Raw genomic sequence first — 55,901 nt, 5'->3', positions numbered from 1 at the left:
TTGTCCCCAAGATTCAACTGGACCTTATTGCAAAAATTTCAGCCTTTTGTTCTCGGTAAGGATCTTACATGTTGCCCTATAAAGGTAATGTCTCCAAATATTCGTAGATAACACCATAACAGCTAACTCTAGGTCATGGGTTTGGTAATTAGCCTTATAAGGTGTCAATTGACGCTACAACAACTAAATCTAGAAAGCTTCCTCACATTTCTCACTTCACTCGAATTTCGATTCCTTTTTCAACAAGTTGGTCATTGGTTTTTCTTTCTTCCAAAAGTCTTCCACAACCTCCTATAATGGTCATCTAAGCCTAGAAAACTTCAGATATCGGACGCGTTCTTGGAATAGGTCACTTACTCACAGCTTGAATCTTAGCAGGATCTACAGAGACTCCTTCTGGTCAACTTTTCCTTTTTTTTTTACTAAACTTCATTACACCTTTCATGGATGTATAACTTTTGGGCTTAACTCTTAGCTCTTTCACTAATTCATATAATTCCTCCCATCTTTTCAAGACAACACACGATTCCTAACGATACTGGACCACTCGAATCTTCTCTAAATTTTATTCCCTTACGTAACATAGTTCTCAATCAATTTAGTCCTTCACTTTTCCGTCGGTGTCACTTATACACATATGACTTCAAGATTTGTATACTTCATTTAATAAAACTAGATTCTTTCTAAGCGTCTCCAAGTAATTCTCAAGTGTTTGTCATGCTCTTTCTCATTCCTTGAACAAATCGGGATATCATCAATAACATAATAACGAACTTAATTCAGAATTCGTAGAAAATCTCATTCATCAAATCCACAATTAATGCAGGTGCATTGGTTAACCCAAAAGACGTTACTCTAAACCCTTAATGACAATAACGAATCCTAATGAGGTCTTAAGTATATTCTTATCAGCTACTCCCAATCGGTAGTACTTTAAACCCAAATCAGTCTTCGAGAACACACTCGCCCAATTCAATTGGTCTAATATGTCATCTATCTTAGGCAAGGGATACTTGTTCTTGATGGTGTTTAGCTCCCTAAAATCGATGCATAATTCCATACTCTTATCTTTCTCCTTAACAAACAACACAGGAGCTCCCCACGGTGAGGCACTAGGCCTAATATATTCCTTGACCAAACAACTTTTGCAACTTTGTCTTAATTAGCTCATTTCAGGAGGTGTCATTCTATATGGTGCTCTAGATATATGCGTCATTCTAGGAACTAAGTCTATAATGAACTCAAAGGCTCTAACAGATAACATACTTGCAATTTCACTCGGAAACACATCAATGAATCCACTCACAATGGCAAACATCCTTAATTTTCACTCCACTTCTTTACTCACCTCTAACACACTACAGGAAAATAGTTCACACTTTCTATTCATCAATTTCCTCACTCGCATTCCAGAAATAACTAAAGGTTTTTGGACTTCTCAAAACATCCACACGAGGCCAACCTTCCAATAGGGTTCCTTAAACTTATTTTCTGAATTTCACAGTCTACCTTAGCCTTGCACAAACTTAGCCAGTCCATCCCAGGAATTACATCTAGGTCCCTCAGATTAAACCTTATCAAATCAGAAGGAAAACGCAATCTTTTATCTTCAAAGGCAAGTTCTTAAACAACTTGGTACACCTTAAGGTTACACCAGTAGGTACTAAAAGGTAAATCAATCACCTCAAAATCTACTAAATTCAGACTCTTAACAACAGATGACGAAACAAAAGAATAAGTTGCCCCCGAATCAAATAACTTTCTAACTAGTATGAAGTTAATAGGAAAGTACCAGAAACTACGTCAACAGATAGCTCAGCTTCATTTCGAATCATTGCGAACAGTTTACCCGGAGCCTTATTATGGTTGTTATTCTCATTGGCAGACTTATTGAGGTTCCCTTGGTTGTATTGCGCTCCTACATGCTTTGAACCCTAATTTCTTGATTGGTTAAATCCCGTATTCACCTGGTTACCACTCCCATTACCACTATGCTCCTTTTTCTGCTTTAGTAAAGCATTCATACTCCCTATGTCCCTTTTTCTGACAATAGTTGCAGGTGACTAATTCTCCATTTGTAGTTTCTACCAGGATGGTTGTTACTGCACATCTTACAGTACTACACTCTCTCATATTGATTCCTATTGTTGTGCCCTTGTTTGTTCCTTCCTTGAAAGTTTCCATATCCATTCCCATTCCCGTTTTCATTCATATTCCTCTTGAAATTCCCTTGGTTTTCCCCAGCATTAAACTCTTTTCTTTTCTCCCCAAGATTTTTTTTTTTTTTTTGTCCCTTCTAGACTACAAACCATAAATATGAGCAGCTTTCCCATACACAATATCCAAAGATGTAAAGGTTTCCCCACCTAATCCTAATTGGATCTCCTCAGTCAAACATTGCTTAAACCTCAGAGCCTTTAGCTCCTCTGTGGCTACAACCTCAGGTGCAAACCACGACAGTGCTATAAATTTGCTATAGTAATCGACAATGGTCATGCTCCCCATACTAAGGTTTATGAATTCCCAAACTTTTTGCTTTCTCATAAAAGGTAGGGTAAAACTTTCCCTTAAGGCAGTAACAATTGAATCCTAATTGAATCTCTCAGCAGTGCTAAACCTAACTCTATTCTCTCTCCACCATAAATCAGCTTCATCTTTCAAATACATGACAACTTGACTCACTCTCATATTCTAAGGACGGTTCACAACCCCAAACGATTTCTCAAACTCTCCAACCCGGTTTTCTAAAAAGGTAGGGTCAGTTTTTCCGCCAAAAGGCGAATAACAGCAGCTAGGTCATTATTGTTGGTCATCCTAGAGCGCAACTTGGAAGTAATATAGAATTCTCAAAACGAAAAGAATACTTTAACTTTTATTACTAACTCTATAGAGGTTTAATACATCCTTGAAAAGAATAAAGAATAACTTAAACTCTTATTGCTTTAACTTTAAACTGTTGTAGCTTTGCTACTTATTCTCCAAAACATTTAAGAACAAACTAACTATTACAACTTCAAATGTTTAAGACATCTTGTCTATCTGTTCTTTCCTTGGAAATTTGTGAAGTGAAATCTAGATCCTCAGTATTCGTCGATCTTCTCAAAGGATCTTATGTTGGTGTACTTGGAAAGAAGCGTTTTATTCATGAAACAAACAACTTAAGATCTTACTAACGATTTCCCAACCAAAGCATAATCAGAATTCAATAAAACAATAAGTTTGGTGGAATCAAACAATTTCTATGCACATTTACATGCAACAGTTAAACATTTAACACATGCACATAGCAATTAATTCTTATGCTAGCAATTAACTACTAATGCACATATAATTCTATCCTATATGCCCTTTCCTATATAACCCATCTCTCATAATAAATCATAATAGGTCAAACATTGAAGAATTTAAAGAATAAAACAAGTACGATTAAAAAAAAAAAAAAAAAAAAAATTATTAAACGAATAAATAATAAACGAATATTTTTTTTTTTTAAACGAATAAATAATAAGAAATTTTTATTAAACGAATAAATAATAAACGAATAAATATTATTAAACGAATAAATATTAAACGAATAAATATACTTAAGGAATAAGATTTTTATTTTATTTTTTTTGAAAATATTTAATTTAATTTCGAAAATAAAGAAAAACGCACTTAATTCACATAAACGAAAAGTTTCGAATAAATAAGTTAATTCCGAACTTAAATAAGAAATGTTAATATACTTTCGAACAAAATAAAATGAAGTTGGTCCCCAAAAAAAAAGTACGCATTTTTTTTAATGATATAATAAGTAGAAGCTCAATTCTAGGAAATTCGTTTTAGGAAAAATAGTTAGTTTATGCGCCTAAAAATTTAAAAAGTAAACACGAAAAATCAATAAAACCTATAGCTCTAAAATACCACTTTGTAACACCCCGACAATTCCCATTTTCTAAAATAACCCTTTTTAAATATAACTGTAGGGAATTATCAAAGTATTATCGCCCGTGTGAAAACGTACGGCTTATTCAGAATTTTGCAGCGGAAAACATAAAACTAACTTTTAGGTTCATAAATAATCTTATTACATATTAGGTCCAAAACCAATTAACTGAAATAAGGAAATACGAATAGTACGACAAATTTCAAATTTAAGTTAACAAACCAAATCACTTAATAAAGAAAATATAACTACAAGCTCTCTAATCCCGATCCCAATGATGCATCATCTTCAAACCTGTAGATGGGCAACGCTTATTGATCCTTAGAGACTGCTCACCAAAGATGGGTCATCACAGGATCAATAAGGCATAGCCATGATCAACACACACAAACAAAGCACGTAATCAGCAAAGCTGAGTACTACATACTAAAACAATAATAATCCTAATATGATACTATTAACGAACAACCCTAACATGATACTAATGAACATAAACAAGGGCAGACAAAATATGATAATTTAACGACCATACTTAACTAGGCTAGGCTAGACTGGACTGGACTGGACTTTTATAACAATAATATTATTTTAATTGAAATAGACAATGGACCGAGTTTTCTAGCTAGATGCTTCACTAAGGAAGACGAGGTACGGGCGCGACTCCGTAACCTCAATGACCTGCGATATCGAGGAACGTTTGAATAAAAATAGGACACGGTGATCAATCCGGTCCGAATTAAAGGCCATGGGCTACCACCATGAACCCCAACTCCTGTTTGTCCGTCACTTTAGACGTGCACAGTCTAAAGCTATTGCTACTCAGTTTCACTTTACATGATTTACAAATTGACACCCTGTTATGACTCAACAATCACATAAGGCATACAATCCACATTTATTTACAACTGTTTTTATCTTGGAATTAAGTAAGTGATCACAAAGGCATCAAACCAGACTCATTCCAATTAACTCCAATCCTTCTTTTAATACTGATCAACCCTGTATATGGGTATAAGGTTTCAACTTACTAAATGAGGTCCTCGGCCCTCATAAAGTAGTGAAAAGCTAAAAAGGGAACAACGATCAATCGATCTGAATCAATGTATATAAAATAATCTAGTGTTCCCAACCAACATGTCTGTATCAATCATCCATACCAACATGCTATAATTCTCATAACGAAATATATATGCTTAACATGTCCATCCAACAATATTAAACATGCACTTTCAACATAACCAAGTTCATCAATAATATCAACATAACCAAGTTCACCAACAAGTTCAACATGGTTTCAACAATTAGCACACATTCCAAGCACACAGGTATGTACGTACCTTATGTAAACAAACTGATAGATCACTTTAACACTTTCAAAAGTCGCCTAAAGGGAATTCTCCGCCTAAAACAACCAACAAATAATCCCAATCAATTTCTAATCATTGGCGATCATAATAAAGCGTTCTAAATGCGTCCTAAACAAATTTAGAACCTTCCCCAACATTAAAACTCGAACATTTGATTTACTAGCATCATAATTATTGAATTAGTGATTGAAATTCGTTGAAAACTTTTCGCAAAAGACATACTTTAAATTTCAGCAATATAAACTCGTTTAAAACTTCGCCAAGGCCAATTTAACATGCTAGAACGTTGAAACAATAATTTTAATAATCCACAAACATCATACTATGATTTTCTAACTAATAAAACCTTAAAATTTCAAGCTTTAATAATTTAAAACCCTTATTTAACAAAATTAATAAATCTGAAAATTAAATAATTCATTATGCAAAATATGAAATCTGATTTCTATATTTACATAATTAAAACCATAGATTTAAAGCATGAAAACATTAATTAAATTACTAAAACCAAATTAAAGAATTAAATAGTTTTAGGGTTAAAGAAATAACCAAAAAGAGAAGAGAGGGAGGTCGGCCGACGGTGGACTGCGCGGCAGCAAGTACAGGTAGTCGCGGAGGCTGGCGGCGCGAAGGCGGTGCAGGTGGTCGCGGAGGTTGGGCGACACTTGGTGATGGTGGTGGTTATGAGAGAAGCACGAAAAGGGAGGAGAGAGTTCTGGTGTTTGCGAAAGCGAAGGGAGAGAGTAAGAGAGGCCGACGGCTGAGCAGGGCAGCGGCGACGGGTACGTTTGTCAGGTGGAAGCTACTGGTGGCGCAGGGCGGTGGTGCGAAGGCTGATGGTGGTGGCTAGGGCGAGAAGTAACGAGGAAAACAGAAAGGGAAGAGGCAACCAACGGTCTATGCAGTGGTGCAACAGCAAGTGGGCGACGCGGCAAGGACGCCGGCGGTAGGGCGGCACGGTGCCGAGTGGTGGTGCTCGTGGAGGTTAGCTGGGCAGGGAAGAGAAGAAGAAAAAGAGGCGTGAAGGATGAACAGAGAAAAGAAATCACGTACGTGAGAATAGTGAGAGAGAAGAGAGAAATTAGTTGTGGGTTATTTTTCTTTTCTTTTGGAGTTTATGGGCCTAGGAATCTAATTGGGTTAGGATTAGAATTTCTTTTCTAATTTTAAAAAGCTTTGAGTACAACCCGATTAGAAATACTTTTCCAAAATCAAAAGTTTTTATATATTTCAAATTGTCTTCGAAATATAATTCTAAAAATGTTTGGTTGCATAAATCGTTAAAATATTTAGAATGTATTTAAATAATATAAATATACATTAAATAATAAATATATTAATAAAATTCATAAATTTCATTTAAAATAAATAACTGTACGTTAAAATATATTAATAAAATTTATAAATTTACGGGGGATTACAGTAGCAATTAGCTAGGAACATGATACTTAAGACTTATTCTTATAAACTTGCAATATTTCAATAATTATTGTTATCTATATATTATTTTTTCACTCATCAAATATATTAAATGCTAAAATTATGTCGTCATGGAAAAAAATTGAAGTTGTCAAATATAATATAAAGAAAGATACAAATATGATGAATCATTCAAGACAAGTAATTGAAATTTATTCGATTGCATCATGCATCTTGAGAGAATTCGATCTGGTAATTTATCAAATTGTAACAAATTTATGATTAACCTCCTAATGTTGTAGCATAAAGTTTGATGTGAAACTTTGTATATTCAATTATTTTTAAATATAGAGCGTAAATTTCTTAGCTTGTTTTATATGAGTTGTAAACAACTAAATTTGTGATCATCGAAATAAAATTTTCGTAGTGTATCTTAGAACTATTTTTTTAGCACGAAATAATTGGTAAATTTATGAGGATATTTTCCCCAAATGTTAGGATAGCCACTACGGAGATAAACTCTTAGCAGCGTGATCACATGCGAAAACTAATTTAATGTTTTTTTTAATCATTTAGTGATTTTTGATGTTTGGAAATTGGAATACATATTTTACTTTATAAAAAAAAACAATAGGGTGCAACTATAAGTTTAGTGTTCCGTTGTAAATAAATGATTTTATCATAGATCCATTGTGGACTTATTACCACTTTATTCAAAGATAGAACCACGGGGAATTTATTAATTAATATTAATAAATACTTAAATGGGTGTGCTAGATCATACTTTTACCCATTTTTAATTATATAGAAATATATAAATTATTTCTTGTTCTAACCAAATTCCAATTGAAATGAAATCTTTAGGCGACGGGACGTATTGTATGTGCCAATTGCCATTTAGCTAATAAGCCCGTGGATATTGAGGTTCCACAAGCGGTCCTTCCAGATACTGTATTTGAAGCAGTTGTTCGAATTCCTTATGATATGCAATTAAAACAAGTTTTAGCTAACGGTAAAAAGGGTGGCTTGAATGTGGGGGTTGTTCTTATTTTACCTGAGGGATTTGAATTAGCCCCACCCGGGAAATAGTACATGATGGAGCTCGAGGAATTAAAGTATTGAGCTATTTCTCAAGGGAAAAGAGAAGGGTCTAGGGTTAGTGTCAATCAATAAGTTGGAACAACTTCGAGGGAGAAATGGGAGATATTTTGTTTTACCACAGAGAATTATTTGAGTCTTGTCTTTCAAAGAATTAAAGAATTTTCCGCCAAGTGGCCCTAGATTCGGGGGTTCTCGCTATAGCCGAACATGAGGGAAAGATCATTTATACCAACACTGACAAGATTGTTTTATTAGGGAATGGGAGGGGTTAGCAATAAATTTTGTTGGTACCAGCAAAAAAAAGGACTCCAATTCAATTGTTTACTTTTTGGAATTGAATTATTCTATTTCTATTCAATTTGAAATTGCAATCCGCCTATTTTCAAAATATCAAACGGATGACCAAAAATCCCGAGAAAGTCTTTTATTTGCCAACATGCCATTTTTTTTAGTTATTTAACTATTAACTATACTCTCATTGTCGGAACAAAAATATGGGATGCATGGATATAGAAATAGTTGGTACACGAAGCCACACTAACAAACATTCGAATTAGAAATTTGAATTGGATTTATATCCGTATACCCTTTTTCTTCTTTTCAGTAGGTTTACGCACTAATGAAGATCTTTATACTGGAGCTCTTTTTCTATTATTTCTTTCTGGACCGAACTGTCTCACGACGTTCTGAACCCAGCTCAAAACCGCCCATCAGAGCCAATGTTAACCATTGGTCGTTAAGGCGTATTCTTAAAATTCCTATATCCAATGTAGATCCAACTTTCGATTCACTCGTGGGATCCGGGCGGTCCGGGGGTCCAATAATTGTATAGTTCATCATCATATAAGAATTTTTCTGTTGAGCCAAAGAAATCTTTCTTTGTATCATTTCCCAGAAAATTGATAAACTAGATGGATATGTCAATTATAAGAAATTGCTGAAGTCAAAAATGGGTATTTGGCCCAAGCACTTATTTGTTGAGGAGAAACTGATCCAATTCGGAGTTGTTGATGTTATACTGATCGATCATAGAAAAAAATTCTAATTTATTTCGATTAAGCTTCCATCCTATTAATCTGGAAATTCCCAGAACCACGCCTGTAACCCAAGTCAATTCTCGAGGTTTTTTAAACCCAGGCCGAGTGGTTGAAGGTGTAGCATTGGAACTGCTATGTAGGCTTTTGTTTACCGAGGGTTCGAATCCCCGCAAAAAGGAAGAGACTCATAGAATGGCAGAGGCAAATAGAGCTTTTGCACATTTTCGTTAATCCATGAACAGTATCTATATAGACACCTAGATCCATGGATCCATACATCTCGATTGGAAAAGAATCAATAGAAAAAGAAAGAATCGGAATTGATCGATATATTTCTTTCTTTTCTCGATCATACACCAATAATAAAACCATAAAGGAGTAGTAAATGAATATTGAATAATTAGGCAATGTTATAGAAATACTGACATGTTAAATCATAATATTTTTTTATTCCGCGGAATTACACGGGTATTATACTAGTAGTATGTAATATATTAGTGATGTTGCAATATGTTGTAAATGTTAGAGTGCAAAAAGTTATTTTCAATTCTATTATTGTTTTTTTTTTTTATGCAAATGAGGCTAAACCAAAGAAATACTGGGAAAAATTGCAGGAGTAAAAAAGAAAGCAAGAAAATTGAAATTAATACTACTGAGGAACTAAGCTTGGATGAGCCACACCCCGAACATCCTCTTCAATGATTCTACGAAGCTCCATAGGCGGTTCTTCTATCACCCCAATCCTTCCACTTACAATATGCAATTTTTTTTAAAATTTTAAAATAAGACCTTTTAGATTTTCAAATTAATATATTATTTAATATTTGAACTATTTATCGTGCAATTGCACGGGTACTATACTAGTTATAAAGTTGTATTCTTTCTGTATCAATTTCCAGACCTATACCACCAGGTCCAGCAATCTCATTCCTATTTCAAAGCTGCCTCCCAATTTTTATTTTTCTTGAAAATAATTTCCCAAAAATACAAGACTGCGTGAAACATCCCAAAATTAAGAAAATTAAATTTGACCCCAAATGCTTCAGTTTCTCTATCCTCCCAAATTTCTTCGATTTTGAGAGAGATGAGTTACAAGTTTGACTCGGTGGTGATACTGAGTCCAGTCAGGTCACTCCACCTCTTAATAAATTAAAAAGCCTTGTACTCCCGAATTTGATTAATTCTCCTAGTTGAATAAACCCAAAATATCAATGAATATCCTTACCCAGATTAAATTAGTGCGAATAACAACCAACAATAACAACAAGAATACTGTCAAAATCAGAGAGAAATTAATCCTAACATCCAATTGATCAGTTTACAAATAACTATAGCAAAATTATAAGAAAGATGATAGTACCTGAATTTCAATGCGTGAGTTGATCTTCGTATCGGCGCCGCCTGCTCGGAGTGATTGTTCGTGCTTTCTTTGAATAATTTCGGGAATAGATGCGTAGAACGAGAGAGACATAATAATTAAGGAAAATAATAAAACCTAATTGCAGTTTCCATAACCTGATATGCACAAATTTTGCCGGGGTTTTTGGAGGGAAAAAATTGGTGTTTTCCATCTCCGAATCGTGGAGAAGAATACGGGAGATCTCCAACTGAATGTTAAGTTCTTCTTGATAGATTTTGAATTTTCTCTTTAAATATTTTTGTGGGATGATGGAGGGTTTTTTTTTACTTCCTGGCTTGAGCAATGAGCGCCACAAGAGGAAGGTGGGTTGCTCTGTTTGTTTCCGTGGAGGTTGATGTGATTAACTTGGCTTGTTTTACCCCTTTTTTTTTCTTTTTTTAATAGAAATCACGTGCTTAGTGCTTACTCTTTGGAAATATTGGGTTAGTTTTATTATGGAATGGAAATAATAATGTGTTAGTTTTACTATGGAACTTTTACGTAGTAAATTTTGTACACAAATTCTTATTTACAAGGGGTGTACAATAAATATTGTACACCGAAGTAAAAGTTGACTCAAAATACATAAAAGTAACTCTTATATATGTAAAAGTTATCTATGTTATATTTTTAAATTTTTCTTATTTTAATAACAAAATTTCTTCAAAATCATTAATAATGTATAAAAGTTAATCATTTAATCTTTTAAAAACTTAATTTATCAATTTTTTCATAATATAAAAGTTAACCAAAACATAGTAAAAGTTATAAAAAACTAGGTAAAAGTTACTTTGGTGTACGATAAATTTATTGTACACCTTGTACGCGCAAGACCTTTTGAATTTTGTGTTAGGGTCTTGATTGACTCACAAATCCTGCCCAAAAAAAAAAATCTTTTGAAATTTATACTCCCTTCGGGTTCTTTATGTACCCCAATTACTGAGGTCTCGTGTTTAAATGATAAAAAGAGTTAGTAAAACAATGGACAATAGTGAGTAATGTAAGATATATGATAGAAATGTGTATTATGGGAAAAGGAGTAACATGGTTAAATATGTATACGACGTACTAAAAATAGAACAAAGTGTAAGTAGGTACAACAAAGAAAACACACCCCTTCTTAAAAAGTGATTAAATACGAGGTGGTGTTTATCTTCATTTCTTACTTTAATGAAATAAACTAGTGTGTGCCTCGGGCGATGCCCCGATTGCTACATTGAATAGTTAAAATTTTAGATTTTTCTTGAGCAAAATATTTGATAAGATACATGTATAGCATTAAGTGAAAGCATTCATCAAGTTCGTCAACTACACAAACACACTAAGTTATTTATCATGAGAAATAATTTTTCAATTGCCTCATCTTACAATTTGTATAATTTGTTTTCTAATGGAAATAAGTGATTCAAAATTAACAAACGCCAAATTTGACATATGCAGTCATGCAAGGCATTTTTGTAGTTGATGCTTATGAGACTTATGACATCATGTTTATTCATGGTTGTCCTAATTCTTTAATTATTTTTTTTTCCAAAATAGTCAATAGAAAAAAGTCACATAAAAGTTTAGTTGTTGTAAACTTCATGTTAACATTCATTTATAAATTAATGTGAAGAGATAAACCACAAATGGTTGTTGGTTAAGATGGTAATGAGAGTTATCCTCCACACTTGAGGTCTAGAGTTCGAATCTCATTGTACGTATTGATTTTTGGTTGTCCATGATATGACATATCATTTGGTGAATAGATGATGTGGCGCAAAAGGAAGAGTACTACGTGCCACATAGACATTTTTCTCAACGCCTTTTAATATATTAGTATAGATTGTCATTACTTTTTTCAAAATAGTCCAAAGAAAATAAAATGTCATGTAAAAATTTAGTTGTGTTAAGACTTATGTTAACATTTATTTATAAATTAATGTGAATAAATAAACCACAATTGGTGGTTGGTTAAGATGGTAATGAAACTTATCTTCTACACATGAGGTCTTGTGTTCGAATCTCATTGCATTAGTTTTGGTTGTCTATGACATTGCATAACACTTGGTGAGTGGATGATGTGGCGTAAAGGGGAGAGTACTATGTGGCACATATACATTTTTCACAACGCCTTTTAAAATATTATATAGATAGATTGATCACTTGACTCAATTGTCATTTTACTTAAAAAATAAGATAAGCAATAATATTATTAGGTTATTTAACAAATGATATATTAGTTTAAGATATCTTTCTTAAGTATAAAAATATTATCTTAGTCTTAGATATTAAAAAAAGAGTTGACCGAATGGAGGAATTACTTGTAAATACTTACATATTAAAGAACTTAAAAAGAAACTTATATATTCTTATGGTTTTACATATAAATCAACTTCTTACCAAGTAATACTTTCAAGTCAAATATCTCCTTTTTCTCTCTCCTCTCTCATCTTTTAGGGTTTCAGTTTTCTTGGCCGTTTAGGCCGGAGTAGTCTAATTTCTTCAGAAATCAGACTATTTTTGACCCTTTTTCTTGCTTTTCATTGTTTTCTCTTCATGTTTTGTCTTGTTTTGATTTCTTTTCCGTTGATTTGTTCCCAATTTATTTGGATATTTCCTAGAGCTTTCTAGGTTCTTGATTCTCATCGATGGATGAGAATTTTTTTACGGTTTCAATAATTGGGAAGGAGATTTTGATTCATACAGGGTTAGGGTTTATCATCAACTCGTCGTTCAGAACAATTCGTGCGCAGATTGCAAAGGGCTCTACATGGAAAGATGTGAAATCATCGAAAATTACTGCTCGCGTCAAGCTAGAAGCGGTGGAATACGAGACGTGTTTTAGGATGCAGAATAGTAAGTGTTTGATTGTAACAGTTATGTATTTTCTTTGAATTCTGTGGTATGCAAATCTATTTTATCATTGTAGATGTCGTATGGGTAGTTATTAATGATATTGTTCTTCCTCGTCAAAAAATATATTTCAAGTTAATTACACATACTGATTAAATAGTTATGTTCAGGAATCATAATCAATCAAATAGTTACACTTTCTAATCCAATACTATCTCCATTCCATAATGTTCCTCACTTTTCTATAATATGTTGTTTCCAATGCACTACTTTGACCATTGATAGTTTTAATTTGACATTAGTAAAAATTAAAAAAAAAAAAAATTAGAAAATTTATTACAATGAAAGAATTCAGATCCAATGAGATCCCACAAATTAATTTTCTATTATTTATACTAATAAACTATACCTAGTATTTAAAAAGGAAAACCATAAATGTTTAGATGACATGTGTCACCTTTATCTTTCATCTACAAATTTCTTTTTTGTTTTCCAATTTTTCCAACACCTTCCACTTCATCTTCCTCATCCAACATCAATTCACCATTTAATTCACATATTCATTCAACCTCTTCCACTTCATCTCCCTCTTTAACATTCAATATTAATCCACATTATAATTTATATATTTGTTCCATTTTCAAATATCACCTACATATAAATCATATATTCCGCTAAAATCCCACACCCTCTCGATAAAATTAGCACTTTTAAAAGACGGCTTAACAACCACTATATAGTTAAATTTAAAAAAGTTTAACCATATGAATTAATAATAATTAAACATGAGAAACATTATATCGAATGGAGGTTACACTTTATCATTATATAGTTATATTTCTTAATGATAAAGAACAATAGTCTTATGCGTAAGCGATATCATGGAAGAACTACTTTAAAGAATTTAAGAGGGGGTTAAATATGATACTTCGTAATATATATATATATATATATATATATATGTATATATATAACCATTAACAAAACAAATATCTTATATTTAAGAGTGAGTATATATAGATGTTTGAAAATTACTCTCTCCGCATTTAATTAAAAGGTACAGTTTGAACGACACGTAGTTATAGTTCGGAGAGCGAGTTGAATTTATTAAAATAAGATGAAAGTGGATAGTAGGTGAATTATTTATTGTAGTAAAAAAGATGGAGTGAGTAAGCATGAGGATCACAAGAGCGAGAGACAAATTAATATAATTGGATGAGGACCATGACATGCCAAAAATAGAAAAGTGTATCTTTTAATTAAATACAACTGATTTTGAGATGTGTATATTTTAATAAATACATACAAAGGGAGTATTGAACAAGTTTTTTCTTTTCTATGGAGCATTTGAATACTCCTTCTAATTCGTTAATCCTCAAAGATCTGCAGCCAATTTGGAATCTTGACACTATTCACAATGCAAAAGAATCTTTTAATTTCTTTCCAATATTTTATATAGAAAAAACGTTGGCATGTGGGGTATTTTTTTATTTCGTCTCGGCCAGTATTTTAACAATATCAAAATTTTATATTTTTTTACTAACATGTAATTGGAGATATTAACGCTACAAAATGTGCATTGAAAAATGTGCCCAAGGAAATGAAAAAAATTCAGGAACAGAGGAAGTACAAGGTTACATTTAACTTGTCTTGTCGTGAATAGTTTGGTTAAATTCGTTTTTGTATTGATTTCATACGTGCAAGTACACTCATGTCTTATTTCACTTGAAATTTTGTAGTAAGTATTATGCTCGTGGTGGAATAGGGACCATAAGTTTTTCAGTGTTTAATTAGTGACTGGAATTTAGTTAGTAGTAAAATTGCGACTGAAATGTGTGACAGAACAATAACTGTAGCTAACAAGTGACAGAAAATTATCCAGTCCTTATTTTGTGACTAAGACATTGCGACTGAAATCGCGTCTGTAGGTTTTTAGGGATTGAAATTGTTTTGTAGCAAAATAGTGACTAAAAAGTATTTCAGTAATTATTTAGCGACCGAAATTGGTAACAGAAATTTTGTTGGTAATTAAATAGAGACTAGAATTCTTTCGGTAAATAGTTAGTGACCAACGTATGGTTGGTTGGTAATTTGTTACAGATTTTTGTGACCGAATGATAATCCGTAGTTAAATAGGGACCCAAATATTTCCGTGTTAAATTGGCGACTGACACTTGACTAGTAGTAATTTAGCAACTGACTTTTGTACGGTTACAAAGATCCATCGTTAAACGGCCATTTTCTTGTAGTGAAGCAACAATTAATCGCTAAACTAAACCCTAAATACGCTATCTACGAGAAAATTTGGGCTTATATTACACAAAACCCTTATTCTGAGTTGAAATTAGTTAAATTAGCGATTTTTGGAACAAATCTTATTCTGAGTTAGAGAAGAGGAGAGAGGGAAAGGCGAGAGTTTAACCTTATATTTCATTTTTTGAGTATTTTCGCAATATGTTGATCGGATCTTGAAAGGATCGCCATTTTGATCGCAATATTCTCGGGATTTTTGAGGTGGATCGCCATTTTTTTAGGAGAGAGAGGAAGGAAAACAGAAATATGAGGAGAGAGAGAGGAGGAGAAACAAAATGAAATAGGAATAATGAATGAAAGGAGCGGCGGAATGAACCGAATTGGAAAGGGTTAAGTTGTTTAACTGTTAAGTATATAAAGGAGTGGGCTTTGAGAATTAAATAGGCTTCTTTTCTTAACTTTACTAAAACGAAAATGAGAGTTTATTAACAAAAGCAAGAAAATTTTATCATCTAAAGTTTTTATAATATTAATACGAAAACAAATAAAAATTGACAAGTTATGTTTACGTGAAATAGGCTTTCGTTTTAGTAGAAAAGAAAAATAAAAATCATCAAAATAAAATATTTATTTTAATTTAAATTTAAACTTTCGTTTAAATAGAAAAGAAAAGCAAAAGGAAACAAAATATAATATTTATTTTATTTTAAATTTAAATTTAAACAATCGTTTAGCAAAAAAAAAAAATGCATCAAAATAAAATATTTAATTTATCTCTATATTTATTGCAACAAAAATACAATATAAACAACTTATGATAACCAAATTAATGGGTAGTTTTATGGTTTTATAATGGACGAGACGGAGATCAATGTATGCAAGATCAAAGGTCGATATGGAGGGATAAAAAGAGACAACAGAGAAAATCGCTCACTCCAGATCAAAAAGATCGTCAAATGCCAAAAGAATCTCAGCTATGCATGTGAAAACCAATCAGATGTTATAGCTACTCCTGAAAGTCAACCTCAAACACCATGTTCCGAAGGGATTCAATTGGTCATAAGATTCGATTTTTCGTCATGCAAGGCTACGAATATTGTATGACCTCAATATCGCAAAATATGGACTTTGCGAATGATTTTTAGTGCCTAATATTTGTAAACTTCAGCACGCATCGCGTGCATAAAATACTAGTAAAGTAATAAAACAAGTGGAGTTGAGTAGATATTTTAATAAGAAAAATAAGTGGGGACCATGTCATTTTAGGGAGTGGGGGTGGGGGACGGGGTGGGGTGTAGATATATTATTTAATTAGATGGTGGGGTTGATAAGTTACTAAAAATGACAAGTATATCTCTTAAATAAATACGGCCGGAAAAGGCAAGTGTATTCCTTAAATAAATACAGAGGGAGTACAAATTAAATGAATGGGGAAAAGTATGTATACGAAGTGTTATAATTCCTCTGTTCCGGAAATATCACACCATGATTGACTTTTACTCATCTAACTCTTACTTTGACTTTTAATATCTCACATCGTGTGCAAGTAAAAATTATAAAAAATTATATTTAGAAAATATATATCGATACGAAACTAACATGACCCCACATGACTAAAATTTCCTGATGTACGAATCACAAAAAATGGCCAAAGTCGTAGTGTGAATAGTGTAAAAAACAAATGGTGCGATATTTCCGAAACGGAGGAAGTATAAGTATTGTCATCATTTGCATAAATACGGTTATTGTTGTATTAATTACTATCATTGTTGTATTAATTACTGTCATTGTTGTATTAATTATTGTTATTATTGCAGATACTTAGTACTCCAACGCATGAAATGAAAATACAATTTTACCCCGGATATGGAGTACTTGTGCCGCTGGTGACCAACGATCTAGGCCCTATTCTTTTTTGGCTTAATTTCAGTTTTCAGGACTTATTTGGCAGTTCAGTTCAGTTCAGGAGCATTCAGTTCAGTTCAATTCAGTTCAGTTCAGTTCAGGAGCATTAAATTCAGTTCAGTTTAATTCAGTTTAATTCAATTCAATTTAACTTAATAATAATTATAATAATAATAATAATAATATTATTATTATTATTACTTATATTGTTATTTATATTATTGTATTACTTATTATTTATATTTATATTATTATATTATTATATTAATTATTATTTATATTTATATTTGTATTATTATTATATTATTATTATTTATAACTAATTATTTATTAATAATTAATATAATTTATTATTATTTTTATTAATTAGTTGCAGATTATTAGTTATTAATTATTTAGTTATTAGTTATTAACTATAAATTATTTATATTTATCATTTATTGTAATTATTTAGTAATCAATTACAGATCATTATTATTATTTATTATATAGTTATTTAGTTATTAATTAATAATTATTCTTTAGTTATTATTTATTATTTATTATTTATTTCAGTAATATATTCTGTTAATTTAAGTTAAGTTCAGTTCAGGAGCATTCATCCGTTCAGTAGCCTATTTCGCATAAGCATCCGCAAAATCTCACATAACATAAAAAAGCCAACCTCTTTCTCTCTCTCTAACACCCTCAGTCAGTCGCACGCTCTCTAAACGGCGGGAAAACGGAAGTTTTTTGGGCGAAAATCTGAAATCTCCATCCCTCCAAAAACACCCACAAATCCCCAAATTTCTTCTTCCACTCCCATTTTCAAAACCCTAGAACAAGAGCGACATTGAGATTCCCCTCCTACTTTTCTCTGTCCTTCACTCCAATGGCGTTTCCTGCCTCACAAACCTTGATTCAGGATAACTGCCATGAACAGCAACAAGAACAACATCAGTTGCAACAGTTGCCGGATTCGCATAAATTGGGGAGTGCGGAAGATATCGACAATCATCACGCCGGAACTCCAATTAAGTTTCTTCCTCTTCGCCATGTTTACTCCGCTACTTCTCCTTGCGTTGGTGCTAGCGGCTCTTCCAATGTCGTCTCCAAGAAGGTTCGAGCTCGTAAGCTAACCCTAATTGACGGCTGCTTGGATGATCATATCTGTCATCAGTTAGAGGAGGGGGAGGAGACGAGGGAAGGTAATGAACAGGTAAAGGGAGAGCCTTTATTAGATTCGTCGCAGGTGATCCGGGTTTACTCTCGCCGAGTGAAGAAGAAGACGAGTATGGGGAGTTCGTTGCGGTTCGATCATCAGGTAGAGAAATTGGACGGCGAGGGGGAGGGGATTGTGGTGAAAGCGGAGCCACTTGAGGAAGAGGGTTTTGTTGGGGATGTGTTGGTGGGGTTCCCTAATAAGAAAAGACGAGTTGGAAATTCAGAGCTTGTCAAATTGGGGGTGGATTCCAGTGTTTTGTGTAGGTTGAATGGCCCCAGATTAAGGGAATCACGATTCCAGTACAATGTAAATACTAGTACATCTGTTGTAAAGAAAAGGAAGCAAAATTCTTCCGCTAATCACAAGAACCACAGCGATTGGCGGGCGAAAAAATGGTTCCTGTATGTTGTTTCTTCTTTTGAATTTTGAGATTATTATCTGTTTATGTTTTGTTGTTGTTTATCAGACTTTTTACATTAGTATGTTGTGAACTGTATTATGCCCCAGGTTAACTTTTGATGGTGTTGATCCTATGGTATTTATTGGTATAAAATGCCAGGCAAGTTGACTGGCTTTTTCCTTTTTTTCACTGAATGAATTAATAGAGTTGAAGAAATGGTAAAAAAAAAACCTTACTTTTGGGGTAAATGTAGGTTTACTGGCCATTGGACGATGTTTGGTATAAAGGTTCTATTTCTGGCTATGATGCGGAATTGAACAAGCACAGTGTATGTTCTTCTAACTATATTTGTTTGCTTCCATGGTGGAAATGTTATCCGGAATGGTATGAGCTTTCTGTAATAGATGTATACGGATTCAAATGCAGATTAAGTACGAAGATGGTGATGAGGAAGAACTGATTTTATCACAAGAACAGATCAAATTTCATATGTCAAGAGAGGAAATGCAGAACTTAAACCTCAAAGGGAAAGAATTTACAGATGATGATGATCCTGATTACAGTCAGTTGATGGGGCTGGCTGCTAGTGTGGATGAAAGTCGAGACCTTGAGCCAGGGGATATAATTTGGGCAAAACTTACAGGTGAGTAGGCTACTGAGATATATGAAGTGGTATGGACTAAATACTGAGATATATGAAGTGATATGGACTAACTGGGAAGTGGTCAGCAGAATTGACTTCTGTTGTATCCTTGTGGATTGAGTATTTGATTACCCTTTGATGGATCTATTTTCTCTTTGCAAATGAATGAAAATATCCCCTTGGGTTGAGGGTAAAGACAAGAGCTTGAATTTGAATGGCATTGCCTCCATATATATTATGTTATCGTAAAACCTCCCACCTATGCAGTTTTATGTTTACAGTCTTTTGCATGTCCAGAAACACTACCCTGCTCACCGTGCGTGCATACAATAGATAATACTATAATAGTTAACAGCAATTGCTGCTGAGTGCTGACCCTTTATGTGCAAATATTTATTCTTATCATTCATGTTTTTGTAGACTAACATATTGTTTGGATCAGAGGAGAATGGAGATGTGGGGGGGAGGGGGGGAGGGGGGGAGGGAGGGGAACGGGTTAGCTTGTTTGGATTATGGGTTGTGGGAAAGAAGGGGAGGGAGAGGTCTTTAATAAACAACATCCCTCCAAAATTGGAGAGATTTGGAGGTAGGGGAGCTCCACCTTCCCCCTTCCCTTCCTTTCCCTTCTATCTAGCTATCCAAACTAAGCGTAACTATCTTATGCTCATGTGTTAGGGGGGGGAGGTGGGGAGGGAGGGGAACGGGTTAGCTTGTTTGGATAATGGTTTGTGGGAAAGAAGGGGAAGGAGAGGTCTTTAATAAACAACATCCCTCCAAAATTGGAGAGATTTGGAGGTAGGGGAGCTCCACCTTCGCCCTTCCCTTCCTTTCCCTTCTATCTAGCTATCCAAACTAAGCGTAACTATCTTATGCTCATGTGTTCTCTTTCAGGTCATGCAATGTGGCCGGCTGTCATTTCTGACGAATCGCTTATTGGTGACCGCAAAGGACTGAATAACTGCTCAGGAAAAAGGTCAATCCCTGTGCAATTTTTTGGAACTCATGATTTTGCAAGGTTGGCCTGTGCTCTTAGTCTTTTACTCACTTACTGCAATGATGAGAATATAATTTGTATGATCTTTTTGTTGTTGTTGCTGATAACTTCTTGTGACAACCAGAATACAGGTGAAACAGATAGTGTCTTTTGTGAAAGGACTCGTCTCCTGTTTTCATTTGAAGTGCAAGTCTACACGTTTTCTCCGAAGCTTGAGAGAAGCAAAAATGTAAGTTTTCCCCAGGTTTTACCCTCTTCTATTTCAGGAGTAGGGATTTAGTTACCTTTTCTTCTCCATTTGCTTCTTTGTTAGGGGACTGCTAATTCTCCTTCTTAGGAACTCTATCCATTCATGTGCATTACCTGTATTTTTCTTGATAACGTTGCTTATGTTTCTTATTAGGATATACAAATGTATGTGTTTATTGATTAATTGCTGTAAGTTCTTCCTTATCTGTATTGCAGGCTTTGAAGCTTGATTACACGGTCAATTAATTAAATTGACATCATTAAGAAAATTTTATGCGATTTGAGTAATGGGTCAACGTAATTTTGCATTTTGTTTTCCTTTTCTTCCTTGGGGTATTGGAAATGCATTTATTGATCCCTTTATTTAAATTAAAGCTTATTCTGCTTGAAAGAAATATGCCTTTTCCTTTTCTGTTAAAAGGCACAATAGCTAAATCTTTCAACTTATGTATTCTTATTGAGACTTTATAGTGTATTCCTATCTTCTTCAATTTTGTTCATTTTGTTCGGGGTTGGATTTGTGTATATCAATTATTATTTTTCTTGCTTTGCAAAGGCCACCTTTTTTTTTTAATACTTCTATCGTGGGTCAGATTGATGGTGTTGGAGGGTTAGCCTGTTCTCACGTGGAAAAAAACCTTATGTTATTTTTTTAAAAGTTCTATATTTTTTTAATCCCAAAATAGTTATGTAAAATGTTCGCATGATATAATTAGGTGGGTGATTTAGATGTTCTAATCTACAATTGTTTTTTAAAAAGTAAGTTCAATACATTTTGAGATCAAAATCTGCAAATGTGGCATTCCTTGTTTGGACTGGGTGTTTATTGTGCTATAATTAATGCCGTCTGTGTTCTCTTAGGAAACATTGTTTCTGGTAGATTCTCGTGGTCTTTGCTTTAAGTCAGCTTATATGGACTTCAATTTCTCCATTCCATTTTAACCTGTGGTTACTTCGTTACTCCTGATGTCAAAATATTCTACAATGTATGCTTTTGTTTGCGTGTGTTTTTACTTAACTGTCTTGTTCTTGTGAGGTGTGTGCCTTTGTTGATTTCCCGTTTATTTATTCATTGTCCCGCCTCTTAGATTAAGACTCCTGCTTTTCCAAAGTTTTCAAGTCTGGAAAATCCCCTGTTATGAGTTAGCTCTTCGTATAAAAATTGTTGTTCGGCTGTAATTACATATATTTGTCTGTTATTAGAGATTCACATAGAAATATAGAATAAGATGCTAGAATTTTGTGATATCCACTCTCTGACTCCTAGAAAATTACTGAAGAAGAAAACTGGTCTGTGTTTAGATAATGAGAGTTGAGAAAAGTGCAGTAATTCACTTCTTTTTAGATTTCATTGATATAGAATTATAGACATACCTGTAGCATTTTTCTTTTCTATTGCGATTATTGCCTTCTCCATTCAGTTGGAATCCTCATGTTGAGTTTAGAGGAGTATTATAAAAGAATCTTGTGTTAAAAGGGAGACATTTTTGGCATTGTTTAAAATTTCTAGTGGATGTATTCCTTAAAGACATGCAATATTTTTAAATTGTTGCGTATTCTCCATGTCAGTTCACTGTATCTGATATCTGACCTTTTGGTGTGCTTCCTCAAAATCATAGAACGACTAGCAATGTGATTGTTTTCAAAGATAATATATATATTTTTTTGATACGGAAAGAAAACTAGGTAGTGTCTACGTAAGAAGCACTAACCTAAATAATCCCAACGGATAAGATACAAGCTTTGGAGAAACAACTCAAGAAATCACCATGAAACACTTAGACCTAGTTCTGCCGCGGTACCAAACTCCTCTCCCTAGACCCGACTTAAGAAACCTTCACGTAGTCCTTCACAGAGAGAGAGGCAAAATAAACTATATAAAATACACTCCTCAATATACCTAGAAAGAACAATACCACGTTACCAAGCCCAACACAAAGAAATTAAGATAAACTACTATGCTTAACAAAGAAGAAAACAAACTCTAACTAAAACTAAGCATATACAATAATATCAAATACAAAAAAGAAAACAAAACCTATCTAAAACTAAGCATATACAATAATTATCAAAAAAATCAAATAAAAAACGAGTAGAATGAAATAAAGGCCAAGTCCAAAACACCAAATAAATGATCATATTCTTTATAATTGAGCTACCAACAGGAACTCAATCATCCAGATCAGATCTAAAGGAGGAGGACGAAGGACAGAAGGAGTCACCTCCACTGCTTTCAGTGGTCGGGCTGACGAGGAGGGTGAGCGCAAATAATGGATCCACCATCTCTGCCACCTTTCATGAACTAAAACACATTATGGGACAAAAAACAACTGATCGGTTAAAAGATCTTAGGCTAAAGCTGGCTTTAGGCACCTAGGATCACCGTACTGAAACGAAGACAAGGTTGGCTAAAAGTTAAAACCTTCCCCGACAAGGAGGAAAATTAGACCATTAATGGGCTTAGAGCTTTCCTCCAAAATTTTTTGTTGGCAGGACTTTAGACTTCCACCAAATCACTGGATTCAAGAAATATAACTCATGAAATAGAGTAATTTGTGTAGTAAGGGCTAGATTGAGGTATTAAGGAGGAGGGTCGAAATTCAGGTCTCAAAATAGAGATCCAATTTGCAAACAGAGTAAATTTATTGTATAGAGGGACAAACGGCTGGAGCTTAACCTTGGATTGAAGTCACTGAACGCAGATAAGAAACTAAGCCCAAACATGGACCTAGATTTGAGTTTGCAGATAAGAAACTAAGCCCAAACATGGACCTAGATTTGAGTTTCTCTTTGGGGACTGGTGGCTGAGCTTGAAATTTAATTTTGATTTTCAAAGATAATAATAATGAGTTTGGAATTTACGTGGAGCATTCTTGCGCTTCATATAAATCCAGCTTACTCATCCATGTTCTAGATCTATTGGGGGTAATATTTACTTATTGGCTGCAGTTTTAGGTGGGCAATAAGGTGGGATATCTGTCTGGAATCTGGGCTGTCTTTCTTGTTCTGTGGATCATATCTTTTCGGATACTGCCTGATTATAACTCTTGTGGTGGTATTCAATATTGTATACTTGCTTTTTCATGCATGTTTATTGATCCCTAAGTCTTGTATTGAAATTCCTCTTGTAAGGTATATCCGAATACGAAAACTCTTGTGTGTTTTAAGCTGATGAAATATGTTGGCTTTGAATTTTCACTTCTTGCTGTTTAGAATCTTTATAGCATCAAAGTACTTCTTTTAAAAACAATTTTTGTGTATGGCATGATAGTTACGTACAATATCCTTGGTCTACTAATAATTCTTTTGCTGCTCATCATTAGTCGATTGCCGTGTATTGTCTTTTGGTCACAGTTCATGAGCCATGTAGTAATCATACTAAGCTTGCAGACTTTGTTCTAATCAGGTACTTGAACGAGCGGAAACTTCCTAAAGGCATGGTCAACATGCAACAACGTGTATCAATGGATGTTCAAGCTGTTGAATCAGATGAGGCTTCAATGAGGGATGATGTAAATACTGATCCTTATAATTAAGTCTATTGGTTTGCCTAGCATCATATGTCTGTTGGTTTACCTATATAAATCTTTTGAAATGTGGATGTAAATGTATCTCTTGATGAATGAGAGTATCGTATAGTTGAGGTTCAGATACTAAATTTACATTCTGCAGAACTTGTACACAGCAGAATACTATATTATTATCTCAGATCACACCTCTCTTTTAGCATTTTGTGTGGAAATGTTCCCAGAAATTGTTTGTATTTCAATGTTTTTCTTGCTTTGTCTTCTTTAATTTCTGGATGCAACATCCTGAATGACGTTAATTACTTTATGGTTTTGGCAGGATGTTTTATATTCTAAAGGGCCATTTAAACTCTCTTCGAGCAAATTGTTGTCTGAAAGATACCCGAACTTGCCGAGTGGCTATTGGCCTATTAATATTAATTGGAAAGATCTTGATCGATGCAATGTATGCCACATGGATGAGGTGAGGAACAAAATCCTCATTCTTACCTTTTTTTTTAAAAAATTATTTGCAGTTCTTGAACATATTTGTTTGGCTTTATCAGTGTGAGTGTGTGTTAGCGCACGCCTGCATATATGTGTGTGTGAGCGCTCGTGCGTGCATTCATGTGTGCTATGTATGTGTGTGCCTGTGAGGCTGTTAACATGGTTTTGGAATTTTCTTTATTCAATCTTTATAATCTTGTCTTCTGGGCTTTATTTATCTCTCTCAATATGGTAATATGCTGTTCTATTCTACGTAGGAGTACGAGAACAATTTGTTCCTGCAGTGTGATAAGTGCAGAATGATGGTGAGCATCTGTTACATTATTGCTTATCCTTTTGAGGATTTTTATTTCTGACCTGATGCAACTAACATGCATTTAATTGGGACAAAGTCATCATCATGCCCTTTTCTCTTGTTACAAATGAGGGTGTGCCTGGAATCAATGTAAGAGTTAGAACTTAGAAGGGTGTCAGACTCATGATGGTTGTTGTTGAAGGTGGTGGTGGTAGGAGGATAGCGGAGATGATTGAGAGGGGAGGGAGAATATTTTATATTTGAGAGGTGGGGTAGGGTAATAAGATCCCCCCCTCCCCACGGGGGTATGCATTACCCACACAGATTTTTTTACCCTTATCCCTGCCCCAAAAAATTCCATAATTTGCTCCCAATTTTTATCCCACCCCTTACTCTTCATTCCAGGCATACCCTGAGAACCTCATTTTTTTGTCACGAAATTTCTTAATTTTCAGAGGGATATAATATTTGAATAACTTATGATAGCACACTTCTTTCTCAGGTTCATGCCAGGTGCTATGGAGAAGAGTCTGTTGATGGTAGACTTTGGTTGTGTAATCTGTGTCGAGCTGGAGCTCCTAAATCCATTCCACCCTGTCGTCTATGTCCTGTTGTAGGTACAGATAGCTGCACTGATGATGGTTACATGCAATTATGCCTGTCATATTAATTTTGTAATTGCTATTCCTGTAGGTGGAGCTATGAAGCCCACAACTGATGGTCACTGGGCTCATCTAGCTTGTGCTATCTGGATTCCTGGTTCGTTTGTGCGTTATGTGTCTGGCTCTTTCAGCATTTCCTTTTTTTATATTTGACCTAAGTGAAATTCTTGCAGAAACGTGCTTATCTGATATCAAAAAGATGGAGCCCATTGACGGTCTGACCAGGATTAATAAGGTAGTTGCGCTTGTATGTGTTTATACGGAGTAGTATGGATGCCCATGCATGTTTGCAATAATGCCTTTCTACTGCTAACTTCTTTGAGGCCTTTCCCTCTTAGGATCGCTGGAAGCTCGTATGTAGTATTTGTCATATCCCTTATGGAGCTTGCATCCAGGTAAAATAGGTTATCTTTTCAAAATTTACCGAGGTTTCAACATTCTGATTCTTGTTAATAGAATTTTTTCTCTGATGCTGGAAAGAAATTTGGGAGTACTATATTATTTCTTGGGATTTTTGAGAATATGGGAACTGTTACAGCTGCAATATAGCAGAATTATGTGCTCTGTTCTTCATATCATCTATAAGGAATCAGTTGGAGTGTTTTGGCTCCTTATACTCTTTCCAGTGTTGGCATGGAAAGAGTTATGTCATGTGTGCAACCTTAATTTCTGTGAACTAGGTGAGTCTGAAGCAAGTCAAGTAATTTACCAGTATAATAACAGCTATATCCTAGTGTACCCCAGGAAAATATTTTACAAACAGTGTAGTACCACACTTTTGTTTCAATTGATTGTCTTGAAGATGTGGTGGTAACTACTAACTACTTCTATTAACTAGTTGGAGAAGAAAGAGAAAGAAATAGGAACAAGGGTGCAGAGAACAGGGAACATACATTTGGGGGGGGGGGGGTGCACGTTGTGTGTATCTTTGTTAGTATTGTTATAAAAGGAATAACCCAATACTTTTGTCTAGTTCTTGGTGTTCACCTAGCCCAGAATTTTAAGCAGAATGAGCACAATAGTTCTTACCTAAGGCCGCTTTTAAATATGTCTGTGATATTACTACTGTCCGATCTCTCCACAGCAAAGAAACTTAGAAAATCAATGAGACAAGTTTGCTTCTGATTTTTGTTGAGCAACTCTGATCAAGATCTTTGTATGAGGTGAAAGTTGGGGGGGGGGTGCTCTGTTACTGTTCACATGGAAGAGAATATGCTTACATTGGAACAGACAAAAAGAAGACTTACACTAAGAAGCATTTTTTGTAGGTTACGGTGTCTAGTAGGAGAGGAATATCTCAAGAAATTTCCATTCTATATTTTGCTTCTGAGGTTTCGCCTGACTTTTTCTGTGCACGTACTGTGGGGGTTTCTTATGAGTATCAATTGTTGACACTTCAGAGAAACTGGAAAATTTGTGACTGTTTGATTACTTTGGAGAAGACATCATGTTCTCTGTTTTTATACTTTTACCTTTCCTAATTAAATCCTTATTTCCTTTCTTTTAGCTTGGGCATGAGAAACAAGCTATGATCTATCACTTTGTCATTCTCATTTTCCCCTTTTGTCCCGATTTGCCAATGGATGTAATATTGACTTTAATTTAGAGGACAGCTTGTCCGCTTTCTGTGTCATTCTTTCAGCTTTTAGTATATTCTATATTTTTTATCATGACGAAAATTGACAAAATTAATGTCATTTGATTTCAGTGCTCTAACAACACATGTTATGTTGCATATCATCCACTCTGTGCACGTGTTTCTGGCTACTGTGTTGAGGTATATTTTACTTTGTTAGTTTTAGTGGTTTCTTTGCGAGGCAGTTATTAGAAGCCTTTTCTGATTTTTTTGTAATTGTATTCAACATCAGAAATAAAGCTCATGCATTTTATCTTTTGTAACTTCTGTTGGTTATTTATTTGCATGTATAGCTTGAAGATGAAGACAGACTTCATCTCATTTCTGTAGATGAAGACGAGGAAGAACAGTGTATTCGCCTGCTTTCCTTCTGCAAGAAACATAAGCAGCCATCTAATGATCGTCCAATCATGGATGAGGCAAATGGGAAAAAGTCTTGCCAGCATTCTAGCTACATCCCCCCATCGAATGAATCTGGCTGTGCGCGCTGTGGTATGTTCTGGTACATCTGGTTATCTGGGAATTATTAATGATGTTTGTAAAGGCACCTTTTTGCTTATTTCACCTCCTTTGATTTTCACATAGACTGGAGTTCTTCATGTCTGACCTTCCTTTTGAGTGTATGGATGAATAGAATGCAACAGTATCAATGACATATATGTTCTCAAGTCACTTACTTTAAAGTTTAGACTAACTGTACAAGCCGAAATTGTTTTTATATTTTTGATATATTGGACATTTCTAATACGCACCAAAAATTGCTCAACATTTTGCGCTATCTTGTTTTGGCGTTCATGCATTGAGTTTATTTCCTGCATTTATTTCTATGTAAGGTTATTATTTACTGCTCTCTGAATTTCTTTTGCGACTTGAACAGAGCCTTATGATTATTCTGCCCGAAGGGGACGTAAAGAACCGGAAATCCTTGCTGCAAAACGTTCCTTTTTGCTAAATATGCCACATTTGGTTGGTTGTTACTACGTACATGAGTCCATGGCTCGCATAGCAGCAGAGGACAATGCGGATAGTGGCTCTAAGTCAACTTCAGGCATTCAAAATGGATCTTCAAATCAGGAAGCTCTGCCTAGCATACTTTCGATGGCTGATAAATATAGATACATGAGGGAGACAACTAGGAAACGATTAGCATTTGGTAAGGACTTATCTTTACAGTTTATTGTGAACCTAACATAAACAACAACAAAATTCATTTGAAGATCGGCGTGCATGACTCAATTTTCTTTAAGTCATTTAGTAAAGGCTCACCGATGCTTTGATACCATGCGCAGTCAATGTAGAAAATCTTGCATTTCATGCTAAGTTGTACGAAGTATTATATTAACACTTAGGTATCTCTATTTTGATGCTGTCTACCATGGAAATACATATGCATTATGCAACCATTGGCAGACCCACAATTTTTATGCCGGGACCGGGGGGGGGGGGGGGGTGGGTGGGGGTGGGACAGAGGATAATTTTAGTAACTGCTTTTTCTTATAGGACAGTTCATGTGAAGCTATCTGATGCCCCAAGGATACTCAACACTAAGGGTATGTTCTCTTCAACATATAGGACCTGAAATTATCTAAACTTATTTGAACTTATAGGACCTTATTGAACCTTACAAGACCTTATATAACCTTATTACTTATTAGACTTTATTTAAATTTATTAGATTATTACTAAACTTTTAGCCATTAGAATTTTTTTTTTTTTTGAGAAAGCCATTAGAATATTGATATTAGTTGATTGTAAATATAAATTAATAAAGTAATTATGATTTGGTTCTTATATTAATAATTATGTCTTTTATGTTATTATTAATAATATAAAGTATTACTCCTTGATAATAATTCAAAATTTATAAAATCCAAGTATGAATTCGACCCATTTGTAAAATATTTGTGATTGGCTCTTTAATAAACCTTTTTATACTCCATATTGGAACTTTATCACGGACGAAAACAACTCTTTGATACTCCATACGAGTATTTCACGAGTCACATGTTAGGGGGAAAATTGTAAGTAGGAAGTTATTACTTTTAGTTAATGCATTGATTAAGAAGTAATATTATGATTATTTGAGTCTCACCAAAAATATCATCCATTGATTTGTGATGTACACGTAATTTTAAAAGTGTTTATTAAGTTTTCCCCTTATAATTATATTTATGGTGATTAATAATAACATATTAATTAATACTTACGTATCATTGATAATTATTATCGTCAATTAGTAACCACAAATTATTTTAATGTAATACTATAAATATGATTTATTTAATATAATAACGCAAAAAATCATAATATTAATTGAAACTTATAGGATCCTATTGGAACTTATAAGACTTTATTATTATTTATAGGACCTTATTGGAAATTATAGGACCTTATTTAACTTACAGGATGTCTGGACTTTATAAGACCTTATTTGACTTTTAAGAACTTATCTGAACTTATAAGACCCGAAACTTATTTAAATAAGATCCTCTAAGTTGAAGAGAACAAGGCCTAAGCATGAAGTATTAATATTATAATTATTTATTGTTAAAATATTTTAAAACGCATGAGCTTAATATGTGCCAAATACTATTGCTATGTTACTACTTTTGAACAAACTTCTGAATGCAAGTTTCGTGACTTCTTACCTTAACTTTTTCATCATACTTGTGTATTTAATCAAGACTAGCTGGTCTTGGCTAGCTGGTATTTGGACTTGGAACCGTTCTTGAGTTTTTACTTTGTGTTGGTTCATAAAGACTGAATTGGTTTAGTATGTATGAGGACACTAGTCGTATTTATACCTCAAAATATTGTTCGACATTTTACGTTTGTATGTTGATTGCTAGTATTTTTTCTATAGGAAAATCTAGAATACATGGATTTGGAATCTTTGCAAAGCAGCCACATAAAGCTGGAGACATGGTACTTTTTTTTTTGCTCCAGCATCTTGACTTCTATAAATGTTTGCAGGAAAATTTTAGTAACTTACTTTGTTTGATTCAGGTTATCGAATATACCGGTGAACTTGTTAGACCGCCAGTGGCTGATCGAAGAGAACACTTAATATACAATTCATTGGTTGTAAGTGAAATCGAAACATTTTACTTGTGTGTTTGTATTTAGTGCAAAGTGAAATTCAATGGTCTGCCAATCTTCTTGGAAGCAAAGATGGTCACTATCATGGCAACATGGTGGCATCCATGTGGATTTATCATGATTCTGTGTTGTCGTATTCTTTCTCTTCTCTAATCAATGTTCCATTATCTAAACAAATCTATAATTAGTACTTGGTTTTCTTACACTTTGTGTCCATGTAGACATTTATAATTGTTTAATATTTGTAAGAACACCTTTCAATTTGACTTCAGAACACCTTTTAATTTGACTGATACCATTTGCAGGGTGCTGGAACTTATATGTTCAGGATTGATGATGAGCGTGTCATTGATGCTACGCGAGCAGGAAGCATTGCTCATTTGATCAACCATTCATGTGAAGTAATTTTTTACTCCCTTCTTCTATCCAAATGTTATACAGCACATGGAAACTTTTCTCATTTCCTGGTGTTCTTTGCTTTTATCTTGTAAATTTCAAAATTATCTTCTGAAATACCATTGATGGTAGCGTCGCAAAAGTATAATATTCAACTAGTTCAATTGATAAATTAAGGTTACATTATTGGTAGATTTGACAAGATTTATCTACCCCCTCCGTATTTGTTAGGAGTTACATGTTGACCGGCATAAGTATTAAGAAAGGAGAGTTGAATGTAATATAAATAATAAAGCAAGTGGGGAGGGATAATACACAAATAGGAAAAAAATTGTGGGAAAAGTATTTTAATCAAAGTAGAGAGGGAGTTTATTTTAGTGGTGGACCCATAGAAAAGTAAGATATATTAAATTATTTGTGAGTGGGTAGAAAACTTACCAAAAATAGAAATGTAACGCTTAAATAAATACGGCCGCAAATGGTATATGTAACACCTAATTTTTACAGAGGGAGTATATTGCAAAGTGTCACTGAGAGTTTAGATGTCCGTCATTCCATTTTTTCTGAGATGATCTGCGAGCAAATTAGCTTTGCTTAGGCACTCAATCATTTTTCTTGTTTCCATCTCAACTTGCTAGATCAAGGCATGGCATTATGGTCAGAAGATATTGTAAATGAAATATGACAAAAAGGCCTATTACAGTATTCCCTTAAATTATTAAGGTTATGAACTATGATTAGTTGTGTTTGTTTGTAAAGCATGGTGATATTGCCTTCTTGTTTGGAATCAGTTATGCCTCAGATTGTTTGGGATTTGTAACTTTACTTTGTACTTTGTGCAGCCCAATTGTTATTCTAGAGTTATATCCGTTAGTGGTGATGAACACATAATAATTTTTGCGAAAAGAGATATCAATTTGTGGGAAGAACTGACTTATGACTACAGGTTTGACTTGTGAGCTTGTTTGTTGCAATTCAATCCATTTATTCGGTAGCCTGTAAGCTTGAATTTTCATGGTCCAGGTTCCTTTCCATTGATGAACAACTTAAATGTTATTGTGGCTCTGAAAGATGTCGAGGAGTAGTTAATGATGTCGAAGCTGAGCAGCAAGCTTCTAAGCTATATGTTCCTCGCAGTGATCTGATAGATTGGAGGGGAGAGTAGCAACTGTAAGTGAATCCACATACAAACTTTCTTCTTCACTTGTAAGTGATGAACTCTTATTGTTCTTTGAAATGCTTTGGATGGTGTTATTTTCCTCAATTTTTATTGAAACTGCGCATAAACTCTTTGAAGATGTGGTTTCTTTATCTTTCTTTTCAAATTTCTGTGGTGCAGGCAGGGAGGTTGGTTTATTTGGTGGGGTGGGGGGGGGGTGGGTGGGGGGTGAGGACTACTATGGTTTTGGGAAGTGACTGAATGGTATCTGCTACAAACTTCCAAAAAGTACAGTTGAAGTTCTAAAAGAGATCTATGCCTCTATGGCCATATGAGGAAGTTTCTGTGATATGTATTGAACCAATTAAAGAACGTAATTGAACTCGTAGTTAAAAGTTAAAACCTTTTGACTTTACAACAACAACAACAAAGCCTTAGTCCCAAAATGTTTTGGGGTCGGCTAACATGAATCGTCGTAAGAGATCGTCATTGTTACCAATCAGACCAGAAAGCGGAATTAACGAAAGTAAGATAAGAGGAAAATGTATATATATTATAGAAAAAATCTATGTTACTCCGACACGGCGCCCGGCGGTGGGTGTAAGTGTCGACACGACCCGACCCGTGACACGACTCTCGACACGTGTCCGGGGAGGTGTCGACACCGGTTTCGGAAAAGAATAAAAAAATCAGGTGTCGAACTCTTTCTCTTTGATGTAGATCTTAATTTCACCGAAAAAATAATGGGCTTTTGGTCTCCTTGGTGAGGCGAATCGGCCGGAAAAAATGGCTGAAATAAGGGTTCAGAAGAGAAAGAAGAAAGAAAACAGAAAGAAGGGTTGAGGAGAGAGAAAGAAGAAAGAAAGACAGAGAGTGGGTTGTGGTCCTTGACTTTCGTGTATCATATTGCACAGGAAAAGACTAAAAGCTTTAATAAAAGCTTTAATTACAGGTGTTGGTTCATGAACCCTTCATCTTTTATTAATTGTTTTTGATATTTTTAATTTTTCTTTTATTTATTAAAGTTTTGTAGCGGTACAGCTCACTGTTTTGAGGGAATCTTTTATCTTTTTGAGGGATTTTTTTTAGTTTTTAACAACTACTCCGTATTTTATTTTTTTGTTTTTATTTTTTTTACACCACTCACCTTACCTAGATAAGACTTTTATCATCCCTATACAAAGACTTTTACCTTAGCCTATTAAATACGGAGTACATAATACCATATTATTATTATTTTTAATGTTTACTTTCAGAAATTTTTTAATTTATAAAAAGTGTCGATTTTTTTCCGACACTTTATATGGTAGCCGTGTCTAAAAATCTAGTCAAGACACTCCTTTGACCGTGTCGAAGTGTCTACAAAAATTTGAATCGGAGTGTCGGATACTCCGACACCCGTGTCTGACACGACACCGACACCCGTGTCTGACACGACACCGACACCCGTGTCTGAGTAACATAGGAAAAAGTATTGTAAGAGATAATAAAAAATAAGTAAAGTTTAAAATAAATGAATAAGTAAAATAAGTACATTTTCAAAAAAAAAGGGAAAATAATAATAAAAAAAGAAATAAAAGAATTTTTTTTAAATATATATATATATATATATATATATATATATATATATATATATATATATATATATATATAAAAAAAAAACTAAAAATAGAGAGAAAACGAAAACAGACTAAAACCTTTTGACTTTATGATCAGGAAAACAGACTTCATGACTTCCTCCATTGATTTTCTCTGATGAGATGAAATAACGTAGTATTCCGATTCCTAGATAATAGATTCTGAAGAATAGTCAGTGGCCTCAGTGCCTAAGTGACAGAATTCTTTGTGTCTTGATTACTCCTTTTAATGCTCATGGATATTGCTTGGTTTATTTTTGGGAACTTCCATTGAATTTCGGAAGAGAAGTTTGATTTTTTAGGTAGTGATTTGTTGGGGATCTTGATATTGCTGACCGTAGCCTACTGAGATGGCCAAAATATCAAAAATTCAAAATGTATGACATTTTTTTTTTTTGAGCGGGTGGACATTACGTGGTCTACATATGGTGAGCCATCTTTGCATATCAGAAGACGACAATCAATTTAATGAAGAAAATTTTGAAAAAGATAAAAAATGTTACCTTTTCTTTATGGTTGTCAAACTTTTGCTTGTAGCCGTTTTAGATGCCTCGAATGTCAGCCTTACTATGTTGCTCAGAGACGGGTTGAAGTGTCGTGTCTGACAAGGTGTCGGAGTATCTGACTCTCAGATCCAAATATTAAATATTTGCAGACACTCCAACACGGTCAAAGGAGTGTCTTGACTTGTTTTCTAGACACGGGTGGATAAAAAATCGACACTGTTTATAAAAATATGAAAATACTCCCTCCGTTCCATAATGTTCCTCACTTTTCCATTATGCGCGGTCTCCAATGCACTACTTTGACCGTTAATACTTTTAATTTCGTATTTGTAAAAATTATAAAAAAGTGATATTTAGAAAATTTATAATGAAACGAATCCAATGATATCCCACAAGTTAACATTTATACTCTTAATCATACTATTAATTACGGTCAAAGTTTTTAAACTTTGACCGTATGAATAGTAAACATGAGGAACAATATGGAACAGAGGGAGTAGTTAACTAAAAAAAAGATCAAAGATTAATAAAAGTTAAAATTAAAATTACAAAACACGATAAGAATTCTTTAAAAGCGTTTAAACACACAAAGACTTGTAAATTAAGCATATAATAATTAAAAAAAAGAAGCTGAAAATGAGATTTTTGGTAAAGAACTAAAGATATCACTTGGGTTTGTTACACTTCCCACAGACCCAAACCCTAGTTCGAAAAAGAGAGGTTTGATGCTTTTGAATTCATTTAAAAGGTGCCAAGGCCACCACTCCACCAACAACACAAAACAGAAAAAATGACGGGAAGGAAGAAGACGCCGAAAGCCATAGCCATGGCTGATTCTCAAGAAGTCAATTGTCAGTGAAAACAAGAATTGAAGAGTGCATTCAACTTGTTTTTTCTTCTACAACAAAAGCCCCAATATATATTTTCTTCTCTCGCCTCCCTGACCTTCAATTGCTAAATCTATGGTTTTGAATTCTTCAAGATCCAGTACCTTTGGTTTCGGGTAAGACGAATTTTATCACCTACGATGTATATCTTCATTTTGAATGACAAATTTTGAATATTTTACTCATTTTCTTTTCTCTCGATTTCGACACTGCATTTCAGACTCTTTTCCAACACTGCATTTCACTATTTTCCGACACTGCATTTCAGACTCTTTTCCGACACTGCATTTCCGACTCTTTTCCGACTCTTTTCTGACACTGCATTTCCAACTCTTTTCCGACACTGCATTTCCGACTCTTTTCCGACACAGGTGTCGACACCTTCCCGGACTCGTGTTGAGTATCTTGTCGCGGGTCGGGTCATGTCGACACTGACACCTAGACGAAGTGTCGGAGTAACATAGCAGCCTTAAGAATGTTCAAATAGGTCAATCAATGTTGTTTTAGGATGTGGAATGCTGAATATGCTTTACAACAGTGTCAAAGATCTTTGGTCCAATATCCGAAGACGACAAAATATCCATAATACATCTCTAAATATGGAGAATACATTGATGAGTGGAAAACAAGGATTGCACTACATGACAAGTATTTCTCTTCGTGAATTATTCATAAAATTTACCATGGTCGCTGCTGATTACAGCTGTAGAATTTGGGTGAACAAGGATGGATGATCAATGTTCATTTACCATTGAAAATCCACGACTTCAGTAGGTACTGCAGTTTATCCTGCATGGCTGTGGGTCCCAAGCAGCATTACAGTTAAGTATGTGGAGGATTCTAGGAGTGGATATGTCAAAAGGTACATGAATGTGGATATGAATTGTGGTTTTATCTAGCTGGTGAGCTAATTGTTAAACCGTTGCATACTTGTTATGTGTAGTCACTTCGGTCGTTATGATCATAATTCAAACGGTTGTTAAATAAAACACGAGTAACTTGGTGAAGATATTCATTTTAGCACATTCTGTCCATTCGCCCTAGCCTGGAATCCATGCTTTTAAAGGGAAGAGTGGGCCAAACAACCAGCGGATCTAAATTTGGCATAATCTAATAAAATTTCCGGCCATCTCACGTTGATAATACACATCTGGAATGGAACACTGGTGGTGACATAATTCATGTAACCTTATTCTTCGTGATTCGGGAGTCCATCATTCAATTGCACTTTATTCAACTCAGCTACAAGAAAGAAAAGGCTGTACACTCTGAATGGAGGTTGATTTTGTTAGTAGAGCTTGTAGGCCATTGCCATTACGGTTGTTGAAGATAGTTTTTCTGCTTGTATAAGGTTGATAGTATGGTTGTAGTGTTTCATCTACGCCTGCATGGTTGCACAATCGTTGGGAGCATCTCAATCATCTTTTTCCTTCTAAACTGACCCCTACATTTGGTTTTTGTCAGATTTTGTCGCGACAAGTTTGTTTCCTTGTATATAACATCGCACCTGATACATCTTCTACTTCCCTTGTGCAGAAGATCCCTCCCGTCAATTGCAGCCCTTCTGAGATTCTTACTGTTGGCGACAGCATATTTCTTTTCTACAATCTGCTCTCACCTCAGATTACCTTCCTTGCCTTTTTTTGGCCGGAGAGCTATGGTTTATTTTCAGCTTCTCACTGTTAAAACACAAAAAGTGTTTCAGCTTCTCATGCCTTTCTAAATATTCTTGTCCCCTCAGATCATGAGAATCAATGGTAGCCTCATATATTTTCCTTTTGTCTTCTAGTAATCACCATTAGGTCCATGAACTTGAGTAGCTTTGTATGTATATAGACCTTACATGTTTTGGATATTTTATTCTTGACGCCTTCCCTTAGTTTGATGTGCTGCAAAATATTGAGAATATGTGGCATTTGTACACCTATATTGTGGTTTACCCCTCATAGCTCCTCATTTAATCAGGGTGGGAGTGTGGGACGGTTTATATTTTTCTCTCTTGGTAGCTATATGTGTTGAAGGCTGCTATGCTAAATGTAAAAAAAATCTAATTCAATTTTGTTTGAGTTTGTGGATTGTGGCATTCTTCTAAATGTGCAAACTTTGTTTATTTTTAGATTCTAAGGCTTCCTCACATCACTCTGTAGGAGATATAATGTTTTTCTATGAAATTTATTATGATCGAGGCTTAGTCCCTAAATTTTCTAAGCTGTACCACTTTAAAAGCTAGGAGGCAACAGTATGGTTCACATAGTTTAGCTGTAATATGCTTGAGTTGGTTGAGGTGGAAGCCTAGGTAATCATTGGATTAGTGGAACTGTTGTGTTGTAGTTTTCTGAGGGGCATCTCTGTTGATAGAAATCAGAAGATGAAAGCTCTCCCTGAAGCATGTCTTTTTGCATGGCAACAATCAAAGAGATCTCATGATGATCTAATGAGAAAGACTTATATTCTTGTAAGCTGCCGTAGTTTATGTTATGAGGAGTGAGGTTGCTAATCATCCTGTACTTATATGTTTTATCATTGTTTTACCTTGCTCTGGCACTTATACTTTGGCACTTGTATGGATGTGTTGGATGCAATTTCATTCTACCATTGATGTGTTTTGTGAATTGGAATAAAAAGGATGAATAATGATTGAATGGCTGAAGTGTAGAAGATGAGTTTGTTGGGAATTATCAGATATTGAATTTAGAGCTTACGTTTCTTGAAGTTTCCGGTTTTATCAACACTAGACTTCTCTTGATTTTATAGATATTAAGTCTGAGGGCATAAGATTTTTGACCTTAGCCCTCCTTATGTCATAGTTTTATCAACGCTACGCTGTGACTTGCCCTTTTAGAGTTTTAGACCGTTGCCCTCCTTAGACCGTTGCCCTCCACTTTGTTTCCCTTTTGAGATTTTTGTTTGGTATTGACGAAGTTAGGTAGTTTTGTGTATTTGACCTTAGCCCTCCTCATGTCATAGTTTTTCACTACTATTCTTTGACAAATGTGAACACTGTGGATAAATTATGATAATTGTTGCCTCTTAAAAGTACTTTTCTTGTCTTTCAATATTCAGAACATCTTCGCTTCTACTCTTTAAGTGATGGTACTCTTATCAGAGTTGATATCCAAGTTTGAGAGGAATTCATTTGGTTGACTTCCGAGATAGACTAACAAAAATATATCGTTGCTAGGTTATGTGTCCCAAATTTTTTAGCCCATCCAATTAATCTAGAACTGTCTCAGAAACCAAATTGGTATCTTGCTTGGATTTAATAACAAAGGCCAATATCTATGAGTTTAGGTATATCAAGTCCACTAATTAGAGAAATCTAAAAGTATTAGTTTGGGCCACAAACCCGGCAATTATTAGGGTGAGTAATAATACAACCAGTACATAACAAAATCTCAAAGGAGTAGTACAAATAAAGAATAATGGGGATATTGTGTGTCATATTAAAGAAAAGTGGATTAGTATAATGGGGATATTGTGTGTCATTACTCGTGTACGGATTATTCTTGCGTGAACCTAGTCCACAATAATATTATTGTGGACCTAAAGCCAATATTTTACTCTAGCACCTCTTTTACATACATAGTGACATTTATTGTTCACATAGTGAACATAACAAATTAAACACCGATTCTCTTAGATATAATCACCATCTTTTGAACCAAAGTAACCCTATGTTTTTAAAAGAGAGTCGTGACTTAAAATCACATCATTCAAGCACTAACGACGCCAATTGGAATTTTATTTTCATAATTCTAATAAACTTGTCAAAATAAATTAGAATCAAGTTGTTAGACTTTCTTTTAGGCATGGTCCACAATAAATTTAGAGTGGACCAGATCCATTTAAGAATTAGTATTCGTGTACAAGGAGGGCTTGTGTTGGTGGAAGGCTTGTGTAGTATGTGTGTATTCTCCTTCTGTGTATTGTGCTTTACTCCAACGACTCCAACTTTTAGTGCAAGAATACTATTTAGTATCTTCCTCTGTTATTCATGTGAATCCTTTGAACCACCTATGTCCAATGCAATGATCTAACTTCTATGTCCTTTTAACTCCTCATATTTTGGCATCATATCTTAACTTCTTTTGACTTCTCCATCATCCCAAGTTCCCTTTTCTCCATTCTTCATTCTCCGGACCAGTGTCTCTATTTTATCCATTATTGGTTCCACTCTAACCCTTTTGTGAATTTGTTTGTCATGGATTCTAATTCCTCTCATTCTACCACACAATTTACTTGGCTCATCTTCCCCACATTCGTCTTTCGAACATGATATTTCTTGATAGCTAGATAATTTGGCCCGGTAAAGCAAAGTTGGTTACACAACTATCCTTAAAGTTTCCCTTTCACTTTTAAAGGTATGCTGCACTCGTAGTGAAAATATTCCTATTCTCATCTCTTCAACATTCTTGTCTCTACCACGAGAAGCATGTAAGTACTACCTATATTTTTTCAAACTATGTGTAAATAACTCGTACTTTCTTTGGCATTACATTTTTGAAAAAATAACTATTGCTTTCAAAATCATGAGGTTTGCATGGGTTTACTCCCTCTCCTGGGAATTTGTAAGAGCATTGTATTTAGGAGACATAAGTGTGGGTTCAAAGTGGAGCTCTTTATTAGAAAAAAATGACTCCATTTATATTAAAGTTCTTTTGACTAGGAATTTTTGTAACAATTGTTGTTTTCTTTCCTTATGGCGCTCCTCATCAAGTGTTAGGATCGAGTTTGATTGGTTTTGGCTGTGCAATATCATTGTCGTTTAGATGCTTATTATTTTTTTTTTTTTTATGTCTAAGGGTCTTTAGAAGTTTATGATATTCTTTCTAACTAATTATATTCCTCTCTATCAAAGATATATTCCCTTCGTTTCTATTTGTTTTTCTTACTTTGACTTTTTTGTCTCACAAAAAGATTCTAAATAGGAAGTACTAAAAGAAACTGAGGGAGTACTACACGCAAACCACCTTCTGTCCCTGTATATTTGGTTATTAAGACCACGCACATTGTTGATTATTACCTAAAGTCACTGACTCAATTGGCAATTTTGCAACAAGTTCTTGCCATTCGTGTTGCCATTGGTGTGAACCAGAGGATCATAAAACCAGTTACGACATGTGTGAAGTATCTCTTTTCGCTTTAATTGTCATAATTATTAAAACACATGTATATGAGAATATAGGATAAAAATAAGGAATGCTGACCTTGTATATATGGACATTTAAATTTAAACCAGAGTTTGGGAAAGAGTTCGGGAAATTTAGTAGAAAATGAGGGGGAAGGAGGTAAGGATGAGCGAGAAAAAGTATTTGGGCGGCCAGAATGCCCATGATTTAAGAGTAAGATGCTCATAAACTTTATCTTAGGCTAAAGATTACATGTTTGCATCAAGATCAAGAAAAGAGTACATGTTATCCTTGCTAGATTATTATTGGAAAATTGACCACCAGGTCACTTAGAGATACTGTTTTGCAAAGAGATTAAGTAGTACTCCCTCCGTCCCAGATTAGTTGTTACACTTTCCTTTTTCGTCCGTCCCAGATTAGTTGTTACACTTCTAAATTAGGTATGACCCCACAATTCTTATATTGTATGTCTTCCCACTTTTTTTTTTGTCCCCACACCCTTTCTCATTCAATTAAAAAAGTATCCCACTAACTCTTATCACATCTACTTTTTCAATAAAATAACAATTGATAACCAAACAATCACTTATCACCTAAAACTTTGTGCAAAAGTAAGTGTAACAATTAATCTGGGACGGAGGGAGTATATTTTTCTTAATAGGAAGGAAAATTTGCTAAGAAGAACCTAATAAATATCACTATTTGCCCAAAAAACAGTCTTTTTAATTTCTTTGTCAAAAATCTATTTTATTAATTTGTTTGTTTGTTAGGCTTTCATTACCACACCAATTTCTATTTAAAACTACAGGTATATCCTACCATTTTAGTTAGTATTACAAGTGAGTGAAACAGGGATGTTGTAACTTTAGACGGTGAAAGGTTATTTGCAAGTGAATGTTTTACGTATGTAGGATCAATTTTACAAAGGTATGTAGATATTGATAAGGGTGTACGGTGTACCTAATAGAATTAAGTCCCGGAGGTTCTGGTGAGCAACAAATGTGTTATTATGTGATTGTAGTGTGCCTTTATCGGGAGAAAATAAAATTCTATTGAATGACAAATTACACCGACATTACTTTTCGGGTTTGAATATTTGACATTTAGGAAGGAGCATGTTAAGATTTTGTGATTGTAGTGTAGCAAAAATGCGCATGTTGACAATTATGTGATTGTAGTGTAGCAAAAATGTGTATGTTGAGATTTTTTGGGAACACCTTGTTAAGGATAAAATTAGGAAATCTTGAGGATAATATAAGGGAGAACCACCTACGTTGGTTCGTGCATGTCAGAAGTCGAGATAATGGAGATGAGGCCAAAGGTGATTAAGGACAAAGGGTTAAGAATGAGATTAAGAAAGTGGATTTGCACCCACACTAGATAAAAGTAAATGGAGAACGGGGATCTTAGTGAGTGATCACACGAGAAAATTCAGCCGACCCCATCCTTCTGAGGAAGGCTATGGTTTGTTGTTCTTGTTGATGTGATATCCCACCATGATCTTCCATTTTATTTCCCCCCTATTTTTATAGTGTTTTTAGTGATGGGGGCAAGATATTTACTTTTTATTGAATCAAACCGTCTTCTCCCACACATGCTAAAACCTTAAAATTGATCTTCTCTTTGCCAAAAACAATAAAAAACGAATAATGCGCGGGATACTAAAATTTGAGATTTGATTTTGTAATCTAGGGTTTTTAATATTGTGGATTTGGGAAAATGGGTAATATTATTCACATTCACTTAAGAGAAGCACATAGTGGGTTAATTTTGCACTAAGACTCCGTTTGGTAAGGCGTAAAATGTTTTCATTGTAAAACGATTTTCCATGGAAAACAATTTTCAAGGGAAAACACAATTCCAAACTAGTTTTTCTTTGTTTGGTAACTAAAATGGGAGAAGATGGTGAAGATTAAGGGAAAGAAAGGAGATGGAGGTAAGGAGGAAAGAAGGAAAAGTGGTTTCCCTCTCTTTCAAATGGAAAAGGGTTTTCCATCTTTGAGAGAGTAATGAAAAATTGTTTTCCATCACTTACCCAACCAAACAACGTAAAATGATTAAAAATGGGGAAATCGTTTTCCATGAAAACGTTTTACGCCCTACCAAACGGAGCCTAAGAGTGAATTTGAACAAATGAAGCTTGAGGAAACTTTCATTTTAGAAATACTATTATTTGAAGACAAGATGAAATGTTTGGAAGCAGAGTTAAGATTACCTTTTGGAATCATGGAAGTAAAAGCACCAAGGCGATCAAGACCATAACGAAGCTAGTGTATCTAATTGAAGTGAGCCAATCTCTTTCTAATGTCTATACTTCAAATCTTTATGTTCGTAATGATGAAATGGCAAATTAGTAAAGCTTTTAGGGTTTCAACTCCAAGAAAAAAAATAAGAGATTCAGTTAAGAGGTGTAAGTTGTGTTTGTAGGCAACCCATGGAATAATGGAGAATGACCATGGATATGAGATTACTGAGTTGTACATCTATTTATAAACTTGTTTGGTGCTATGATAGAAAGATCTAACAAGAAAGATATATCTTAGGCTTGTTCCATTGGACTTTATTTTGATCTATTTTAGATAAGATAAGTTTTTGATAAATTTTCAGACAAAACAAGTTAATATGATAAAATTAGTTGAAATAAAATAAGTTAACACAAAACCATGTGACCATTTGGTTAGAGAAACTTTATGGAAATATTTAAAGGTAAAGGGGATTACTATTTCCTATATTTGGTTTGTGAGATAATTTATATAGTTAAAGTGTGAGAGCATCTCCCAAAGATTTGGAGCAATTTTATTATTGGCCTTCATGTAGGATCACCTTTGAGTCGGTTACTATTTTGTAAAGAAGGAATGCTACATTTTCCTTTCTATCCCCTTACATTTCTTTATCTCTCCTCCCATCTATTATTTCCTTTCCACTTCCATTTTTTTCCCTCACTAACTTTTCGTGTAAGGAAACAAACAAATGAAATGCTACATTTTCCTATCTATCCCCTTACATTTCTTTATCTCTCCTCCCATGTATTCTCTCCTTTCCACTTCCATTTCGTTTCTCACTAACTTTTCGTGTAAGGAAACAAACAAAGGAAAACTAATTTACATTTGTTTTCCATGGAAAGCCATTTTCCGTTGAAACATACGTAGCCTAAGTAATTACAAGAGGATGATGCTAACTCTAAATTTAATCCTCTCCTCGAGTTCTAAAGCATTTATAACTAGTAATTTGGTGCATATTGATAAAGGGAGAATCTAATTTTTTTTTCTGTCGTTCTAGAGTATTGTTTCTTTTTATTTCCTTCCATTTTCTTTTGTTTGCCCCATTGGGGCTGAGTTAAAATTTTTTGTTGGGTTGAGTTGATAAGAGACAAAAGTGTGAGTTTAAAGTTGTCCCCCCCCCCCCCGCGGTCATGATTAGTATTGGACAATCTTTTGGGGACATCCCAAAAAAGAAATGGAGCGAACAAAAGGGGACAAAGGGAGTATAAAGTAAATTACCATTCTCTCTGTCTTTGAACTTCTACTTTGTGTTTGTCCTTGCTTTGCGTACTCTGTTGATGCTTTTTTGTGCCTTAAGTTTTTCTATTATCTGATAGATTGTTATGCCGTTTGTGACATTCATGTTACTAAGGCTCTGTTCTCATCACTTGGCCTAGTCTGATTTTTCTAGTTTCTAGTTTGGTCTATCTGGTCTGAATTTTGTGAGTGCTTTTTCTTGTCTCGTCTGAAATTTTCTTATTTGGTCTAATTTTAAGAAAAATAAGTAATAAACAATAAGAATAAGGTGAAGAGAACAAAACCTAAGAGTGAAACTATAACGTGAAGTGTGCATATGTAAGAAACATTAGTGATTTTGTGTTCAAGTAACAAATTTGTGAGGTTATCAGTTAGTTTGCACTGTGTTAGGATCCTATCCATTTCCCAACTTCAGACAATGACACCTAAGCTAGTAAAAAAAGAATTCCCAGAACACTCCTGTATTCCCCCCTTTCATGCATTAACAAAAGCTGATTTATGAATGGACCATCCTTTTCTTTTATTTTGTTTATAAAGAGGATCTTCTCCCTTTTGCGCCCATTAAGTCTGTTGGCTGCTACAAATAGGGAAGTTTAACTCATGTGCTGCCCTTTCTGTTCATTGATTATGTAGCTTCTTAGAAACCATGGCATTTATCTTCTTAATGTTTAATGGAATTGGGCAATTTTTTCATCTATTTAAGTCCCTTGCTTTGTTTACATCCGGTTCCTGTTAAATGAAGTCAGTAACTGACCTGGTTGTGCGTTTTTGTATGTTTTTTTTGCAGCACCTTGTGTGTTAGATTTTTGTAGTTGAGACTTGAGAGCTTCTCCAATTTATTTGATGGACACCGGGATGAACTGTTGCAGATTTTTCAGTTGCTATTTTTACAGCATTTTGAGAGTTGTGACTTCAGTGTTCGGGTTTCCTCCCCGGCTTCCTTTGCTCGGGTGCCCAGCTTCTCCATCAGAAAATTCGCTACTTCTTTAGACGCGTCAACCATTCTTCTGCAGCAGATGTATTCTTATTATGCTCCTTATCAGGTTTATGCTTACTCTTTGATGACATGTTTCCAAGAGGTTCTACCAATATCAGCGGTCTTATGCGTCTGGAAGCCTTCCTGCATTTAAATTTTTAGTGTGAACATGCTTTATTGTAAATGTATTTTTTTGACATATTATTGTAAATGTATTAATATTCAATATGCGTATTAATTTTGAAAGGAAATATGGAAGATAGTTAATGTACATAAAAACTCCAATTGTTTTGTGGAACTAATTTGTTGAAACTTGAAAGCCTAGGAACTTAGATATCATTGTCTTAAATTGAACAAATATGTGTTTGTACTTTGTAAAATATACTCCGTAGGAAATTTAGTTTGAAACTATTTGGAAAGCAACTGAAATATATCTAGATAGTGTTTACGCATGCGATGTGTGCGTGGCATTTTATACTTCACCTGTTTCAAAAAATATTACATTACTTTGTCCACATGTTTTCCAAGATATAAATTTGAACGTAAATATTTAAATTATCGTTTATTAAGAATTGTGAATTTTAAATATTATGAAATTATATGTACATTGAAATCAATTAAACATCTTAAACATTTGCTTTCATTAAAATGGTAAAAATATATATTTGGGTAACTTTTATCCAGTTTTGGAACTCCAATCATGTTTTCATTATTCGTAATTTTTTATATCATGAAGTAAATTTGGAATGGATAACTGTTTTAAAGAGTTACATGATTACCTGTATATTATAAGTGATTTTGAAAGGATAGTAATTAATAAAAAATTATTAACTAAAAAATAAGTAACTTTTACTTTATATCATGGTAACTTTTAAACTTTTTAAGGTAACTTTATGTCTTACAATATTTATTGTACACAGGGTGTAATTAAGAATTCGTAAAATTAATATTCCTCTGTCATAGATTAGTTTAGACACTTATCAAGGGACATCAATTTAGAAGATAAGTTGTTGTTTAGTTATCAAATATTATTTTATAGAAAAATTAGATATGAAAAGAGATAGTGGAGTATATTTCATTAAAAGTAGATATGATAGAAAATAGTATACGGATTTTTTTTTTTTTTTTTTTAAGTTCAATATGAGTGAGTGTGACTGTGTGAGACCTTAATTTTTTTGTAGTGAAAAAAAGAGTTGTATCAAACGATTGTGGTGTCTTTTTTAAAATAGAAGTGTATATATTAATTTGGGGCGGAAAAGCGGTGAACCAGTCTGGGTGTGAATCTGGAAGAGTCAATGGAGGAAGTTCTTTGCGTATGGTTCACTCAACAATGCAAGCTGGAGCATCAGCCTGTTTCAAAGGAATGGAATTGTCCATAAGCTTGCTCCATTTACAATATCACCATTTTTCCAGACTTTGTTAACCTTGTCACTATTGTCAGGGAACCGTGTTTCAACTACATTGAACGCTTACCTCTATTCTTCAAAAGAGGAAGGGTCTTATCCATTGCGTCATCTACAAGGTGGAATGTGATCAGGTGATCTTGGTACATACTTTAGCCAAGCACAGTCAACAAAGGTTAATATTTTCTTCCAATACTTTAGAGTCGGATCAGGTTTTTTTCTTCTTCTTCTTCTTCTTTTGTCTCTCTTATATATTTTTCCTAAATGTCAAAAAGAAAAAAAATAAAAAAACACAGGTTTATTAACTTATGCATCGCTTGCTTTTCTTATGGGTTTATTTATTTATTTATTTTAAATGTATCACTTTTACATCTGGTAACTTAATTTCTACCATATTTTATTATTTCTCTCTTTTTCATCAACATCATCTCAAAATAATTTATTGTTTTTGGCTCTCTCTCATTGTATCCACTTAAATAATTTTAAAAAAAAATCACCCCTCACATGTTATCTCTATCATGGTCTCCGTGGTTGTTTTCCTAGAATAACTAAATTATCTATACCTATTTACACTAGTAACAATATTGCATGAGCGTCCTAAAACTATGTAAGCATCGCAAATGATGCATTTAAAAATGGAGGAATTATTTAATGAAACATTCACTAAAATATATTAGTGGATGGAATTCAAAGTTAGTTTTTATATAAAAAAATTCCATTCTAATTTCCACACAAAGAAAACATATAATAGTGTACAAATTTTGTGAATGTCGTCTACCAATGACAACTTCTAAATTTTTTTAAAAAATGAGCCGTTAGATTAATTGATCAAATTTGAGCCATTGATAACTACTATTTACTCTACGACATGTTTGTTTCTAGGAAAATAGTTTTTTATGCACGCGATGCGTGTGTGAGTTTTAAAATGCATGTAAGCTAACATTTAAAAATCATTATTTATTAATGCAAAATGAATACCTTTTTTTTTAAACCATGGTTTACATCCCTTCCAATATTTTATCACAAATGGTTGATTGGTAAGACATGTTTTTTTTTTTTGTAATTAGGCAAATGAGATTAATTCATGAACAATTGTCTAGATTCTTACTCGAGAGTTGATTTGAGATGAATGTGATTTCAAAAGATATATTGTAAATGGGGCATAAATATTACTCTAACGCCATAATATGGTTTATTCTAAGGTTATAACAATTCAATCAACTCAGAGAAAATATTGATACTATCTACCACGGTTTTGAGCCATCGATAACTACTATTCATTCTGATATGCAACCGAGGTGCATGTTTTTCAATTAAATATATCTTGTGAAGAAAAAGAACACATGAAGTGTTTTTTTGACGTATAAAAGCAAAAATTAAAAAGAAATAGGGTGAGAAGGGGACGGGCCTTGTAATATTTGTGGGGCTCTAGTTTTGAAGGAAGGAAGCACATGAAGTATATTTGAAGATGTCAATCTGTTGTATCCGAAACATATATTGCGACAACTCGACAAGGGCAAAAATTGCAAATGCTTATGCCAAGAGGCTTGTACCTTAATCGCCTGATCGGAATGCAGATGCATGCACAAATGTTTGCAAACAAAGCAATTAAGCAACTAGAGGGAATAAAAATATAAATTCTTTTAATGGTTTAATAGTGTCCGCATTTTTGGAATATAAGGGATCCAATGAAAGAAGAAGGGAAGGAATGTAGATAAACTCTGGGAAAAAAGAGAGAGGTGATTTTGAGGGTCTTTTCACTGTCATGTGCAAGTTAATGCCTAAGAAATTCGGCAAAAATAATTATCCTCATAAACAAAGACTATAAAAGGTTTTTTTTACACCTTTTGAAGTTAAAGGTCATATGTGACAAGAAGCCTAATATAAAATATCACTGCTAACAAATATTCTTGGTAGTTATGTAGCTTTATAAAATATTTACGCTTTTTGTACTGGTTACAATTTTAGTAGCATGATTTTTTTGGGTATGTTGCTTTGAGTGATAAATACTGTTAATAGAGCATAAATTACACATGAACTTTTTCCTTTCTTTTTCACTGGATGGGAGTGGTGTTTTGTTTACATAAATTTGTAGATGCCTAAATTTGACCCCTAGACAGAAGCGGTAAGTTGCATGATAAAACGAAACACTACTTGTCAACGCTTTTCTGAACGAGAAACAAACATCCTACGACTGACTGAAGCGATCCCAGAATCCGTATTTCCATTTATAGTAACTGCTATTTATAGTAACTACCATTCTAAACAGCTACTCAATATAGTAAATGCATAAGATAGATATTCAAAGATATTATATTGAACTACAATTAATCCATTTGAAAAGATAGTTGCCCTCCAACTAATCTTGTAGAAGAGATAAAACTGTGAAAAGAGATAGAATAGGAACAAACCGGAAGAATCTAGAAAGACGCGTGGATAGATTTTACCAGCGCCAAAATATTCTAGCGCGTGGCACCCATGCGCCACTTATTTCTAACGCGCCACCCCTAGTTCCACTCTTTTCAGGCAATGTAGTTTGGTTCTCACCCAATCACGACAAGGATAAAAATTCCAGAATGAGCTGTCGCTGACTCGGATTTTAAAAGATATGACGTATCCTTACCATCACTGTTATTTTCTAGCGCTGAAATTTTATTTTCAACGAATTTCGAACTCTTCAAATTCCTATCTTACCTGGCCGGTTTCACTATAAATACAGGCCTAGAAAATTCGGAAATCGATACCAATTAACAACCAAATCCCAAAGAATTCTTAACCTTAAGCTTGAGTATTATTAACCGAAGCTTAAACCCGTCCCTACATTCGTAATATCCTTTCCCGAATTAACTCTTTTTATAGAGCCTCTGTCCGCGTAAACACCTGATCATCCCACCTGTAGCCGAAGTTATAGCCAATTCTCTAGCCTAAACTAAGGGAATCTAAGGGGAAACTCTGGAAGAATCGCGTCAAGATCTAGGCGCGCTCAGTCAGTTGCCGGGAAGTTCTAAGCACAAATGGAAATCCAGCTAGGAGAAGTAGTTAGTGTTCCTAAGAACCGCAATATAAAGAAAACTATATTGTAATATGCATAATCTGTTTAATAGCTTTCATCACCATATAAATTGTTCACATAATATGTTATTGAATCACGCCTAATAAGATAATCTGTGGACAAATCGGTATTGTTAAGCTCCTTAAATCAATCCAAATCATCATTTGAGGTTGTTAGTTAATATATGTGCATTAAAACCAACTCAGATTAGTAACGTAGTCTAACACATGTCCCTTTCGTCGTTGCATTGAACTAGTAAGGACCGCCGCATGGGCTATTGCTGGGCAGCCCCTGTATTTGTAAATGTCCCTCGAACCCTCAATCAATACTTTGCGGATGTACATTGATAGATCTCCATAAAAGGGATCACAAGGAACCTAAGGCCGTTGTGGTCAAATACGTGAGCCTGAGTTTCAGCTGCTACTCATGTATCACAATAATCGGATTTTGTCAGTTTTCCTCATTGTCGTTGAAAACTCAATGCCGACTTCACAATCTAGTAAATAGGAGTCTATGGCCACCTAGTTACTCACCATTTAATTAATATTGATTGCCACGAGGGTAGTCTTTCAAGCCATTAATTTAGAAACACTCGTCTTTTCGACCCCCCCTCACAGTGGCGACTCCACTAGGGAGTATAATGTAATAATTGTGCAAGTAGTGCGCCGACAAAGCCCAAAGGAAGAAATCGGACGCTACACCGCATTATTTTCTTATTAAGTTGGGATGACCTGGAATCTTAATGCAATGTTTTGGATCAGGACAGAACCGCATACTAATCTTGGCTTCCTCGGCATGTTTAACATCTTGGAAGTTGGCACTAAGAATACTTTATAGCCAGGGGGGTGATACGCCTCAAATGTTTTCCATTCGACACTTTCGTTGTAGTAAACCTATCCCAAACCAAATCTCTTACCTTCTAGGTCCATTATTGGTATGTTCCACTCCAGCTCATACCGAATAGGCCCTTTATGGTAAAATTCGCTCATGAACTTGTCTACCTCGACCTGGCCTGGATTAACTATAGGTTTTTTACCATCGACACTTAGCCCATTAAATCTTAGAGACTTTGCATAAACGAAGTGCGCACTATACTTGTACTCATGCTCGTAGCTAGTTTCGTGTAGATATATTACGTGCTTTGTGAAAATAACTAACCAGACGCATAGTTTAGGGTCAACAATGTTAATAATATCAATAAAAAATACTTAAAACGTTAAAAACGAATAAAATACTGCGAGTCAAACGACCAGAATTACGTGTTCCGCGAACCTGGAGAGGCACTATAAAATTCCAGCGCTTGCCAAAACGACGCTATAAATTTCCAACGCTGCTCTGTTGAGCGCAAGAAATTCACACCGCAAGCATGCATATTCAATTGGTCTCTGTCTCGAAATTACAAAGTGACAAAAAGTAGATAAGCGCCAGTAAGAACCAGCGTCTGCCTACGTTACGCTAGAAAAAAGCAGTGTTGCGCAACCCAACACCACTTTTTTCTGGCGCACGCCTTGCATATTTCGTGCAAGTAATTCTGTATGTTTAGAAGTCTAAAAAATCATTAAGTTTAATATCCGTACAACTAATTCGAACGACTAAATACGAATTCGCCCTAAGCGTTACGTTGGTTTGGTTGAAAATACCCACCATGAAGTGCATATTCAAAATTGCGTCGAAGGTATTTTCACGGAATTACGCTTATACGAATATAGTCATGAACATTAACCCAAAATAGCATTTACAAATTAATCCAAAAAGCCAGTACGCGCAAATTACACTTTGGTGCCGGAACGCTGAATGTTTTAGTGCACAGACGCTCAAACAAATGGCCTAATAAAGTAAAGACAAGCTACGTGAAAATACGAATGACCAAAAGAATGAACAGAAAAACTACACGAATAAGCCGCAAACAGTATGCATGCGCTGGAAAAAACCAGCGCGCCACAGGCTAGCGATAGAAATTAGTAGCGTAGCTCAACCGAGCGCTGAAATTTTCTGGCACATCCCGGTTCAGTTCGTGATCGAAAATGACTTCTAAACATACTTAATGCCTTAAAAAAATTCGTAAGTAGTTGTTAGCTTTCTAATAACACTAATGATCGGCATAATACCTTTGATGCTAAAATTACTATTAATATTCACCCAAGCACGTTTTCGAAAATCACTTTACCCAAAGAATCGTCCCGAGTGTAGACTAAGTTATGTCCAAGTAAAATCTAAAATCCTAAAACTAGTTGTCCTATACATAGGGCCGGTTCCACTACTTGGTGTCGATCTGCAGGCAAAAATTAACGCGCGTCTCGAACCTTCTACCCCAATTCAAGAAGTAGTAATGCTCATCTCTGTTCATCATTCTCCTTTTCCAGGGTCTCCAATCTTCTAGCCTCAATTCTCCCCTATACCAGCTAGAACTATGTCGCTCGAAGATCTTCAAGAAAAGCTCGAGCGAATGGCTGCCACATCTTCGCACAGAAAATCGATCCTTAGAAGTTTCACAAGTCCAAAATGAGCTTGATAACGAAAAGAAGATTGAGAAAATGGTCCTTCAACAGACCATGGGAAGCAAATACTTCTCACTCGATCCTGCACTTTTTTCTGGCAATGACCAAAAAAATTCAATTCATCGGACCTACCTAAGTTTAAGGTGACGGATAACCACAAGAATTACCTCGTAAGATTTGTAGGTGTTAGGTTACGATACATATGAATAAACATAAATCATGCGGAAAAACCATAAAGCCAGGAAACATATTATTTACACATAATCATATAGCATAATTTTGATGCATACACTTTGTAGCGTGCCCTCCCTAGCTGCGCCCGAACCGAACAAGAACAAGTCTTTAGGACTCCAAGTGTCGTCCCTCCGTAGATAGTCCACAGCACGTCCGGATCCGCCTTAAGATTGACCAACTAGAATCGCCCTTAAGGTACTATAATTTTCGGGTATTATAGGGCAGTAATATGACTGAATTTTGCTCTCAAGAATGTCACTTTGAATACTTGAAAAAATCGTTATAAATTGTGAACCTAGGCCACATATTTATAGGGGCATGGAAAGAGAATTGGAATCCTACTAGGATACGAATTAATTAAATTAGAATCCTAGTAGAACTCTTATTTAATTAATTTATCTTTTAGGATTGGGAATTTAATCATTAAACGAATCCTATACGCTTTAGGTTTCGTATGTGAACACAAACACACACGCACGCACAGCAGCCCACAAGGGGCGCCATGCGCGCGCGCGCCCAGCCCGAGCAACGCAGCCCAATTGCCACGGAGCCCACGACTGCCGCAGCCTTGGGCGCGCGCTGGGCCTGCCTTGCGGTGGGCCTGGTGCTGCCTTGGCTGTTCGTGTGGCGTGCTGGCTTGCTGGGCGATGGCCCGACTTCGTGCTGGGCCTTCGTCTGTCAGGCCTTGTCCGATGCTAATTCGTACGATACGCTTCCGATTAAATTCCCGATTCCGGAATTTATTTCCGATACGAACAATATTTAATATTTTCGATTCCGGAATTGTTTCCGTTTTGAACAAATATTTAATATTTCCGTTTCCGGAATTATTTTCCATTTCCATTAATATTTTCCGATACGTACCATGTTTCCGTTTCCGGCAACATCTACGACTTGGATAATATTTATATTTCCGATACGATCCATATTTCCGTTTCCGGCAATATCATCGTTTCCGGAGTATTCATTTGCTTGCCTTTGACGATCTCAGCTCCCACTGGAACCAAGATCCGTCGATTCCGAATATCCATAGATGGAGTATTTAATGCCATTAAATACTTGATCCGTTTACGTACTATTTGTGTGACCCTACGGGTTCAGTCAAGAGTAAGTTGTGGATTAATATAATTAATTCCACTTGAACTGAAGCGGCCTCTAGCTAGGCATTCAGCTCACTTGATCTCACTGAATTATTAACTTGTTAATTAATACTGAACCGCATTTATTAGACTTAATATTATATGCATACTTGGACCAAGGGCACTATTTCCTTCAGTCTCCCACTTGTCCTTAGGGACAAGTGTGCATTTCCTAATTCCTTTGTCGCTCGATGATTGCTCTTGAACATAAGGTAAGAGTTGTCATCCTTATTATGTCCAGAGGTGTTTCTCGATTTCAGAGTTCAACTGATCAAATAAACAGATATTCATAGCCTATGATTCATCCGAGCACGACCATGCATTTTACAGTTTCTAGCTCTCCGAGTGGCCTTGTACAACTTTTAAGCATCTCCTCCCGATTTATGGGAGGACAATCCCAATCTTGCGATCTTGAGATTAGACTTCGTTTGATAGGTGATTATCTGAGCGTTGCCTTTATAGCCTCCTTTTACGGTGCGACGGTTGGTCAACGTCAAAGTAACCAGTTCTCAAACAAGTAATCTCAAATCACTCAGGTATTGAGGATTTAGTGTCTAATAACTTTAATGAAATTTACTTATGACAGATTTTCATCTCTTACAGTAAAGTTTCATAGGTCTGTCCGATACTAGTCTTCCCAAAGTAAGTATCTATGCAAATGATTATGACATTGCCATGTCCACATAGTTCAAGAAACAGAACTACTAGTCATCTTGCATTCTAGTCGTCTAACGTTTTCTATGCGTCCAATTTTATAGAAAACTCCGACCTGGGACCATTTTCAACTTTTGACATTCAAGTTCACTTGATAGACATTTCTTAGTCACAGGACTGGTCCTGACAGTCTATCTTGAATATTTCGTCAAATTGAAGGGACTCATCATTTAATAAACCACAAATTAAATGGAAAAATGAATTCTATTCATTTATTGTGAATGATTAACCAATAATGTTTTACAAAGAATTAAAGCTCTAAAACTTTAAAACATTAAACAAGGACATCAAAGCCATTCTCCAATATTCTTGATTCCCATAGCTGCAGTGTGCGAGTTGTGCTTCGCCTGCGGCAGAGGTTTATTCAATGGATCTGATATGTTGTCATCAGTTCCAATCTTGCTTATCTCGACTTCTTTTCTTTCAACGAACTCTCGTAGAAGGTGAAATCTACGAAGTACATGCTTGACTCTTTGGTGGTGTCTAGGCTCCTTTGCCTATGCAATAGCTCCGTTATTATCACAATACAGGGCTATTGGTCCTTTAATGGAGGGGACTACACCAAGTTCACCTATGAACTTCCTTAGCCATATAGCTTCCTTTGCTGCTTCATGTGCAGCAATGTACTCCGCTTCAGTTGTAGAATCCGCAATGGTGCTTTGCTTAGCACTTTTCCAGCTTACTGCACCTCCGTTGAGGCAGAAGACAAACCCAGACTGTGATCTGAAATCATCTTTGTCGGTTTGGAAACTTGCGTCCGTATAGCCTTTAACAATTAATTCATCATCTCCACCATAGACCAGAAAGTCATCTTTGTGCCTTTTCAGGTACTATTCTTGGCAGCAGTCCAATGTGCCTCTCCTGGGTCTGACTGGTATCTGCTCGTAGCACTGAGTGCATACGCAACATCCGGGCGTGTACATATCATAGCATACATTATTGAACCAATCAATGATGCATACGGAATCCCATTCATTCGTCTACACTCATCAAGTGTTTTTGGGCACTGAGTCTTGCTTAGAGTCATTCCATGAGACATGGGTAGGTAGCCTCGCTTGGAGTCTGCCATCTTGAACCTATCAAGTACTTTATTGATATAAGTGCTTTGACTAAGTCCAATCATCCTTTTAGATCAATCTCTGTAAATCTTGATGCCCAATATGTATTGTGCGTCTCCTAGATCCTTCATCGAAAAACATTTCCCACGCCAAATCTTGACAGAGTTCAACATAGGAATGTCATTTTCGATAAGTAATATGTTGTCGACATATAATACTAGAAAATCAATTTTGCTCCCACTGACCTTCTTGTATACACAAGATTCGTCTGCGTTCTGGATGAAACCAAAGTCACTGACTGCTTCATCAAAACGTATATTCCAGCTCCTGGATGCCTGCTTCAATCCGTAGATTGATTTCTTTAGCTTGCATACCTTTTTAGCATTCTTTGGATCCTCAAAACCCTCAGGCTATGTCATAAACACAGTTTCTGTTAAAATGCCATTTAAGAAAGCGGTTTTGACATCCATCTGCCATATTTCGTAATCGTAATATGCAGCGATTGCTAACATTATCCGAATAGACTTTAACATTGCAACTGGTGAAAAGGTTTCATCATAATCCACACCGTGGACTTGCCTGTAACCTTTTGCAACCAATCTAGCTTTGAAAACTTCTAGTTTCCCATCCTTGTCCTTTTTCAGTTTGAAGACCCATTTGCTTCCAATGGCTTGGTAGCCATCTGGCAAATCGACCAAATCCCATACTTGGATTTCAGACATGGAGTCTAATTCAGATTGCATGGCTTCATGCCATTGCTTGGAGCTAGGGCTCGTCATAGCTTGTTTGTAAGTCGTAGGTTCATCACTTTCAAGTAATAGAACATCATAGCTCTCGTTCGTCAAAATACCTAAGTACCTTTCCGGTTGAGATCTATATCTCTGCGATCTACGCGGGGTTACATCTCTAGATTGTCCATGATTCTCACTAGAAACTTCTAAAGATCTCTGAGTTTCATACTGAATGTCATCTTGAGCATTCTCTAGAGTTTGTTGTTCGACTCGAATTTCTTTGAGGTCTACTTTTCTCCCACTTGTCATTTTGGAAATGTGATCCTTTTCCAAAAAGATACCATCTCGAGCAACAAACACCTTGTTCTCAGATGTATTGTAGAAGTAATACCCCTTTGTTTCCTTTGGATAGCCCACAAGGATAC

The 55,901-nt window shown here is 34.9% G+C and overlaps 1 protein-coding gene and 1 long non-coding RNA gene across 6 annotated transcripts; one reads left to right on the top strand and one right to left on the bottom strand.

Annotated features, from left to right (window-relative positions):
* Positions 1-4,029: 4,029 nt before the first annotated feature.
* On the bottom strand, positions 4,030-6,052 carry LOC130461254 (uncharacterized). The gene is made up of 2 exons (XR_008921679.1): positions 5,266-6,052; positions 4,030-4,256 (listed from the first exon to the last, which is right to left on the bottom strand). It is a non-coding gene; the product is annotated as an uncharacterized lncRNA (long non-coding RNA).
* Positions 6,053-17,904: 11,852 nt separating this feature from the next.
* On the top strand, positions 17,905-45,129 carry LOC110802705 (histone H3-lysine(4) N-trimethyltransferase ATX1). 5 transcript variants are annotated; one of them, XR_002537283.2, is made up of 23 exons: positions 17,905-18,849; positions 18,956-19,007; positions 19,102-19,176; positions 19,275-19,491; positions 20,383-20,506; positions 20,610-20,714; positions 24,141-24,246; positions 24,581-24,724; positions 25,005-25,052; positions 25,545-25,659; positions 25,736-25,801; positions 25,878-25,939; positions 26,043-26,099; positions 27,413-27,481; positions 27,634-27,832; positions 28,218-28,493; positions 30,204-30,265; positions 30,347-30,424; positions 30,745-30,840; positions 31,678-31,781; positions 31,859-32,005; positions 36,561-36,781; positions 44,459-45,129. XR_002537283.2 is itself a non-coding variant. In XM_022008156.2 (22 exons), the coding sequence occupies exons 1-21, from the start codon at positions 18,116-18,118 to the stop codon at positions 31,998-32,000; spliced, it is 2,931 nt and encodes a 976-aa protein (XP_021863848.1). In that variant the 5' UTR covers positions 17,905-18,115; the 3' UTR covers positions 32,001-32,005; positions 44,459-45,129. The 5 variants fall into 5 exon arrangements, 4 of the variants coding, with proteins under 4 accessions (XP_021863848.1, XP_021863849.1, XP_056686478.1 ...); XM_022008156.2 differs by lacking the exon at positions 36,561-36,781; XM_022008157.2 differs by lacking the exon at positions 36,561-36,781 and having other exon boundaries at positions 31,859-32,041.
* Positions 45,130-55,901: the final 10,772 nt, after the last annotated feature.

Source organism: Spinacia oleracea, chromosome 5 (genome assembly GCF_020520425.1).
Source record: "Spinacia oleracea cultivar Varoflay chromosome 5, BTI_SOV_V1, whole genome shotgun sequence".
Lineage (NCBI taxonomy): Eukaryota > Viridiplantae > Streptophyta > Magnoliopsida > Caryophyllales > Amaranthaceae > Spinacia > Spinacia oleracea.
The sequence above is the reverse complement of the archived record's forward strand: the minus strand, read 5'-3'. Positions and strand labels throughout refer to the sequence as shown.

Excerpts from the sequence above, each read along its gene's own strand:
- LOC110802705 (XM_022008156.2), top strand. The coding sequence starts at position 18,116 with ATGGCGTTTCCTGCCTCACAAACCTTGATTCAGGATAACTGCCATGAA. Across the intron at positions 24,247-24,580 it reads AGGCTTCAATGAGGGATGAT|GATGTTTTATATTCTAAAGG; the intron begins GTAAATACTGAT and ends TGGTTTTGGCAG. Across the intron at positions 31,782-31,858 it reads GAACTGACTTATGACTACAG|GTTCCTTTCCATTGATGAAC; the intron begins GTTTGACTTGTG and ends TTCATGGTCCAG.